General features: G+C 41.4%; 4 protein-coding genes across 4 annotated transcripts; all 4 read left to right on the top strand.

The window, feature by feature from the left end:
* The first annotated feature begins 9,965 nt into the window (after positions 1-9,965).
* On the top strand, positions 9,966-16,039 carry LOC134497226 (vomeronasal type-2 receptor 26-like). The gene is made up of 5 exons (XM_063302898.1): positions 9,966-10,256; positions 10,533-11,399; positions 12,061-12,288; positions 13,108-13,234; positions 15,138-16,039. Exons 1-5 carry the CDS (start codon positions 9,966-9,968, stop codon positions 16,037-16,039), a joined length of 2,415 nt encoding a protein of 804 aa, XP_063158968.1.
* An 11,819-nt stretch (positions 16,040-27,858) lies between these two features.
* Positions 27,859-33,282, top strand: LOC134497225 (vomeronasal type-2 receptor 26-like). Its single transcript, XM_063302897.1, has 5 exons — positions 27,859-28,149; positions 28,434-28,856; positions 29,949-30,176; positions 30,990-31,116; positions 32,381-33,282. The coding sequence occupies exons 1-5, from the start codon at positions 27,859-27,861 to the stop codon at positions 33,280-33,282; spliced, it is 1,971 nt and encodes a 656-aa protein (XP_063158967.1).
* Positions 33,283-42,136: 8,854 nt separating this feature from the next.
* LOC134497224 (vomeronasal type-2 receptor 26-like) lies at positions 42,137-51,992 on the top strand (the record flags this gene model as incomplete). The annotated part of the gene is made up of 7 exons (XM_063302896.1): positions 42,137-42,333; positions 42,733-43,024; positions 43,894-44,679; positions 46,513-46,740; positions 47,714-47,840; positions 49,970-50,831; positions 51,977-51,992. Coding segments are annotated over exons 1-7 (2,508 nt in total), but the record flags the coding sequence as incomplete, so codon positions are not given.
* Positions 51,993-62,182: 10,190 nt separating this feature from the next.
* Positions 62,183-68,618, top strand: LOC134497223 (vomeronasal type-2 receptor 26-like). Its single transcript, XM_063302895.1, has 5 exons — positions 62,183-62,473; positions 63,084-63,950; positions 64,611-64,838; positions 65,661-65,787; positions 67,717-68,618. The coding sequence occupies exons 1-5, from the start codon at positions 62,183-62,185 to the stop codon at positions 68,616-68,618; spliced, it is 2,415 nt and encodes an 804-aa protein (XP_063158965.1).
* The last annotated feature ends 2,830 nt before the right edge of the window (positions 68,619-71,448 follow it).

The following is a 71,448-nucleotide window of genomic DNA, read 5'->3' as shown; positions in this document are numbered from 1 at the left end:
GTGACACCAGGCTTCCAAAGCGGCTTTTACAGCAAACACCTCCTTTTCTCAAACATGCAACTGGCATTCGGTTCGGGAAATAGGCTTCATGAAGATTGAGCTTGGAGAAAATCTTGCCCTTAGACAAATGAGCTAACATGTCCTTCATGAGCGGAAGAGGTACTTGTTAAAAATTGAGACAGAATTTAACCCTCGATAGTCTGTACAGAATTGAAGCGTGCCATCTTTCTTTTCCCGGAATAGCACAGGGGCCCCAACTGGGGATTTTGCAGGTTCAATAAACCCCCTTGATAGATTTTTGTCAATAAAGTCCCATAATGCCTCAAGCTCCTTCTGAGTCATCGGATACATTTTTGGCTTGGGCAATTGAGCACTGGGAACCAACTGTATCGCACAGTCAGTTTTCCTATGGGGGGGGGGGTAGCTGATCTGTTTCCATTTCCCCAAAAATGTCTGCAAAGTCTTGGTATCAATCGGGCAAGCCTTCTAAATGTGCAAAGGTAGGATGCGGCATGGCGGCCGCAGCCCTTCCAACCCCTGAACGTGCAGCTCTCTCTGCTGTAGGAGCTTGGTAAAACCCATCTTTAAAAGTCACAGTTCTGTGTTCCCAGGTTATATATCGGCTTCAATAGGTCAACCCAGGGATCCCCAGAATTACCAAGGGATTGCAAACAGATGCTACTATGAATTTTAAAGTCTCACGGTGGCTGCCCATTTCAATTGTGACAGTTCCAGTGAAACGGGTCCTCCCTCCCCCGCCATTGAACCATCCAACTGTGTGAAGATCAAAGGCTGCTGGAGGGGGAAGCTAGGCAGGTCCAAAGCAGCAACCAGTTAAGGGTGAATTAAACACCTGGAACACCCAGAGTCAACTAAAGCCCAGACCTCTGTCATTTTTGTGCGGGAGCCCAATTTTACTTTTACTGCTAAAGTGAGACAGTCAGCACTCACCATAGCATCCTTGCACCCATCCTCCTCCACCTGCCCGCAGGCTCTCTTCATGGCAGTGGCTGGCATTTCCCGTCGGCTCCTTAGAGTTGTCTTCAGCCTCTCCCGGGAAGTAGAAGACTTCCTCAGTGTCGGCTGCACCCTTGGCTGCTGTCATCCACCGGGGGGGGGGGGGCAATTTGGCCCGTGGCTTGCCCAACTGATCTCCAGCCTTGGCTTTTGGGCAATCAGCTGCTCAATGCCCTTCCTTTCTGCATCGGAGACTCTGACCCCTCGCGTAGCGCCGATCTCTCTCCTCGTCCCAGGCTCTATAGCCTGGCTGGGCAGAAGTCGCAGCACTTCGGGGTCCCCTCATGGTGCAGGTGATTTTTCAGGTCTTCTGGTTTGCATGAAGGTATGCTGAGCATGCTCAGCCTTGCCTGCCAGACAGATCCATTCGTACAATGACTCTGGGTCGTCCCTACTCAACGCCCATCGTAGGACGTCCCGGTTGAGACGTCCCGGTCTTTAAACTGTTCTATTAAGGTTGACTGAGATGAGTCGGGGATTTTCCCAGCTAGAGCCTTAAACTCCAGGGCGTAATCAGCTACAGACAGTTGGCCCTGGGTAAGATCCTTCAGTGCCTTCTTAGCTCTTGCCTTGGCCAGAGGATCCTCAAAATGCAGCTTTAATGCCCCCATGAAGTCCTCAAAATACTCAAGTGCAGGGGAGTCAGCCTCACTTAATTGAACATACCAGTCAGCCGCTCGACCCTTCAACTTGGTGGCAATGGAAGTTATCTTAGCCTCTTCGGAAGGGAAGTATGCTCCAAACTGCCTCATGTAACTTTTAGCATTAGTTAGAAAGAAAGATACCTTGGTTGGATCCCCATCAAACTTCACAGAAAAGTCTCTCACCACCACTCCTGTTGGAGCAGAATGGGCGGCTGCTTGAGTGGTTGGGCCCCAGGTTACAGTAGCTCTCCCTCTCCGGGGTGGGGATACTGGTGGTCGAGCCCTGCGGGGTGGAGATTCATCTCAGAGCCGTCTCCGGCCCCGCTCCGCCGGCCGTCTGGATGGGATGGGGGATGCTTGCGTGAAGCTGTGATCTCCTCTGCATCTCCCCTGCCCCCCCAATGACAGAGACAGGTTTCTTAGCATATACTCCATCAATTCTATGTTGGCCTCCATCACTCTTAGCCTTTCAGCGTTTGAGATTACTCCCTCCCTCGCGTGTTAGGCTGTCTCTCTGTTGATACTGTGGTAGATACTATGTCTGGGGTCAGCGGAAACCAATACTTCCAGGACGCCTGGGACGTCCCTGGCTGGGATTCTCCCGCTTCATCCCAGGTGATCAACTCTGCAGGCTATTCGCTGGGTGCCAGTTGCTCTGGTTCTCCCCCATTGTCAGATTCCTCTACCTCAGGACTGGAACTCGATTCCTCCCGGAAATCTGAAGGTTCTGGGGTGAGGCTCAGTTCTCCGCTCTTGACCTTCGACTCGGGCATCAAACTAGCCATCTCCTCAAGTCCCCTGGTCATGAGCTTGGACTCAGCCATCGTTAACTATTTTCCCTCACAAAAACTAATCTTGGTAGGAGCTAACGGTACAACTTTGGTGATTCTCAGCTTTATGTAACGGTTGCCTATTCTAAAACACTATCAGCCTCATGAGCAGGAATTCAAAGATACCTGATTTATTAAAGAATAGTATACAGGATCACAGAGAAAGCTGAGAATGATAACAGTGTGCCAAATGCAAACTAAAAACACTCAGTGCAAATGAGATCCATCCCCCCATAGATTCTTCCCAAGTTCACAATCCCAGGTGCTCCTAATGGTTACTGATGGTCTGTGGGAAAAGGCCTTGAACAGAGAACATAACCCAAACACATCCCATTGTAATGAACAAAGACACAGAGCTTGGTACAAGGTTTCACAGCAGCTCCCTCCCAAACAGAAACGTGCGTCAGCGCCATGGCATGTGAAACGTTACGATGTATACTATACATTGAAACAGTGAACATGACACATAATAAATAAACTAAGAAGGAAACAAAAATTTCAGAGCTGCCTACACCCAGATAAGAAAGGATTACCACCAGAAAAAGCAATCAAGCATGGAGCAATATCCTAATCTAGGAACTACCTATAGGTAGATAGGTAGATAGACAGATGATACCTAGAGGTGTGTATGTGTGTGAGTGTGTGTTTTAACTGATACGTCCTGGGATATTATTTCCTGGGCAATTTATTTTCTCCCCTTTTTTAATTATAAAAACACATACAAGGTAAGCATAAAATATGCGTTCTTTTCCTTTTACAAATATCCCTGCCTCCTCTTCTGCGCTTAACAAGTGTTTCTTCTTTTTTCCCTTTGGGGGTCAATGATTTTCCACTGCAACTTTCTCTTATAGCTAGTCTCTAAATGATTCTCAAGCCGAGACGTATTAATCTCTACCAGACAGTAGAGTTCTTGGGAGTTTTGATCTATATCTGGAGTTGATGTGTATTTCCCCTTCCAAATTCCCTGGGTCCAGCTGTACTAAGTACAATGCAATAGTAACAAATATATTGTGAAATTAGAGATATACTATTTCAAACCATGATGGATCAACCAGTGAAAAGATGAAGTCTTCAGCACTGTCTTTCTTTCCATTCCCATCACATCCTCTTTCCTCTTGTCTAGAAACTCATAGACACCTTTGGTGAAACACTTACAAACATATTTTAATAACTCTGTGAAAACGAGTGAGTCTAAAATATTACTTATACATAAGAATCATGGTTCAGTCATTCAATTCATAGACCATTGGTTTAAGAATGCACACATTAACAGCAATAACTCTCAAATATACAAAATACTGCCATGTTTTATCTGAGTTTGCTCCCTTCCAAGTTCATATAATTTCCACAACACAATCTATAGTATGTGGTCACTAAGAACTGACATCAACTTGAAGGCACATAATCAATCAATCAATCAATCAATCAATCAAATGTCTGTATTTTGTGAGCACCATTTTGAAGTGATGACATGTTTGTGTTGTCCAACCCTAGGACAGCAATTTAGAAATGGATCTCTTTTCTCTGGCATTGTGATGAAGTTCAGCCTTTTGAGTCTTACTTTACAAAATATTTAGTTTTACTCATATTATGTGCACAGACTAATTTCAGGGGGTGATGGTTTATCAGAGGGTGACTGATGCCCATTCTCTTGATGGAAAAAAAAAATCTTTTTGTGCTGCTTACTCAGAGTTATTGTACTTTGCTCCCCTGGAGAATATCTTACCCTTCTGCCCCATGGAGCAGAAGACCTATGTGGTCAGTTATTACTTGTTTTTTTATCAAAATTGCCATTTGGAATTCAAACATGGTAGAGGCAGCTTTCTCCCTGGTATTGACCATATCACTATAATTTCATCCAGACAACTCTTCACAAGTGTCCCAGTAGGAAATCAGCAATGCGTCTGAACATGTCTGTTATGCCTTTGCTGTGAAGATGTGGGAGCAGGATCAAGCAGCAGGCAGGTTCACAGGATTTGATCTATAACATTCCGTCAACCCTTTTCATCTTTAAACCCCCATCTGAAATGGGAATGCCGGCACTCTCAGCTGGGATTCACACACCTGCATTCTGTTCTCCCTTGTTGGCCAAAATCAGATCCAACTGGAGGTTGGAGGATGAAATCAAAGAGACTGCACAGATGCAGAAAGCCAAATTTTGCTATCAGGTGGCAAAACCATCAGTGCTTTTCAACCTTGTCCTTGTCCTTATCAGGATGGGAGAAGTAGCTGGTCTGGAACATCACATGATTGATCCCCTCCCTGTTCCTCATGAGTGGTATCAGCCAGGTGACCTCCTGGTTGGTGGGGTGATTTCTCAGATCATTTATGGATTCAGCGAATGTTTATTTGATAAAGAGCCTTCTCAGGACCAATTTGAATTTCCAGAGTAAGGAATTATTTTTTCCCTTCTGCATCTGCTGACATTAGCCAGGCTGCCAAGAAGGTTGCAACTCAGCTTTTTTTTGAGTCAGAGAGAGCAGGATATGGAACGCTTAAAGGAATTAGAGATAGGCTTAGCTTAACCAGTGCATGAGACCATCCTTAAGAAGCACTCTATGCATTTCGCAATACTGACAAGGTTTTCTGAACAAGGGCCAACAACTTCCCCCAAAGAGCAGAGAATTTGAGACAGTCTCCTCTGCTCTTGAATGATGTGCAGACAGGCTACAGCATCAATGCTCAAAAGAGAGCAAGAAACAGACTTTCTATTTGTTTTATCTGAGCTCTGATGTGAGTGGAGATGAAGTTCCTCCCATTTATTTAGTTTATAACGCTTTTTACAAAACTTCAGTTACATTTTCCTATCCAAAGAGGACTTGGTAACCAGCATCTATTTCTCTTCTCCCCAGAATTACAATTGCTTTCTCTTCTTGCATTTTCTCTGATCCCTTCTTTACATTCCCTGTCCTCATTCATTTCTTTATAATAACCATATAAGCTAAGCCTTTAAATACATCCTTCCGAATGTCTCTGTGTGTGACTGGTTTGAGCTTCACTTCTTGCATCTTTCTCTTTCGGTATCTCCACCTTCACGTTGCAGACCATGTTTTAGTAAGCTCAAACAATACTCCTCTCTATTCACGATATCAGTCATTCAATTTAATCCATGTTGATGCCCTACATGGGTCAATTGCTGTACAACCGTAGGAAGACCCTATAATTAGAAATTAGAAATTTCAAAGAATATATGCCAATATCTTTAAAGCTCTAAGTGCCTCCCTCAATTCTCATTTCCATTCTCAGAGGAAAGCGGAACAAGGACAGAATTCGCAGAGATGGCAGAATGGGCTGGTCTCTTCAGAGAAATAGAGTATCTACATTTATTAGTGACGGGAAACCTCTTGTGAATTTTCTGCTGAAAAAAGAAGAAAATGAACTTGAAATGTATGGGTTTGATTATTAGGAAGGGTAGACTATAAAAGGAAAGAAATTATGATGTAATTTTACCCAGAGAGGGTAATATATAAAGGCATTTATAACCACTGTTAAGAAGAGGGGAAACAGCTTTCTTACTATCTTCACAATCTAGTCCTTCCTTTTTTTCTATTTCCTTTTTTCACCCTATGTTCTTGGTTACCTATTCACAGTTTTTACCTATTTATTTCCTTTCTAAAATTTGTATTGTTTTTATATTGTTAAAAAGCTCTTTAATAATTACTATACATTTTTTTAAAAAAAAATGAAATTGTAACAAGAGCATTAAACATGAAAATATGACTTTTGTGCTTTCTCTTTCTGATACTCTCTCTATAATTCTCTATGTTTGTTCATATATAGCAGTGAACAAAAAGAGGAGAAAGCTTTTTTCAAACATAAGGAGAATATTTATTATTTTTCATAAACAATTTGGCTAAAACTTCATATTGCTGATCTGTAAAAATGATAAGGAATTGAACGTTTCTCCATCAGCTTTTCTAATTAACAATCTACATAAGAAATTACTGGGGAACAGATTTAGGAAATGCAGAGCTCTCTTTGAAATATATACATAAATATATAAAAAGAGTATTGACAAAAATTCTACCCAGTTCATGTAGCTGTCTTTCTTATCCAGAGATTGTAGCTCATCATCAATAGTTTGGGAATGAATTGAGAAGTGAAATATCATTTTTTTGTTGTTTATTCATTTAGTCGCTTCCGACTCTTTGTGACTTCATGGACCAGCCCATGCCAGAGCTTCCTGTCGGTCGTCAACACCCCCAGCTCCCCCAGGGACGAGTCCGTCACCTCTAGAATATCATCCATCCATCTTGCCCTTGGTCGGCCCCTCTTCCTTTTGCCTTCCACTCTCCCTAGCATCAGCATCTTCTCCGGGGTGTCCTGTCTTCTCATGATGTGGCCAAAGTATTTCAGTTTTGCCTTTAATATCATTCCCTCAAGTGAGCAGTCTGGCTTTATTTCCTGGAGGATGGACTGGTTTGATCTTCTGGCAGTCCAAGGCACTCTCAGAATTTTCCTCCAACACCACAGTTCAAAAGCATTGATCTTCCTTCTCTCAGCCTTCCTTATGGTCCAGCTCTCGCAGCCATATGTTACTACGGGGAACACCATTGCCTTAACTATCCAGGCCTTTGTTGTCAGTGTGATGTCTCTGCTCTTAACTATTTTATCAAGATATGTCATTGCTCTTCTCCCAAGGATTAAGCGTCTTCTGATTTCCTGACTGCAGTCAGCATCTGCAGTAATATTTGCACATAGGAATACAAAGTCTTTCACTGCTTCTACATTTTCTCCCTCTATTTGCCAGTTATCAATCAAGCTGGTTGCCATAATCTTGGTTTCTTTTGAGGTTTAGCTGCAAGCCATCTTTTGCACTTTCTTCTTTCACCTTCATCATAAGGCTCCTCAGTTCCTCTTCACTTTCAGCCATAAAAGTGGTATCATCTGCACATCTGAGATTGTTATTGTTTCTTCCAGGGATTTTAACTCCAGCCTTGGATTCCTCAAGCCCAGCTTGTCGCATGATGTGTTTTGCGTACAGGTTGAATAGGTAGGGTGAGAGTATACAGCCCTGCCGTACTCCTTTCCCAATCTTAAACCAGTTCGTTGTTCCATGGTCTGTTCTTACTGTTGCTACTTGGTCGTTATACAGATTCTTCAGGAGGCAGACAAGATGACTTGGTATCCCCATACCACTAAGAACTTGCCACAATTTGTTATGGTCCACACAGTCAAAGGCTTTAGAATAGTCAATAAAACAGAAATAGATGTTTTTCTGAAACTCCCTGGCTTTTTCCATTATCCAGCGGATATTGGCAATTTGGTCTCTAGTTCCTCTGCCTTTTCTAAACCCAGCTTGTACATCTGGCAATTCTCGCTCCATGAATTGCTGAAGTCTACCTTGCAGGATCTTGAGCATTACCTTACTGGCATGTGAAATGAGTGCCACTGTTCGATAGTTTGAACATTCTTTAGTGTTTCCCTTTTTTGGTATGGGGATATAAGTTGATTTTTTCCAGTCTGATGGCCATTCTTGTGTTTTCCAAATTTGCTGGCATATAGCATGCATTACGTTGACAGCATCATCTTGCAAGATTTTGAACAGTTCAGCTGGGATGCCCTCATTTCCTGCTGCCTTGTTATTAGCAATGCTTCTTAAGGCCCACTCAACCTCACTCTTCAGGATGTCTGGCTCTAGCTCACTGACCACACCGTCAAAGCTATCCCCGATATTGTTATCCTTCCTATACAGGTCTTCTGTATCTTCTTGCCACCTTTTCTTGATCTCTTCTTCTTCTGTTAGGTCCTTGCCATCTTTGTTTTTGATCATACCCATTTTGGCCTGGAATTTACCTCCAATGTTTCTAATTTTCTGGGAGAGGTCCCTTGTCTTTCCTATTCTATTGTCTTCTTCCACTTCTGTGCATTGCTTGTTTAAAAATAATTCCTTATCTCTTCTGCCTAACCTCTGGAAATTTGCATTTAATTGGGCATATCTCCCCCTATCACTGTTGCCTTTTGCTTTCCTTCTTTCTTGGGCTACTTCTAGTGTCTCAGCAGACAGCCATTTTGCCTTCTTGGTTTTCTCTTTCTTTGGGATGTATTTTGTTGCCACCTCCTGAACAATGCTGCGAACGTCTGTCCAGACCCTATCTACTAAGTCCAGTCCCTTAAATCGATTCTTCACCTCCACTGCATATTCCTTAGGAATATTAGTGAGCTCATATCTAGCTGATCTGTGGGTCTTCCCTAATCTCTTTAGTCTGATCCTAAATTGTGCAAGAAGAAGTTCGTGATCTGAACTACAGTCAGCTCCAGGTCTTGTTTTTACTGACTGTACAGATGTCCGCCACCTTTGGCTGCAAAGGATGTAGTCAATCTGATTTCGGTGTTGTCCATCTGGTGAAGTCCATGTATAAAGCCGTCTCTTAGGTTGTTGGAAGAGAGTGTTTGTTATGCAGAGTGAATTGTCTTGGCAAAATTCTATCAGCCTATGTCCTGCTTCGTTTTGTTCTCCCAGGCCATGCTTACCTGTAATTCCAGGTCTCATTTGACTGCCCACCTTAGCATTCCAGTCTCCTGTGATGAAAGTAACATCTCTTTTAGGCTTGTTGTCCAGTAGGTGCTGCAGATCCTCATAGAACTGCTCTACTTCAGCTTCTTCAGCATCTGTGGTTGGGGCGTATATTTGGATCACTGTGATGTTAGATGGCTTGCCCTGAATTCGAATTGAGATCATTCTGTCGTTTTTTGGATTGTATCCAAGCACTGCTTTAGCCACTTTAGTATTAATTATGAAGGCTACTCCATTTCTTCTGTGGTCCTCTTGTCCGCAGTAGTAGATCTGGTGGTCATTTGATGTGAAGTGGCCCATTCCAGTCCATTTCAGTTCACTGACGCCCAGAATGTCTATCTTTAATCTTGACATCTCACCAATAACCACATCCAATTTGCCCTGGCTCATAGATCTTACATTCCAGGTTCCGATGGTGTGTTGATCCTTAGAACATCGGATTCGCCGTTCACCACCAGCACCGTCGGCCGCTAGCCGTCCTTTCGGCTTTGAGCTAGCTGTGTCATCACGTCTGGGGCTAGTTGAGCTCATCCTCTGTTCCTCCCCAGTAGCATTTTGACCATCTTCCGACCTGGGGGTCTCATCTTCCGATGGTATACCGACATATCTCTGGTTGTACTGATCCATTTAGTTTTCATGGCAAGAATACTGGGGTGGGTTGCCATTACCTTCCCCAGGGATCGCATTTAGTCTGACCTCTCTGTCATGACCTTCCTGTCTTGGGTGGCCCTTCACGGTTTAGCTCATGGCATCATTGAGGTGCTCAAGCTCCAGCACCACGACAAGGTAACGATCTTTTGCTGAAGACATATCATACATTTTAGAAAAATAGAAACCAGAGAGGAGCCTTGCAATCTAAAATGGAATGGTGGTTTTGACTTTGACAAAAACTTTGTGAATTATGAATGCATTTTTTTTCTCTGACTGGATGAAAGAGATTGAACCATTATTTGCAGCATGATAACAAAATTCCACCAGCACGCCCTTGCCCTGGCCTTTGCTGTGAAGGAGATCAATGAGGACCCCCAGATCTTGCCTAATGTGACTCTGGGTTTCCATATTTATGATAGCTACTATGATGCAAGGATGACCTATCGGACCACCCTAGACCTGCTCTTCAAATCACCTAGCCTTCATCCCAACTACAGATGTGCCAGACAGAGGAACCTGATAGCCATCATTGGAGGACTTGGTTCTGATACCTCCTTCCACATGGCAGACATCTTGGGTCTCTACAAGACTCCACAGGTAGGAATTTGTCTGCAATATGTGGAAATTATAGATTGTTATATAATTTTATATAATTTTATATAAATATAATTGATATAATTGATATACATTAAACCATTGGTGATTCAAACAGGTTAAAGGATATGAGCTGACTAAAGATACTTTTAAAACCTTCCCAAAGAAATCTTTGACTTTAGCTCTCTGTACAAATTGCTTTAAAATGAATTAATAAAATAATTAGACATATGGAGATAAAGATCCTACTACTTAATACATTTGTACATTCTGCTTCAGCTCACATATGGATCGTTGGTCCCTCAGAAGACTCATTACAGCCCAGCCCCTTTGTTTCATTCCATGGTCCCCAATGAAGCCTACCAATACTCTGGGATCATCCAGTTGCTTGAACATTTTGGGTGGACTTGGATAGGGCTTGTGGCTTTAGATAATGATGATGGAGAGAACTTCCTGCAGATCTTGGAACCGTTGCTTGCCCAGAACGGAATCTGCACAGCTTACACAGAAAAAATCCCTTATGCATTTCATTTGGATGACTTGGAAAAGATTATTGATACAGCATCAAATATCCATATGCCTTTAACTGATCATAAAGCCAATACATTTATCATTTATGGAGAATCTTTGACCATTGCACTGCTGAGAGGCATTTTATTTGTGCAAGACCCTACAAATAAAGAATTAGACTCATTCAGAAAGGTGTGGGTAATGACAAGTGGGATTGATTTCATACTCCCAGGACTTCAGAGAGGTTGGGATCTTGATTTATTCCAGGGAGCCATTGCCTTTATGGTCCACTCAAGAGAACTTCAGGGATTCAAAGCATTTCTTCAGATGGTAGAACCTTCCTGGGCTCAAGAAGATGGTTTCCTTAAGGAGTTTTGGGAGCAAGCATTTGACTGTGTTTTCCCAACTCCAGACATATCAATAAAGCAGGACGAAAAACTGTGTACTGGGGAAGAAAGTTTGGAAGATCTGCCTGGGCCCATATTTGAAATGCGTACCATTGGACACAGCTACAGTGTCTATAATGGTGTTTATGCAGCAATACATGCTTTGCAGGCCATGTTCTCATCTCAGTCCTTCCGGAAATCCATCTTGAGGGGCGAATCTGCTGAACTTGTCAAACGTCAACCTTGGCTGGTAATGGCATCAAAAGAAGATAGTTTTTGTTTCAAAGAGCTGATTGATTTTTTCCTTTACTTAATCAGTAGCTGCAGATTTATCAATAGTCGTAATTGTTTTTTTCCCATAGGTACTTGATCAATGTATATAATGTCAAAGCTTTGGAGTCTTAAATACATTCTGCAAGGCTAAACACTGTGGTTATTTCCTACATCAGGCTATCTCTGAGATCTGAAAGAGAAGACAGAGAGAGAAATGAAGATCCTACTGGCTTAACAATGTAACAATATAGCAAAGTGCACATTTGTTCTTAGCCAGAAGTATATGAAGTAGGGAATAAATAATATTATGTTTTTTAACAAACATTTGATATTTGTTTCCACTTTTCAAAAATCTAAAACTCCTCTTCAGAAGCCTTTTTGTCAGTCCTGAGTGCTTTGAACCATTATGGGCTCAAGATGCAGGGTTGAACAGAGGAGAAGCTAGCCTGAGGCTCGTTGGAATTCTCTGAGGTTCAAGGTCATGATATTTCTTGATATAAAATAATCATTGGAATCAGTGATGTAGCATCATGTCACCATAACTGCACAGAGAAATGAAATCTTGAACTTGTTGTTAACTTCTTTCATTTTCGTTTTTCTAAATGATATATTCTTTCTTTCTCTTGGCTGTCCACTAGCTCCACCCATATCTTCAAAGGGTTTCCTTCAACAATTCGGCTGGTGACACAGTGTCCTTCAATGAGCAAAAGGAAAGGAGAGGTGGATTTGACATTGTGAACATGGTCAGTTTTCCAAACAGGTCCTTTGAGAGAGTGAAAATTGGATGGATAGACCCATATGCGCCCCATGGAGAAGAATTCACAATTCATGAGAATCTGATTATGTGGCACAGAGTCTTCAATCAGGTGTGGATCTCTGCATCCTTAAAGGATCCTCCTTTCTCTGGAGGGTTCATTATATTTATCCCACTTCAGATCAAATCTGAGATACTGAACACACAGGGCATTGCCAAACTTTTTGAACCTTGAGGAAGAAGTCTTCCAGAACACTTGCCTCACTGATCCTACCCCCCCCTCTCTCCCCAATTCCAGATTTTGTCAGCCCTTCTTTCATTCATCCCCTTGTAGAAGAACAAATGAATGCATCTGTTTCCTTTCTGTTATTATAATTTTAAGAACCAGCCAGGTACTTCAGTTAGTAAAAGTTCTCAAAAGCTGTGGAAAAAGGAGCAAGAGTCATATTTTGTCCACTTCCTTCCTGAGCTTTTCTCCCTAGCTTACTAGACAAATGTAGGAACAAGTAGTGCCTCCAGAAGCTGCTTGCCCTAATGATAGTACCATATGATGTTTACTACCAAAGCTTAACAGAGCTGTGTCAAAAGGCTGTCACTGAGTCAGTCTCACCATGTTCCTGCTGCTGGTGACATCCTGATCCCCCAGTACCCACCAGCCCTGCATAGGATCTTCTCCAAAGAACATTTTGACCTTGATTAGATGAAAATGAAAAATAATGCACCATGATTACCTTCTAGGTTCAGAGCCTAGACTGTAGAAGCACTGTATCAAAGAATGATGAGCAATTTAGATTTCAAACTGCTGAAGCCTATTTCTGAAAATACTATGATTTTTGTATATAGCCTTTTTGTGACTTGCTCAAATATTTGGAGGCTGTTTAGAGACATATAGCATTTTTCTCCCCCCAGTTCCTTTCCTATTCATTGTCAGGTCTCTCCCCAGTCAGCATGCAATGACTGGTGCCATCCTGGAAGTCAAAAGGAAAAGAAGGAAGGAGAGAAATTTTGCTGCTATGACTGTGTCCCCTGCCCGGATGGGGAGATTTCAAACAAGACAGGTACAGGATCCACCACTGTAATAGGCCCTTGTTTCCCAGTCTTACAACAATAACTTAAGCTGTTACATGAGGCAGCCAATCAGAAGTGCTAAATTGGCGTCTCTGCCTTGCTACTATTTTTATAGCGAATTCTTAAGATTGTGTACCCATTCCTAAAACAGGAAACGAAGGGATAAATAACATTATTGCAGGAATTATCCTTCTGGACTAGTAGCACATGACATCTCAATTTAGAGGACCCAAGCAGAAAACTCAAAATGCTTAATATAACCTGCTTATATTAAGATTTCTACCTAAAATCAGGATAGGTTTAATATAATATAATTCATCATGGAGTTGCTTCAAAAGAAATTAGTAATAGAATAAAGACAAAGCCATCATTGATTACTATGTAGCATCAAAGAAGAGCAACCTTTAAACAAGCACTATCCACTTTACATCAATCATGTGCCATGAGTTTAATTCAGTGTTGATATTTTCGCCTTCATTGTAACGAAAATAATAATAATAATAATAATGATAATAATAATAATAATAATAATATCATTTATGTGAGGTTCTTGGGAAGGACTTGATAGTAGACAAAAATGCCAAATCCAGCTTAAACCTATGGCTGACTATGCAACCAACTATAATAACACTAAGTAAAGAACTGGCAGCTGTGATTTCACATTGTGAAATCACAATAACATACACCTCAAGCATCTTTTTTCATTGTTAGGATATAATATAAAAGGAAGAAAGGAAAAAAGGAAGAACAACAGAAAAATCAACAGAGAGAACAATAGAAAGAACAGAGAAGAGAAACTTTAAAATGATATGATGTATTGGTACCAATCTGAACTCATAGCAGAATGATGACTCGACACCAGCGACATGATCATGCACAAGCCATAATTACATACTTGGCATCCAAGGGTGTAGGTTGCAGGTTTTCTCTTTTCACACCATGACCCTTATGCCATCAGCTGAACCCTTTCTCCACTGCAGATATACTGTTCATGAAATTATATTGTCCAAAAGAAATCATTCAGCCTAGTTTAGGAATGAATTATAAATAGTTTTTCTATTAATGACCAAGTAACTGAAGCTTGTTGCCCAAACTGAGATTCATTTCCTCAGTCAAGAAACAGCTCATGAACAAGCAAAGAAAGACTGATCTCTGAGCTCTAACTCTTCCCTGGGTTCACACTGTTTTCTCCAGAGTGATCTGTTTCTTACCACCCTGCCCTGCCCCTCCAAAATTCTTCATATAAGAATTCATTCAAATGTTAGGGTATTTGATTCAAATGTGTACTTACTTCTTGAAACCATTCTGATCTTGCAACACCATATTCACACTTTCATGGTTATCAGACCAAAAAGGGGCAATGATGGTTCAAGCTCAAAGCAAAACTCATTGTATGGTTGTTTGACTAGGTCAAGTCTCTTTGAACTGTTCATTTGTGATGATTGCATGGACACAATTATTTTGTTATTTTTGGCAACAGAATGGAAGTGGTTTGCAAAGTTAACCATCAACAGACTCCTGGTGACTGCCTGGACAAGTCTATGCACTTTTCATGGCAAGATTTCAGAAGGGGTTTGCCATTGCTTCCTTCCTACAGCTGAGAGAGAGTGACTGGCCCAAGGTCACCCAGCTGACTTTGAGCCTAAGGTGGGAATAGAACTCAGGGTCTCCTGATTTCTAGTCTGGTGCCTTAACCACTAAGCCAAACTGATTCTCACATGCACATGCACATATACATACATGATGGTTGATGTTACAAGATCTATGCTTGGGAGGCAGAGTGCTACATACAAATTGACACAGAAATTTCTTTCTTTCTTTCTTTCTTTCTTTCTTTCTTTCTTTCTTTCTTTCTTTCTTTCTTTCTTTCTTTCTTTCTTTCTTCTCTTTAAGATATGGAAAATTGCTTCAAATGTCCAGAAGATCAATATTCTACCAAAGAAAAAGATGACTGCATTCACAAAATTGTAATGTATCTTTCTTATGAGGAACCACTAGGGTTGACTTTAGCCTCCATTTCTGTTTCATTGTCTTTGATCACTGCTCTCGTATTAGGAGTATTTCTTAAGCACAGAGATACCCCTCTGGTCAAAGCCAACAACCGGGACCTCACCTACACTCTCCTTTTCTCCCTCCTCTTCTGCTTCCTGTGTCCTCTCCTGTTCCTTGGCCAACCAAACAAAGTGACCTGCCTTCTCCGACAACCAATGTTTGTCATCATCTTCTCCATGGCTGTTTCTTGCATCTTGGCCAAAACCCTCACTGTGGTGGTAGCTTTCATGGCTACCAGGCCAGGCTCCAACGTGAAGAAGTGGGTGGGGAAAAGGATGGCAACCTCTATGGTTCTTTTCTGCTCTCTCATTCAAGAAGGTCTTTGTACCATCTGGCTAGCATCTTTCCCCCCATTCCCACAGTTGGACATGCATTCCATGACCAAAACCATCATCAAGGAATGCAATGAAGGCTCTCTAGTCATGTTCTCCTGTGTCCTGGGCTACATGGGCCTGCTGGCCCTTGCCAGTTTCTTTGTGGCCTTCTGTGCTCGCAGATTACCAGACAGCTTCAATGAAGCCAAATTCATTACCTTTAGCATGCTGGTGTTCTGCAGTGTCTGGGTGCTGTTTGTTCCAACTTACCTGAGCTCAAGAGGAAAAGCCTTGGTGGCTGTGGAGATCTTCTCCATCTTAGCTTCCAGTACTGGATTACTGGGATGTATCTTTTTCCCTAAATGCTACATCATTATGTTGAGACCTGAGCTGAATATCAAGGAGCACCTAATAAGAAGAAAGAATTAAAGCAGTGTTTCTCAGCATGAGCGAGTTCCAAGTTTGGGAACTGCCAGAATCCACAACCATATCCATGGTGGTTGGGGAATTCTGACAGATCAAGTCCACACTTCTTGGAGTTGAGGAAAACTGCATCAAAGGATTTTCTTGTTTTACTATTTTTTACTATATTCAAATAGTATGAGTAAGATTGAGCTCAAAAGGAAAAGCCTTTGTGGCTGTGGAGATCTTCTCCATAGTAGCTTCCAGTGCTGGGATCTATCTTTTTCCCTAAATGCTACATTGTTATGTTGAAACCGGAACTGAATATCAAGGAGCAGCTAATAAGAAGGAATTGAAGAATTAGATTTCTTTACTTTCTGATACAGTGTTTATTAATATGAAGAAGAATCTGCAATCAAAATGTTCATTATTCATCAAACATGTCATCAAGGGCAGCCTGCTTGAAGCACCCTTGGCAGGAATTCTCCCCCCCCCCCCCCAGGCTGCTCATAATTCCTTGGGCTGCAGGCTGCCTATCCTGTGACATCTGCTGTCCTGCTGACCAAATCTTTGGCAAGTTCTGTGGAGAAATTTTCACCCCACTCCTCAGTACTGCTCATCAAACCCTTTATGACTGATTGGTCTTCCCTGCCAGATGACTGACACACTGTCGGACATCTCAGAGCTTCCAAAATGTGATGTCCCTTTAGGTAGCACTAAAGGAGAAAGCCAAATGTATCCTTGTCTTACAGGTTGGGCCCAATGAAGTGATCATTTGCCTCAATTTTTTCAATTAGCATTTGTTGTAAGACCCAAAGAATCACCATACTGAGAGAAGCAGAAGGGTGAAAGTGGTATAGAAAAGTTCCCAAGAAAGTGGTTATGTCCATAAAAGCAAGCAAGCCGAATTCATCTGAAACTAGAAATGATGAAGTGACAGGCAAGAGAGATGTGTCTCACTTGACAGGTAACCAGTTAACCAGCTTGAGGAAAGATAATGTGTGATCACTTGCATGAGAGCAAAAGAATGGCTGTCCAAAAGACTTGTTGGAAACCCCATCCATGTTGTGACCATCTCCTCCAACATCCCTTTCAATGACCAGTATAGTGGGGCTAGGTTCATTTGAATATCTGAGTGTTGGCAGCTAAAGCACTTGAAGTAAATAAAGCTAAAAGGTTAACAGAGACTCTTTATCTTCTGTGTCTTCTATGGATGACTGCATAGGATCCTGAAGTTCAAATCTGTAGTTAAATATTTCATCAGTAGAAACTGAATTGGACTTCTGGTAATGGTTTTGCAACTTGAGACATGTCTCTGTGATCTCTGCTGTGGACTGGGCAACATAGACGTTTTTGGACTGAGGCAGGTCTTCCTAGTCCAGGCCAAAATCGTTATTATCAAAAAACAAAGATGGCGAGGACTAAAAGAAGAAGAAGAGATCAAGAAAAGGTGGAGAGAATATACAGAAGACCTGTATAGGAAGGATAACAGAAGAATGGCCATCGGATGGGGAAAAAATCAACTTATATCCCCATACCAAAAAAGGGAAACACTAAAGAATGTTCAAACTATCAAACAGTGGCACTCATTTCACATGCCAGTAAGGTAATGCTCAAGATCCTGCAAGGTAGACTTCAGCAATTCATGGAGCGAGAATTGCCAGATGTACAAGCTGGGTTTAGAAAAGGCAGAGGAACTAGGGACCAAATTGCCAATAACCTCTGGATAATGGAAAAAGCCAGGGAGTTTCAGAAAAACATCTATTTCTGTTTTTTTGACTATCCTAAAGCCTTTGACTTTGTGGACCATTACAAATTGTGGCAAGTTCTGAGTGGTATGGGGATACCAAGTCATCTTGTCTGCCTCCTGAGGAATCTGTATAATGACCAAGTAGAAACAGTAAGAACAGACCATGGAACAACGGACTGGTTTATGATTGGGAAAGGAGTATGGCAGGGCTGCATACTCTCACCCGGCCTATTCAACTTGTATGCAGAACACATCATGCAACATGCTGGGCTTGAGGAATCCAAGGCTGGAGTTAAAATTGCAGGAAGAAACATTAACAATCTATGATATGCAGATGATACCACTCTGATGGCTGAAAGGAAAGAGGAACTGAGGAACCTCGTGATGAAGTTGAAAGAAGAAAGTGCAAAAGCTGGATTGCAGGTAAACCTTAAAAAAAAAAAAAAAGATTATGGCAACCAGCTTGATTGATAACTGGCAAATAGAGGGAGAAAACGTAGAGGTAGTGAAAGACTTTGTATTTCTTGGTGCGAAGATTACTGCAGATGCTGACTGCAGTCAGGAAATCAGAAGACGTTTAATCCTTGGGAGAAGCGCAGTGACAACTCTCGATAAAATAGTTAAGAGCAGAGACATCACACTGACAACAAAGGTCTGCATAGTTAAAGCAATGGTATTCCCAGTAGTAACATATGGCTGCGAGAGCTGGACCATAAGGAAGGCTGAGAGAAGGAAGATCAATGCTTTGGAACTGTGGTGTTGGAGGAAAATTTTGAGATTGCCTTGGACTGCCAGAAGATCAAACCAGTCCATCCTCCAGGAAATAAAGCCAGACTGCTCACTTGAGTTTGTTGTTGTTTATTCGTTTAGTCGCTTCCGACTCTTCGTGACTTCATGGACCAGCCCACGCCAGAGCTTCCTGTCGGTCGTCAACATCCCCAGCTCCCCCAGGGACGAGTCCGTCACCTCTAGAATATCATCCATCCATCTTGCCCTTGGTCGGCCCCTCTTCCTTTTGCCTTCCACTCTCCCTAGCATCAGCATCTTCTCCAGGGTGTCCTGTCTTCTCATTATGTGGCCAAAGTATTTCAGTTTTGCCTTTAATATCATTCCCTCAAGTGAGCAGTCTGGCTTTATTTCCTGGAGGATGGACTGGTTGGATCTTCTTGCAGTCCAAGGCACTCTCAGAATTTTCCTCCAACACCACAGTTCAAAAGCATCGATCTTCCTTCGCTCAGCCTTCCTTATGGTCCAGCTCTCGCAGCCATATGTTACTACAGGGAACACCATTGCTTTAACTATGCGGGCCTTTGTTGTCAGTGTGATGTCTCTGCTCTTAACTATTTTATCGAGATTTGTCATTGCTCTTCTCCCAAGGATTAAGCGTCTTCTGATTTCCTGACTGCAGTCAGCATCTGCAGTAATCTTTGCACCTAGGAATACAAAGTCTTTCACTGCTTCTACATTTTCTCCCTCTATTTGCCAGTTATCAATCAAGCTGGTTGCCATAATCTTGGTTTTTTTTGAGGTTTAGCTGCAAGCCAGCTTTTGCACTTTCTTCTTTCACCTTCATCATAAGGCTCCTCAATTCCTCTTCACTTTCAGCCATCAAAGTGGTATCATCTGCATATCTGAGATTGTTAATGTTTCTTCCAGAGATTTTAACTCCAGCCTTGGATTCCTCAAGACCAGCTTGTCGCATGATGTGTTCTGCATACAAGTTGAATAGGTAGGGTGAGAGTATACAGCCCTGCCGTACTCCTTTCCCAATCTTAAACCAGTCCGTTGTTCCGTGGTCTGTTCTTACTGTTGCTACTTGGTCGTTATACAGATTCTTCAGGAGGCATACAAGATGACTTGGTATCCCCATACCACTAAGAACTTGCCACAATTTGTTATGGTCCACACAGTCAAAGGCTTTAGAATAGTCAATAAAACAGAAATAGATGTTTTTCTGAAACTCCCTGGCTTTTTCCATTATCCAGCGGATATTGTCAATTTGGTCTCTAGTTCCTCTGCCTTTTCTAAACCCAGCCTGTACATCTGGCAATTCTCGCTCCATGAACTGCTGAAGTCTACCTTGCATGATCTTGAGCATTACCTTACTGGCATGTGAAATGAGTGCCACTGTTCGATAGTTTGAACATTCTTTAGTGTTTCCCTTTTTTGGTATGGGGATATAAGTTGATTTTTTCCAATCTGATGGCCATTCTTGTGTTTTCCAAATTTGCTGGCATATAGCATGCATTACCTTGACAGCATCATCTTGCAAGATTTTGAACAGTTCAGCTGGGATGCCGTCTTCTCCTGCTGCCTTGTTATTAGCAATGCTTCTTAAGGCCCACTGAACCTCACTCTTCAGGATGTCTGGCTCTAGCTCACTGACCACACCGTCAAAGCTATCCCCGATATTGTTATCCTTCCTATACAGGTCTTCTGTATATTCTTGCCACCTTTTCTTGATCTCTTCTTCTTCTGTTAGGTCCTTGCCATCTTTGTTTTTGATCATACCCATTTTGGCCTGGAATTTACCTCCAATGTTTCTAATTTTCTGGAAGAGGTCTCTTGTCCTTCCTATTCTATTGTCTTCTTCCACTTCCGCGCATTGCTTGTTTAAAAATAATTCCTTATCTCTTCTGGCTAACCTCTGGAATTTTGCATTTAATTGGGCATATCTCCCCCTATCGCTGTTGCCTTTTGCTTTCCTTCTTTCTTGGGCTACTTCTAGTGTCTCAGCAGACAGCCATTTTGCCTTCTTGGTTTTCTCTTTCTTTGGGATGTATTTTGTTGCCGCCTCCTGAACAATGCTGCCAACTTCTGTCCAGAGTTCTTCTGGGACCCTATCTACTAAGTCCAGTCCCTTAAATCTATTCTTCACCTCCACTGCATATTCCTGAGGAATATTCGTGAGCTCATATCTAGCTGATCTGTGGGTCTTCCCTAATCTCTTTAGTCTGATCCTAAATTGTGCAAGAAGTAGTTCATGGTCTGAACTACAGTCAGCTCCAGGCCTAGTTTTTACCGACTGTACAGATGTCCGCCACCTTTGGCTGCAAAGGATGTAATCAATCTGATTTCGGTGTTGTCCATCTGGTGAAGTCCATGTGTAAAGCCGTCTCTTAGGTTGTTGGAAGAGAGTGTTTGTTATGCAGAGTGAATTGTCTTGGCAAAATTCTATCAGCCTATGTCCTGCTTCGTTTTGTTCTCCCAGGCCATACTTACCTGTAATTTGAGGTGTCATTTGACTGCCCACCTTAGCATTCCAGTCTCCTGTGATGAAAATAACATCTCTTTTAGGCGTGTTGTCCAGTAGGTGCTGCAGATCCTCATAGAACTGCTCTACTTCAGCTTCTTCAGCATTTGTGGTTGGGGCATATATTTGGATCAGTGTGATGTTAGATGGCTTGCCCTGAATTCGAATTGAGATCATTCTGTCGTTTTTTGGGTTGTATCCAAGCACTGCTTTAGCCACTTTACTATTAATTATGAAGGCTACTCCATTTCTTCTGTGGTCCTCTTGTCCACAGTAGTAGATCTGGTGGTCATTTGATGTGAAGTGGCCCATTCCAGTCCATTTCAGTTCACTGACGCCCAGAATGTCTATCTTTAATCTTGACATCCCACCAATAACTACATCCAATTTGCCCTGGCTCATAGATCTTACATTCCAGGTTCCAATGGTGTGTTGATCCTTAGAACATCGGATTCGCCGTTCACCACCAGCACCGTCGGCCGCTAACCGTCCTTTCGGCTTTGAGCTAGCTGCGTCATCACGACTGGGGCTAGTTGAGCTCATCCTCTGTTCCTCCCCAGTAGCATTTTGACCATCTTCCGACCTGGGGGTCTCATCTTCCGATGGTATACCGACATATCTCTGGTTGTACTGATCCATTTAGTTTTCACGGCAAGAATACTGGGGTGGGTTGCCATTACCTTCCCCAGGGATCGCATTTAGTCTGACCTCTCTGTCATGACCTTCCCGTCTTGGGTGGCCCTTCACGGTTTAGCTCATGGCAAGGGCAAGGTGGATGGATGATATTCTAGAGGTGACGGACTCGTCCCTGGGGGAGCTGGGGGTGTTGATGACCGACAGGAAGCCCTGGTGTCGGCTGGTCCATGAAGTCATGAAGAGTCGGAACCGATTGAACAAATATAAAACAAAGGTCTTCCTAGAGCCCAGATGTGTTCTCCAGATTGAAGAGAAACCCAGGAATCACCCCATCTTTTTTCCACATGGCTAGACGTAGGTAGGTGTCATGTGCTGCCTACTACTGAGTAAAACACAGACACTAATTCAGGGAAGATCAGGTTCTGGTTTATTTCAGCATAGTGCATAGCCAGAAAAAGCTGAGAGTGAAGGGAGCGTGCCGGTGTGGGGTTTAAATAGCCCGCGCCGGTCAGCGCCCCTCCCACCTTGGGTTGTGTCATCCCCCCAAGTCCTGTATGCTCCGTTGCTGGTAGGTGAGGGGTCGCGGAGCCCCTGCTGGTGCCCCGGGCTTCGCTCATAATCGTTTTCTTCCTCCGGCCGGTGATTGCTGTCAGCTGGGCAATATCCGTTGCGTTCCTGCTGACAGCTTCAGGTGTGCCTCGTGATCCGCCCTGTCTTTGTCGCTCTTTCTTCCCCCTTTGTGTTCTAATGACTGGTGCTTCTGGCCGGGGTCGTTCCCTTCTCCTCGGGGTCTGTGTCTGTTGTTGTGCGTGCTTTGCTTATCTTTTAATCCCTTACTCTTGTTTCCATGGTATTGTCATGTGTGCCGTTGTGCTGATGCATTCAGCTCAACGGTGCTCATGACAGTAGGAGACTGCAAAACAGAATTTCGTGATCAACTGGTAAGCTAGCAGCCGGGAGGTAGGGGGTTCTGTGCTGAAGCCTTAAATGGACTCAAAAGCCGCCCACCCCATTTTGAAAACATCGTTTTTTAACTTTTTAAATTATTATTAAGGAGTGGTTGTCTGCAAAAAAGAAATGCAGAATCTCTTAATGGATGTCATTACATTTGGAAGTTATCAATTGGTTAATTTGGATATATATATATATATATATATATATATATATATATATATTCATTCATTCATTCATTCATTCTCTTATTTCTCTTTAAATTGGATTGTTGGATTTAAAGACTTTCACTTCTTTACTATTGTTTTTTTCGAAGTTTGAAGGATTACAAAAGAATTACCCATGTCGTTGAATTTGTGGAGCTGAGCTTTGACCTATCTCCTTTTGTTCCCATAAGAACAGCTTTTTTTACTTTCACTTTTCCACCCTCCCTGATTATCACTCTTTCTGAAAGACAGCCTTTTGTCTAATATCCTGAGGCACTAGAAGGCACCATAATGTTCTGTGGAGGCATATGGAAGATTTTAAATATATATTTTAAGAAGCTGTACCTCAGAGATAGAGAGATAGAAGATCACACTTTGTTAACACTTGGAGGAGAGAGAGAGAAAGAGAAAGTGTCAGAGTTACTTAATATTTGGATTAGGGACCACCAGGAATTTACAGGGATGTAGGTTAGACTAGGAAGTCAAACCAACATCCCAGAAGCAGAAATGAGTAAGTATTTCCATATGTTGTCATGAAAACTATGCAGATTGTCAAAGCTTGATATAATGTAATGGTGGCAACCAGCATGTGGCTTTTGGGTCCTCTGGTCTAGATGCAAAGGGCACTTTTTTTTTTTTTTAAGATTTCAGGAAAGAGCTGTGTATTTATAGGGATAATCTATTTTTTGCAGCTGCTTACTGATATCATTTTATTGATTTTATGTATATATGGGACGTGCTTTTGACCCAAAGGGTCAAAAGTTCAGTAGGGGGTTCACAATCCAAAAATATATAGAGGAAACAAGCAACCATTTCAAATCATACCATAGGAATAATCATGTTCGTAGGAATAAAACAAGTTATCATAAAACAAGCTACAAAATGATATCATCAACAAACATCCATTTAGGGTCTTGTGCTTTCTAAAGTATGGCTCCTGAAGGCCTTCTGGAAGAGCCAGGATGTATTAGTCTCCAGAATGCTGGAAGGGAATGTCTGCTTCTAAGCTTCCTCTTATGAATATCCCTATACCTTGGCTCTAGAAACTCTCACACCTGCTTCTCTATTTGCACTCATTGGCTGGTAGGTTCTACCTAAGCAGATGGACTTGAGAGGACTCACCTTCATATCAGGCTTTTGTGAGTTCAATTTTATGGGAACTAGGGAGGGGCTTGTCTGAGCTGTTTCTTCATGTTCTTTCTTGGCCTGGGTTCAATCCCTCTTCTTTGAACATTGCCTTGTAGCAGTTCTTCCTCCTCTCCTGCAAGGCCATTCCTGATGCCCTCTACAAATATTGTTATGAGGGACCTTTTTCATTGAACACAGAGATTATGGTGATGCTTTTATTCCACTGCATGAGATGTGATTGGTTAATTCATTCCCATAATTTATGTCCCATCTAATTCTATAGATCTTGGGTAGCTGCATTTTCTGTATTTTCTGTTGGTTGTATATAATTTAGGACAGTTTCAAGATAGTAAAAAGAACACAATAAATAATTCACAAAAATATTAAGAACAGAAAAAGAGTGTGGTTTGACCACAGTATCAGAACTTGGTAAGGATTAGGACTGTGCAATGCTTGGAACCCTATTCCTAAAAGCTTCTTTGTAGCTGATGGGAAAACATATGAAGCTTGGTCTGCAACTCTTTAAAACAGCTGCATCTTTTCTTGGGATCAGATGGTAGCTGCAAAGGGGCGCAGAACCATTCTAGGAAAGTACATGAGTGCTTTATAGAGTTGTAGGTGGGTGCTGCATTTCCATTTCTGTATCTCCCATGCACCTGTCCTTTCATGAATAGTTTCTTAAGTATTGCACAGCTGAAATATTAAGAGTATTATTCCCATTATTTTGAAGCAGGAACCTGTAATCTTGACCAGGTGTTCTCTTCACTTCTATTGTCATCAGGACTAGAAGGATGATGAAAGGTAACCTAGAAGGGGGTCCCATTTAGAATGAATGAATGAATGAATGAATGAATATTAGGCAGAGTAGTTGAACTCAAACTTTTGAGTGTTACTCTATGAAAACTTTAGTTTTAACTGATGGGGGAGAGCACAAATTCACTTTTCATGTTAGAAACCCTATTTTAATGTTTTTAATGTTTCAGAAGGATATATTGAAAAGAAAGAACATAAAAAATGGGCATCCATCCCAATGCCACTAATTAGGAATATTTAAGAATGATGTATTTTATTTATTTTATTTATGTATCAAATTTGTCACTGCCCATCTCCTCCAACTGGAGGGACTCTGGGCGGTTTACAATATAAAACGATAAATATATAATATAATTCCAATATAAAATACACTATAAAACAATTTCACAAAGCTACCAAATATAATAAAATCCAGATGGCTGGATTAAAGGAAAGCAAATGTGAAGAAGCAATTTCATGGATCTCATCTAGTAGAAATCCAGACAATAAATATTGCATTGGGTCAGTTATATATCCTAGGTCCTTTTGTAGAACTTAGGAAACATAAATATATTTTTCTGTCTTAACATTTCACCATTTTGCAGTGGTGAAAGAGATGGCCATTCTCTTGGTAGAACCAGATTTCCATTTGTGTTGTTTTCTGCCAATGTAGAATCAAACTGATTCTAAGTTACTCGTATTTCTCTCCCCATGGAAATAAATTATCCCTCTGCCCCAAGGAGCAGAAGACTCTTGTCATGAGTTCTGGGGAGAAAACATGAACATTTTGAAAACATTAACTGTTAGGGGAGGGCACAGATTCAGTTATCATGCTGGGAACCCATTTTAATGCACTTTCAGAAAGAAGCATTGGAAGGAAAGACAAGAAAAACGGCATCCTTCCCAACCCCATTAATTAACAATATATAGGAAGGATGTAATTTAAAGGAAAGCAAATGTGAAGAAGTCATTACATGGATCTCCTTTAGTAGAAATGCAACACATAAATATATTCATTGGGTGAGTTATGTATCCTGCATCCTTTTCTAGAACCTAGGAAAAGTCAATATATTGTTCTGTCTTAAAGGTAAAGGTTTCCCTCAACGTAAAGTCCAGTCGTGTCCGACTCTATGGGGCGGTGCTCATCTCCGTTTCTAAGCCTTGGAGCTGGCATTGTCCATAGGACACTTCCGGGTCATGTGGCCAGCATGACGACACGGAACGCCGTTACCTTCCCGCCGAAGCGGTACCTATTGATCTACTCACATTTGCATGTTTTCGAACTGCTAGGTGAGCAGGAGCTGGGATTAACAGCGGGAGCTCACCCCGCCACGCGGTTTCGAACTGCCGACCTTCTGATCGACAGCTCAGCGGTTTAACCCGCAGCGCCACCGCGTCTGTTCTGTCTTAACATTGCAATATTTGATGATGCCCATTCTCTTGATAGAACTGGATTTCTGTTTTGTTGCTTTCTGCCAACATACAATATAACTGACTCTAAGTTATGTGGGTTTCTCTCCTCATGGGAATAAATTATCCATCTGCTGCAAAGGAGCAGAAGACACTTCTGGTGAGCTCTGGGCAAAAAGCATAAACACGATCAAAAGAGCTGTTTAGGATTCAAAACGTTGCATTCAAAGATGCAATTATATGTCTCAGGAGTTAGTGAAATCAACATTATTTCAGCCAACCTATTGTTCAAAATTTTCCCATTAGAAAATAAGTCTAAACTTGTCTACTGTGCCTCTGATATTCAAAGGTGGAGGAGGGACCTGAAGTAAGTGGGGCTTAGAGGACTTCATCTTTCAAATCCCGCTTTTTAAATCTTGTAATACCCATCTGAATTTATAACGCTGGCAGGCTCAGCTGATCATCATGGACTTGCATTTATCTCCTTCTTTAGGGTGAAATTGTGACCAATCTATTTCTTTCAAGAATTATATCAGCCAAAATCAGGTGCCACTGAAGTTGGCAGTTGAAATCAACTAGACTGTGCAGATGCAGAAAGCTAATTGTTGCCATCAGCCGGTGAAACAATCTCTGCTTTTGAGTCTGATCCTTAACATAGTGGGAGAAATAGTTAGTCTGAAGTGTCACATGAGTGATCTTCTTCCTGTTTCTCATGAATGGTACCAGCCAGGTGATGTCCTCATTGGTGGGATGATTTCTCAGTTTATTTATGCATTCAGAGAAGATTTATTTGAGAAAGTGCCTTCGCAGAACCAAGTCGAGTTTGCCACGTAAGTGTTTTTGTTTTGGCCACTCTGCATCTGCAAATATGAAACAGGTTACTAAGAAAGGTGCAGCCAAGTATCTCTGTGTTAGAGAGACAACTTTACTTAGGCTTGGATCAATTTAATAGTTTTCTCAGTGTTTGGCATACTGTTCAGTAACCAATATGTTGGTCCATTCTTAAGGAGAATTCTATTTTAATTTGGAAGATTGGTCTAAGTATCTAGAGAACAGCAAAGTGCTAGGATATATATATATAGATATATATATCAGACAATCTCTTCTATTTTTCATGGTCTGTAAGGCTTTGGTATCTAGCTTGCAAAAGAAAACAATACTCTATTATAAATACTATTTTCCTTTTGCTGGCCTGTTGATTTAAGCTGCGATTTTCCAATTCATTTTAAAATTCTGCTATAACCTTGACTTCATTTATACTTTTCTATGCATATGGAACTTTCTATTCCACATTTCCTTGTCTTCTCCTAAGAATTACAGTTGTGTTTTCTTATTTGCTGCCCCTGTGCTCCAACCTTTGTTCATTTTTTTTTCTTTAAAATCTTCATATGTTAAGCTGTTAAATATATTTATTTATTCAAATTGTATGGCAGTCACCAAATGACTTTAGGTGGTGAACAATAATAATAAAGAAAAACAATTACAATGAAAAGTGAAATTGAGTTCAAAATTAAAATTTTATCTGTTTATCTGGTGTTAATCTCTCCCCTTCATATTACAAACCACATTTTAAAAACTAGGGGACTGTTATAATTTAGTTTAGGAAAAAAAAAAACATAAAATAAAAAAACATTTTTTGCAAACAAGAATGGGACTGTTGTTAATGATAGATGCCTTATTTCTGCTCATGGGTGGAAAAGAATGAACTTCTACTTGCAGTATGGTAACAAAGTTCTACCAACACACCCTTGCCCTGGCCTTTGCTGTGAAGGAGATCAATGAGGACCCCCAGATCTTGCCTAATGTTACCCTTGGGTTCCATATCTATGACAGCTACTATGATGCTAGGATGACCTATCGGACCACCCTGGACTTACTTTTCAAGTCAACTTGCTTTCTCCCCAACTACAAATGTGCCAAGCAGAAAAAACTGATAGCCATCATTGGAGGACTTGGTTCTGATATCTCCTTCCACATGGCAGATATCTTGGGTCTGTACAAGATTCCACAGGTAGGATTTTGTGTTATAATACATGGAAATTACATTTTTTTTCTTACATTTAAACTGCTGTTGATCCAAAGGAGGGAAGGCTGTTAACTAAAAAATATAGTAGAAAACGCATTATGCAGAAATAACTTGGAAAGAAAAATCTTCCCAAAGAATCAGTGACTTTAGTTCTCCATGCAATGACAAATTGCTTTATCAAATATAGCAAAATCAGACATAGGGAGATAAAGATGCTCCTGTTTAAAAAAAAAAAAAAGAGAGGATTATAATTGTACATTCCATTTTAGCTCACATACGGCACATTAGTCCTTGGGAACACTGATCACACTCTGGTCCCTTCATTATATTCCATGGTCCCAAATGAAGCTCAACAGTATTTTGGGATTCTTCAGTTGCTTCAGTATTTTGGATGGACATGGATAGGGCTCTTTGCTCATGACAACAACAATGGAGAAAAATTTTTGGAGGCCCTGGAAGCTTTGCTTTTCCAGAATGGAATCTGTGCAGCTTACAGATTAAGAATTCCACAGCGAATCCGTCTGGATAACTTTGAAGAAATGATTGATATAGCATCATACATTCATGTACCTTTAACTGATCACAGAGCCAATATATTTATCATCTATGGAGAATCAGTGACAATGGCACAGCTGAAAACCATCCTATTTGTACAAGACCCCAGAAATAAAGAAACAGATTCAATCAGAAAGGTGTGGGTCATGACAAGTGGAATTGATTTCACACTACCATGTGTTCAAAGGAGTTGGGATCTTGAGTTATTCCAGGGGGCCATTTCCTTTACATTTCACTCAAGAGAACTTCCGGGGTTCAGTAAATTTCTTGAGGTCATAAAACCTTCCTGGACTCAAAGTCAGAGTTTCCTTCAGGAGTTTTGGGAGAGAGCATTTGACTGTATTTTCCCAACTACTGATATGGAAGTAGAGAAAAACGAAATGTGTAGTGGAGAAGAGAGATTGGAGGATCTCCCTGGGCCACTCTTTGAAATGGGAACCACTGTATATAGCTATATTATCTATAATGGTGTTTATGCAGCAGCACATGCTTTGAATGCCATGTTCTCATCTAAGTCCCACCAGAGTTCCATCTTGAGGATTAAAACTGCTGCACCTTTTGGACTGCAACCTTGGCAGGTAATGGTAAGATAACAGAACAATGTTATTTCAATGAACAGACTGAGTTTTTTCTTTAGCTATTTCCAAGATTAGCTAAAAATTTAGCCTGTCTTTTCATAGACACTGGTGACTGCATAGTTTCCTTTATTTGGGACCTGAAAATAATGATATATTCTGCAAGGTGGAATAATATGCTCATTTTCTATTGCAAGCTAACTCTGTGTGGTCGTGTTTATTGGGACATGGAGATCAAGATAAGGGGGGAAATCAGGATCCTGCTGGCTGAACTATGGGACAATGAAAAGAATTGCACATTGTTTTTAGCCTTTGCACATGAAGTAGGGAACAAGATTTTACCAAGACCCATTCCATACTGGGCTCCACCCCTTGAAAAAGCTAAAATTACTTTTTAAACAACTTTTTGTAAGTTCTAAATATTCTGGCTTCATTAGAGGCAAGAGATGGAGAAGAAATTGGACTGAGGTTTATTTGAGTTCTATGAGGCTCAAGGTCATGATATTTCTTCGCAAAATTTAATGACTAGAATGAGTGAAGTAGATTTATCTCACCAAAACTGCAAGAAGAAATGAAATCTAATTCATTGTTAACCCCTTTTGTTTTCTTCTTCTCAGTGATATATGCTTTTTTTTTCTCTTGGCTGTCCACTAGCTCCACCCATATCTTCAAAGGGTTTCCTTCAACAATTCAGCTGGTGACACAGTGTCCTTCAATGAGCAAAAGGAAATGAGAGGTGGATTTGACATTGTGAACATGGTCAGTTTTCCAAACAGGTCCTTTGAGAGAGTGAAAATTGGATGGATAGACCCATATGCACCCCATGGAGAAGAATTCACAATTCATGAGAATCTGATTATGTGGCACAGAGTCTTCAATCAGGTATGGAACTCTGCATCCTTAAAGGATCCTCCTTTCTCTGGAGGGTTCATTATATTTATTCCACTTCAGATCAAATCTGGGCTACTGAATATACATGGCACTGCCAGCCTTTAGCATCTTGGGCAAGAAGTCTTCCAGAACACTTGCCTCACTGCTCCTACCCTCTCTCTCTCTCTCCAATTCCAGATGTTGATCAGCCCTTCTTTCATCCATAGCCTGTAGAAGAACAAATTATTCAATCTTTTTTCCTTTCTGTTATCATCATTTTAAGAACCAGCCAGCTACTCTAGTTAGTAAAAGTTCCCAAAAGCTGTGGAAAAAGGAAGAAGAGGCAACTTTTGTTCACTTCTTTCCTCAGCTTTTCTCCCTAGCTTACAAGACATAAGTAGGAGCCAGTAGTGCCTCCAGAAGCTGCTTGCCCTAATGATAGTACCATATGATGTTTACTACCAAAGCTTAACAGAGACGTGTCAAAAGGCTGTCACCGAGTCAGTCTCACCATGTTCCTGCTGCTGGTGACATCCTGATCCCTCTCTACCCACCAGCCCTGTGTAGGATCTTCTCCAAAGAACATTTGGATCTTGATTAAGATGAAAATGCTACATATTATCCCATGATTACCTTCTAGGTTCAGAGCCCAGACTATAGAAGCACTGTTTCAAAGACTGGTGCAGAATTCAGATTTCAAAATGCTGCAGCCTATTTCAGAAAATGTTACGATTCCTGTATATGGCCTTATCAAGTCTTGCTCAAATATTGGGGATGTATGGGACATATTTTTCTCACCCCAGTTCCCTTCTTTTTTATGGTCAGGTCCATCCCCTTTCAGCATGCAATGAAAGGTGCCATCCTGGAAATCGAAAGGAAAAGAAGGAAGGAGAGAAATTTTGCTGCTATGAGTGTGTTCCCTGTCCCGAATGGGAGATTTCAAACAAGACAGGTACAGGATCTGCTGCAGTAACAGGCCCTTGTTTCTCAGTCTTACAGCAATGACTTAAGCTATTACATGAAGCAGCCAATCAGAAGTGCTAATTGACATCTCTGCCTTATGACCATTTTTCTAGCCAGTTCTAAAGATTCTTCATCCATTCTTAAAATAGATAATGAAAGAATAAATAACATTAATGCATGAATTATCCTTTGGACTAGAAGCACAGGAGACCTCAATTTAAGGAAAACACCAGCAGAAAACACAAAATGCTTAATATAAGATCCTTTTATTAAGATCTACCTAAAACCATGATAGGTTTAATATAATATAATTCATATTACGGTTGTTTCAAGAGAAATGACTGATAGAATACAAACAAAGCCAAGATTGATTAATATGTAGCAGTTTTTTAAATTTGAAAAGATGCCACTGCCTTAGGAGTTGCATTAACTTTAACAACTAAGTCCCTTAAAGCAGTGACATCTTTCTTCTTTTATTATATTTTTTTCAGGCTGATGTAGGTGTTTATCAGATATCATGAGAAGTGCTATTCCTGTGGTTTTGTGACAGTGGAAATATTTCATAAAGATCATTTTTGAAGTAGATGCAACTCGGGACAAAGATAGATAGATAGATAGATAGATAGATAGATAGATAGATAGATAGATTCACTCACTCACTCACTCACTCACTCACTCACTCACTCATTCATTCATTCATTCATTCATTCATTCATTCATTTTCATTCATTCATTCATCCCTAAACCTTGCAGAAGCAAAAGACTTTATACTTAGGTAAAGGTAAAGGTTTCCCTTGACATTAAGTCCAGTCGTGTCCAACTCTAGAGGGTGGTGCCCATCTCCGTTTCAAAGCCGAAGAGCCGGCGTTTGTCCATAGACACTTCCATGGTCATGTGGCCGGCATGATTAAATGGAACACCGTTACCTGCCCGCTGAAGCGGTACCTATTAATCTACTCACATTTGCATGTTTTCAAACTGCTAGGTTGGCAGGAGCTGGGACTAACAACGGGAGCTAAATCCGTCATGCGGATTTGAACCGCTGACCTTCTGGTTGGCAAGCTCAGTAGCTCAGCAGTTTAACCCACAGTGCCACCATGTCCCTCTTTATCCCTACTTTATGCTTTATACTTAGCAGGTATATAATTGGTGGAATATTTTAAAATTATTTTTGGATGAATGGGTGGTATACAAACTCTACAGGGGAGGCACAGAAATTGGCACTGACATGAAATCTTCTACTTTTCTTTAAGATATGGAAAATTGTTTCAACTGTCCAGAAGATCAATACCCAACCAAAGAAAAAGATGACTGCATCCACAAACTTGTAATGTATCTTTCTTACAAGGAACCTCTAGGGTTTATTTTGACCTCCATTTCTGTTTCATTGTCTTTGATCACTGCTCTCATATTAGGAGTATTTCTTAAGCACAGAGATACCCCTCTGGTCAAAGCCAACAACCGGGACCTCACCTACACTCTCCTTATCTGCCTCCTCTTCTGCTTCCTGTGTCCTCTCCTGTTCCTTGGTCAACCCAACAAAGTGACCTGCCTACTCCGACAACCAATGTTTGGCATCATCTTCTCCATGGCTGTTTCTTGCATCTTGGCCAAAACCCTCACTGTGGTGGTAGCTTTCATGGCTACCAGGCCAGGCTCCAATGTGAAGAAGTGGGTGGGGAAAAGGATGGCAACCTCCATTGTTATTTTCTGCTCTCTCATTCAAGTAGGCCTTTGTACCATCTGGCTTGCATCTTTGCCCCCATTCCCACAGTTGGACATGCATTCCACAAATGAAGCCATCATCAAGGAATGTAATGAAGGTTCTCCAGCCCTGTTAACTTGTGTCATGGGCTACATGGGCCTGCTGGCCCTTGCCAGCTTCTCTGTGGCCTTCTGTGCTCGCAGATTACCAGACAGCTTTAATGAAGCCAAATTCATTACCTTTAGCATGCTGGTATTCTGCAGTGTTTGGGTGCTGTTTGTTCCAACTTACCTGAGCTCAAGAGGAAAAGCCCTGGTGGCTGTGGAGATCTTCTCCATTATAGCTTCCAGTGCTGGATTACTGGGATGTATCTTTTTCCCTAAATGCTACATCATTATCTTGAGACCTGAGCTGAATATCAAGAAGCACCTAATAAGAAGAAAGAATTAAAGCAGTGTTTCTCAGCATGAGCGAGTTCCAAATATGTGGACTGCCAGAATCCACGGGAATAGCTATGGTGGTTGGGAATTCTGACAGATGAAGTCTGCACTTCTTGGAGTTGAGGAAAACTGCATCAAAGGATTTTCTTGTTTTACCATTTCTTACTATATTCAAATAGTATGAGTAAGATGTTGGGATCAAAGTGTTCATTTTATGATCCATTTTATTTGTGTATATTTACCAACAGAGCCATACAAATCACTCAGACCTCTCCTCTGAACATTGAGGTAGCCTTCTTCTCCAAATGGTTCATCATTAAGATTTCAAGGATTTTCTCAAAACATGTGTACATCTATGTGCTTTTGATTTGCCACATTGCCAGAGGACCTGTTCAAATTTTCACTAGGCACCAAGAATCAGGATAAATGAAGCAGACTTTTGACATACTGGAGAGGGCAACAAGGGAATCAAAGGAAATTCATATTGAGGTTTACAGCTTTGGTAACAGGAAAAGTACCTGTAGATCAAAATATGTTCGACAAGAAATCTAAGTTACAGATTTTTAGAGAGGAATATGGCAGCCCTATTCCCACCTAGGTTAATCTTAAAATGGTAGTTAGTAGTTGGATTGGGAACTACCAGGAATTTCCATGGAAATAGGCTAGATTGGGAACTGGGAAAAAAAAAAGGAAAGAAAGATTAAAAGCATCCTGAAAGAAGACAATGAGGAGAAATCATCTGTTACTAGAGAACTAGGATTGGCAAAGCTTAAGGTACTCATTAATAATACTTTGAAGGTACACATGATTATTTAAAAAAATAAAATTAAAATTTAATTTATTAAAATAAATTCAATTAAAAAGTTAGTTTTATGGGCAGACTGAAATCAGGAGATACCTGAGAAGAAGACAGGTGAAATAAGGACACAAATTAACAACATTGCAGCAAGATTTCCAGTATTTCCAGTATGCATGGAGTTTGGTTATTAAGTCAGATAATAAAATTCAGTTCTATGTATTTAAAGAGGACTGTATGTTTATTTACTTAGTTTTATTTATTCATCAAATTCATATGGCTGCCCATCTCTCTAAAAATGACTCTGGGCAGTGTACGACCAGGCTATAAAACAGGAAAAAAAAATCCTTTCTCACCCCTATGGGTGGTATGTGTCTTCCTCAACCTCGGGTCCTCTACCAGAGGCCTGGGAGTTTGAGGGTTCTGAGCAGTATCTTAGCTGTTCCTAGCACTGCCCTCTTCTGGACAGAGAACTCTGATGTTGCTCCTGGGATCTGTTGGAGCCCCTCTCCCAGCTTAGGAGTCACCGCCCCAAGTGCCCCTACAACCACTGGGACTACTTTGGCATTCATTTTCCACATCCTTTCCAAGTCCTCCTTCAGGACCTGGTACTTCTCCAGCTTCTCATCCTCCTTCTTCCTGATGTTTCTGTCACTTGGCACCACTACATCGATTACAACTGCTGTCTTCTCGTCCTTGTCTACTACCATGATGTCTGTTTGATTTATCTCTTTTTAATCATGGAGAATAAAACATTATGTGCCTCTGTGTGTCTGTTTCTGTATGTATGTGTGTGTACAGACACACATACATACATACATACATACACAGACATATACAGACATACACACTTACAGACATACACACTTACAGACATACACACACCTTGCCAGTAAACAGATACCCTGCTGGTACAGTGAGCTGGTCAAAGGAGGACATGGAGGCTGCAGATGTGAAGATGTGCTATTTGGAGTACAATATATGGAGATTTCCACCACAAATCCAAAACCTAGAGGCTGTACACCAGCCAAAAATTGGGCCGGTAGGGTTTGGTAAGTGTCAAAGGCTGGATGAAACCTAGAACATCCAACCACATATCATTAAGATGGCGCCCAAAGATGAGCTGCTGAGAGAATGCCTGAGGCATCAGCAGACATGGGAGGAAGATCAGGCAGAAGAAGTACCATGGCAAGACAAGAAAAAAATTCCCTTCTCACCCCTATGGGTGGTATGTGTCTTCCTCAACCTCGGGTCCCCTAAAGGAGGCCTGGGAGTTTGAGGGTTCTGCACAGGATCTTAACTGTTACTAGCACTGCCCTCTTCTTGACAGAGAGCTCTGATGTGGTTCCTGGGATCTGTTGGACCCCCTCTCCTAGCTTGGGAGTCACAGCCCCGAATGACCCTACCACCACTGGGACTGCTTTGGCCTTCCCTTTCCACACCCTCTCTAGTTCCTCCTTCAGGCCCTGGTACTTCTCCAGCTTCTCATGCTCCTTCTTCCTGATGTTGCTGTCACTTGGCACTGCTATGTCTATCACCGCTGCTGTCTTCTGGTCCTTGTCTACTACCACAATGTCCGGTTGATTGGCCAGTACCTGCCTGTCCATCTGGATCTGGAAGTCCCACAGGATCTTAGCCCTGTCATTCTCCACAACCTTCTGTGGGATCTTCCATCTGGACTTGGGAGGGTCTAGCCCATACGCTGTGCAGATGTTCCCGTACACAATACCAGCTACTTGGTTGTGCCGTTCAGTGTATGCTGTTCCTGCCTGCCTCTTACACCCTGCCACTGTGTGTTGGACTGTCTCTGAGGCCTCTCTGCACAGTCTGCACCTTGGGTCCTGTCTAGTGTGGGAGACCCCTGCTGCTATGGATCGGGTGCTTAGGGCCTGTTCTTGTGCTGTCTTTTAGTCCAGCCCTTTCCAGCCACTGGTAGGATTTCCCAAGGTCAGCCACCTCAGCTACCTGTCGATGGTCCATCCCATGCAGGGCCTTGTCTTGCCCTGGCACTTCCTCTGCTTGATCTTCCTTCCATGTCTGGTATAGAGATATACCAGCCCAGCCAGCCCAGCAGCCAACCAATGCAATTGGTTGGAGGGGTAGATCACTAGGATCAAGAACATGGCTAACATATAATTCTAAATATCAGTATCAATCTTGGCATGGATTCGTAATTGTATTCTCTGCTGAAAATATGGATGACCTCCTCCAAAGGGCTTATTGGCTTTTTTGTCAGTTCTTAATATATAAAAACATTCCCTCTTCTCTATTAAACCCCTCTTTTATTTTGACATTGAAAAAGGAGCCCTGCTCCATTGTAAGAAGTGAACATGAATTTAAACCATTAAGGCTATTTCGTATTGCCAATCTCCCTTATACTACTTTTATTGACATTTGCTCATTCAGAAAAGAATTGAACCATCAGACAATTATTATCTCACTAAAAACTCTTGCTTGCTTTTTAAATTGCCCTTTCCAATGTTATTCCTAGCATTCCTCCCTAGTTTCTCTTTCATTGGCTTTTGCCATTGCAATCAGCCCATTAGTGTTCAGCTAATTTTCAGGAAGATATTTCAGGTCAAGAAAACATCACATAAACTTTCCACATGATGCCCAGGAGTCAAGCCATCCTGTTGCCTTGCCCTGCTCTGCTTCAGAGCTCCCAGACTTCTGGGTCTCAAGTTATGGAAGAAGCCAAACATTTCATCATATCCCCTTCTACAGATCCAACAAGGTTGGACATTTCAACAGACACGGTGGGATTCCTTATTACATGCCATAAATGAGGCCAGCTTGAAGCATCCTCAGCATGAAATATGGCTTTTTAAGACTGTGCAGCTTTCCTGCGGCTGCAGTCTGCCTGTCCCGAAACATCCGCTGCGCTGCTGAACAAATCTTTGGCAAGTGCTGTGGAGAAGGTTACAGTCCTGTCCTCAATACTGCTTATTGAAGCCTTCATGAGCGAATGGTCTTTCCTGCTGGATGACTGACACAGACAATCAGGCATCTCAAAGCTACCAAGCTGTGATGTCCCTTTAGGTAGCACTAAAGGAGAAAGCCAAATGTATCCTTGTCTTACAGGTTGGGCCCAATGAAGTGATCATTTGCCTCATTTTTTTCAGTTAGCATTTGTTGTAAGACCCAAAGAGACACCATACTGAGAGAAGCAGAAGGGTGAAAGTGGTGTAGAAAAGTTCCCAAGAAAGTGGTTATGTCCATAAAAGCGAGCAAGCTGAATTCATCTGAAACTAGAAATGATGAGCTGACAGGCAAGAGTGATGAGTCCCACTTAACAAATGACCAGCTAACCAGCTTAAGGGAAATGACCCCTGAGGTGATGTGTGATGGAGGGTCACTGGCATGAGAGCAGTTGAACGGCTATCCAAAGGACTTGCTGGATTCCCCTGTCCATGTATGTAACCATCTCTTTTAACTTCCCTTGCTTTACCCAACCAGTATTGTAGTGCAGCTTGGCAAATATGAATATCTGAGTGTACACATAAAGCAGTTAAAACCAATAAAGCTAAAAGGTTAACAGAGACTCTGTGTCTGTTGTGTTCTCTGTGAATGATTGCATAGGATCAGAAGTTCAAGTCTGTATCAAATTATTCCACCAATGGAAAATGAATCACTTTTATACTTTGCTGAAATGGGTCACACCATCTTGATTTGAATTGATTTCTTGGAGTGGGTCAAAGTCACTTGAAAGGGGGTTCAAAGGCTTACCAATTGGAAAAATGCCAATCTATGGTATAAGAATTAATTTAACTGAAATAGAATTCTGGAGCTTAAACAGAGGACTGCTTTAACAAATGAAATTAATGAAATTATTTCGTTGAAAGTAGCAAATGTCCACTGTATTATCTGTTAGCTTCATCCACAAATAGTTTCCAAAAGATAGGGATAATGGGGCAAAATTTTGCTCTTCCGTTGAAAGATGATTCACCTCTCAGCTGTGCTACTGTATATACCAATCTAATCATGTATGCTCCAAACATTCACGGTAATGCTTATGCCATTGGTAGAAGAATCCACACATGAGCAGCCATCATTCCCAAATATACAGTAGTCTATACTGCCATGTTTTACTTGAGTTTGCTTCCTCCCATATAAGTCCATGTAATTTCCCAAACACCATCTATGTGGTCACTCAGAATGTGATGGGACATAATCACTCAACCACTCACTCACTCACTCACTCAATCACTCAATCACTCAATCAGATGTTGGTGTTTTGTAACCACTCTTTTGAGGTGAGGACATGTTTGTGTTGTCCAACCATAGGACAGCAATTTAGAAAGAGATCCCTTTTCTCCAGCATTGTAAATAAGTTCAGCCTTCTGAGTATGACTTTATAAAATACTGAATTTTACTCATACTTATGTGCACAGACTAATTATAATTTCAGGAGGCAATGGGTTATCAATGGGTGCCTGATGCCCATTCTCCTGATGGAACAGAATTTCTCCTTCTGCTGCTTACTCAAAGTTATTGTACTTTGCTCCCTTGGAGAATATATTACTCTTCTGCAACATGGAGCAGGAGACCAGTGTGGTAAACTATTGCAAGTTTGTTATCAAAATTGCTATTTGGGATTCAAACATTGAAGAGGCAGTAATCTGGAATTGACCAAATCACTGTAATTTCATGCAGCCAACTTTCACATGTCTCCCAGTAGGAAATGAGAAATAAGTCTGAACTGTATAGCCAAAATTAATAGATGTAATCTAGAAGGTGAGTACACACACACACACACACACACATACACACACACATATACATTTTGAAGTAAAATAAAAAGTACACTGGAGTTGGGCAGCTAATGCCTTTTAATTAATTATGCCCACACACACATTGTAAACCATAACATTACCTCTTTGTGTTTGTGTGTGTGTGTGTGTGTGTGTGTGTTATCCTTTAAAATGTGCATTTATTCACACTGAAAATGTGAATCAATGCACATTTTATTCAGTTTCATGCATTTGCTTACACCTTTGAACACCTCAGGAAATTATTATGTGTGGGTAATCTACAGCTAGTTTCACAGTCTAAGACAGGTGGAAACTTAATAATGCAAGTCCTAGTCAAGGACATAAGAAATATTAAGGTATTATTATTATTATTATTATTATTATTATTATTATTATTATTATTATTTTATCCCACTTTTTATCATGAAATGCTGAGAGTGCCAACCCTGGCTACAGATGAACATTTTCAGCAGCAGGAAAAAGTAATTTGCAATTCCATAGATATCAAATTACAGAGTCATTCTCCTGGGAAATAGACAACAACATCATAAGATGTCTGTAGAATTGTGCATTAGTTATACCACTGTGGCACCCTTCTGGCCAGCAGACCTGACAATTCCTATTTCTGGCCTATCAACTGAACAATTGGCACATGTCCTAGCAAAATTGGTGCCTGCCAGCTGGGCTTCCTGTGTTGAAATTACACAATGTAACATAACTTAATGATAGAGTTATTAGTATTCCCAGAGAAATGGCTGAAGAAGAAAGGCGGGAAGGCCCCCTTGGTAGTTCTCCTAATCTTACCCTTCTTCACATCTAACATTTCTGTTGAGGCAATGACTTTTTAAACGGTCCTGTTTCTGCTTTTTTTTTTTTAAGTCATCTCAGTGACTACATTGTAAGGGTTTCAATTTCAGCCCTACATTTTGTGAGGTGCGAGTCCCAAGCTGAAAAATAGACATTTCAAAATGCAAGCCATAGACCAGATTCAAACCAACACACACAAACTAGATGAATTCAAACCAAGACATTTGGGATTTTATTCTTCTCACGGATTCCTGGATCATTTAATGATAGTATGTGAACCATAGATTGTCAAATTCATACTGCTCCCCTCTACTTTACATTAGGCACATATATGTCAGCATATTTTTATTAAAATAAAATAAAATAAAATAACGTCTGAAATGGAATGGAGTGGAATGAAAAATAAAAAGATAAGGTGATATGGCATGGCATGATACAATATGAAAAAATAAGATAAGATGCTAAGCCCTAGCATTTGGTGTTATCTTTATTTCTGAAAATGTCATGTAAAATTTCTATGAGCTCTCAGGCCAATGTGTGATAAGGCCATGAATAAAAATAGTCCGGTTGGCCCACTCAGAAATGATTAAATCAAAAATGAGGGAGGCCTTCTTACAGAATGACCTGCCATTAGGAAGCAGCAGCTGAAAGCCAGGGTCTCTGAAGGTCTGCTGATAGGGTACAGGGGTTGTGAGTAAGAAGCTGGAACACAAAACTGGTAGAAGATATCAGCCCCACATTCCCCAAGAACAGCCCACTCCATATCTTCCACCATTCCACCTCCTTGCCCATAACCACCAAAATACTTTGTCAGTCCCTACCCCCCAGTCCAGGGCGCTGAATTCCCAAGGTCAGGGACCTCCCACTGTCCTGAATGCCATACATCCAGGGGAAGGGAGGCCAGGCACCCTGAGGCACTTGAGCTTCACTAGCTCTCAGCACCATCATGGTACCCAGCAACCACCTTCCCTACTCTGCCCATGAATAAACACAAGTACACACATGCATAGGAATCCGTCCCCTGCTGCTCTCACAAACCAGTCAAGGGCTCCTATTCCATTCACCCCCAACCACATCAATCCCCTCTTCTGGCTGTCACTCAGAGGGGATAATCCGTCTTCAGTGGGAAACCCACAGTCTACAGTTACAGGCAACCTAGCTGATAGATGGAATCCACGCCAAATGGCCAATAGTCATTGCACCATCTTCTTCCTCTCTGGGACTAAGACAAGGGAAGGCAAAATGGCCCATGAAGGAATGGAGGGATCACAATACCCTGCCACTCCACAGTTATCCCCCACCCTGCCTAGCCATCACCACCACCTCCACAGTACCAGCAACTTGGTTGGCCTCTCAGATGGAGAGCTGCCAGAGGGTCACACAACATTCTAGTGGGCAGGGGACCTCCACCATCAACATTTGACTGGAATCCCTCCGTGTCACAGCTGCAAGAAAGGCAGAGTCCTCTACCACTGCCAGCCATAAAAACACCAGCCCAGCAGCCAACCAAGGACCCATAAATGTCCCTCCAACCAGACACTGACAAACCCCACCAAAGAAAAAGTCCATGGGGGGAGAGATGACTGCAGCATACACAGAGCCACCTCCACAACCACAGCCAGACCCAGAGGTGCAGCAATTGTTCCCATTCACCTAGATGTTCAGTCAGAGTATAGCATCTTAAAATAGCTGAAATCTCATGAAATCAACCTCATGAGATTCCTATATACACAAATATCAGAGTGAAAGATTTGGAGGGGTAGATCAGCCAGATCAAGGACATTCTAAATATCAGTATCAGTCTTGGCATGGATTCACATTTGGACTCTCTGCTGAAAATATGGATGACCTCCTCCAAAGGGATTATTGGCTTTTTTGTCATTTCTTAATATATAGAAACATTTCAGTCTTCTCTATTAAACCCCTCTTTTATTTTGACATTGAAAAAGGGAGCCCTGCTCCATTGTAAGAAGTGAACATGAATTTAAACAATTAAGGCTATTTTGTATTGCCTTATAGTACTTTTATTGACATTTGCTCATTCAGAAAAGAATTGAACCATCAGACAATTATTATCTCACCAAAAACAAAATAATTGTCTCCTATAGGAATTCCCATATTTTCTTAGATAGGCCAAAACACCAAAGGCTGTGCAGAAGGCTTTTGACACTGCACAACAATCCAGATTCAAGTATCAGCTTGGTTATAAAGGAACTCTTGAACCACACAGAGATTGGCAGGAGGGGCAAGAATGGCTCTCTGAGGTTCATTGCTACAAGTTCCCTCCCTCCTGTCTCTTCTGCCAGAATATCTCTTCAAATCCTGGTGATATTCAGCATAGGAATGTGCACTCCCTTGGAACTTACAATAGGAAAGGTGGGTTTTCTCATTAGATTCTTTCTCAGATGTAAACCTTGGATTAATCACTGGATAAACCGTTGAATTAATACAGACTTCCCTATGGATAGGAGAGAAGACACAGACATTCCCACTGTAACAACAGAGTCAAGATGATGTTCCTTCTGATGTTCTTGGTGCCTAAAGTAGTCACAGTGAAGTGCCCAGAAGGTGAACCCTTCCTTGTCCCACATGAGTGGTACCAGCCTGGTGACCTTCTTGTTGGTGGGATGGTGTCTCACATTCTTTACCACGGTTATGAAATTCAATTTAAGGAATATCCTTCCCTAAAATCTTATGACTTACCAGTGTAAGGATTTTTTCTTCTTCCCATGACTTTTTTTAATTTAGCCAGATCCCAAAAAATTCTTCTATGAATAAAAGCTGTTTGAGCATAAACACATTTTTTTGTATCTAATCTAAGCATTCTTGTATCTTGTTGTGGGAGAAGACATCAATTCTTTTACATCATGTTAAAGTCTTTTTCATGAAACATTGGTGAATAAGCTTTTTAAATAATATTTAGTGAGCTGAAGGTATTTTTTAAAAAGTTCTGTATTAACACTCTTCACAAAACATACATATAGTAAAGGATTGATACTTGCTGAATCTGTTTATATTCTATTTTGTGCTAAATTAAAATAGGAAACAAATGTTCTCGCTTGAAAAAAAAAGTGACTCCTTATTTTTGTATTTAACCTATTTGCAGTGTAATAACCAAATTCTACCAGCACGTCCTTGCCTTGGCCTTTGCTGTGAAGGAGATCAATGAGGACTCCCAGATCTTACCCAACATCACTCTTGGGTTCCACATCTATGACAGTTACTACAACCCAAGGATGACCTATCGCACCACTCTGGACCTGCTTTTCAAGTCCAAGGAATTTGTCCCAAACTACAAATGTGACAGCCAGAAAAATCTCATGGCCATCATTGGGGCACCTGGTTCTGATACTTCCTCATATATGGCAGAAAGTATAAGTGTCTACAAGATTCCACAGGTAATCTGGGCAGGGTTAGAGACAGAATTTGACTTCTTTTTAGCAGAGAATAGCTTTTTGCCATGTCTTTTTTGCAGGGCTTCAATGAAATAGACTTTGCTCTCCCTTCTGCAACTTTTCCCCCCCACAGCTCAATAAGGTGGCTGAAGATAATCCAATGAAAATAAATAAATCATTTTATTTATTACAATCATAGATCAGAAAATTAAACTGTAAAAACAGTTACAGAACAATATTAAACTTTTTTGAAGTTGGGGTCAGCTGACATTGTGTTTAATGGCTACCCGGCAACAGGTGGTAACTCTCCTTGCTATATCTTGGTTGGTGTCTGAGAATAATATTTTAGTACAAAATGCAACTGTTTTCCCTGGGAATGGCTGGAGAATTGGTGCTGTATGGTCCCTTTGGATATCTCTACATAACTGCAGTGAAGGAGGACACGCCTGACTCTTTCTGTTTCTCTGGAATCTCATGGAGATAGTCTTTCGTGGATAGGTATTTCATGATATCTGCCATAAATAAGGGCAGCAGGTAATCTGGTATGTCTATCTCTAAATAACTCCTTTCTTATGCAGGGAAGATGTAACATGCTCAGATAGTTAGCAGGTTTCCAGCTGTTCAAGGGGATGAGGAAGCTATTTGTGGTTTGTAATCCAGTTATGTTCCACAGGAGAAATATGATTTTACTTGGGGTTTTAGTTGCTTATATTGTTCATTATATTGTACCCTCATGTACGTAGAATTTCAGAAATTTTCAGTGTAGGTACACCTTCATTTAATTTCCATCCAGCAGTCATTTTCCATCTTTACTTCCCTTGATCCACATGAATAATGACTCCCCTTTTTTGTATATTTGTTTGTTTGTTTAGTTGACCTATGGCTCTTTTGCCCAGGAAGACTTTCAGACACCGAAGTTATCTTTACTTTACTACATGGTCCCAAATGAGGACCTTCAGTACATTGGAGTTATACGACTTCTTCTCCATTTTGGATGGACGTGGGTTGGAGTCTTTGTTTCTGATACAAATAATGGTGAACATTTCTTGCAGAAACTGCAGCCATTGCTTTCCCAGAATGGCATCTGTTTAGCTTTCACCCAGAAAATTCCACAAGTAGCCCACTTTGAAGACATGTCAGAAGTGCTTGATGCAATCTCAATTATTTCTGATAAATTAATAGATCAGAAATCAAATGCTTTTCTCGTCTATGGAGAATCTTTCACAATTGTGTGGCTCAGAACGGTCGTCTTTCTACGTGATCCTGAAAGTAAAGAGAGTGCATCCTTCAGAAAGGTTTGGGTCCTGATGAGCCCAACTGATTTTATAATGACAGGGTTTCAAAGAGGATGGGAGCTCCAGTTGTTCCATGGGGCTCTTTCCTTTACAGTTCATTCAAGAGAAGTTCCAGGGTTCAAAGAATTTCTTCAAGCCATCAAACCTTCAACCCACAAAGATGGGTTTCTTCAAGACGTTTGGGAACAATTGTTTGACTGTTCTTTTTCAAGTGCAGAATTACCCTCAAAGATCAGTGAAGCTTGTAGTGGGCAAGAGAATTTGGAGAATCTGCCCGGGCCTCTCTTTGAGTTTCAGATGACTGGTGAAAGCTACAGTATTTACAATGCTGTTTATGCAGTGGCCCATGCTTTGCAGGAGATGGTGAGACCAAGATCCAAACTGGGAGAAATTCCAAAGTTAAAATGTCTACATCTGCAGCCTTGGCAGGTAATCTCTCCATGCGATAGCTATTTTATCCTTTTAATTTATAGTCATTCTCATCCATACCTTAATATGTTTGTTCTCCTTGGCCTATGGCTACATATCAATAAGGATACTGAGGCAACACATTTATTAGTGTAAGAGGTCATGCTCTGTTATAGAATGAAAGAGGATGAAGATACACAGTATCTATCTATATTCTGCATCATATTTACAATTTTTTTGTCCTTTATTCATTTAGTTGCTTCCGACTCTTTGTGACTTCATGGACCATCCCACGCCAGATCTTCCTGTATTTTATATGATTCTATACAATATATATAATCCTATACAATATATACAATCTTGTTGTTTATTCGTTTAGTCGCTTCCGCCTCTTCATGACTTCATGGACCAGCCCACACCAGAGCTTCCTGTCCATCGTCATCACCCCCAGCTCCCCCAGGGACAAATCCGTCACCTCTAGAATATCATCCATCCATCTTGCCCTTGGTCGGCCCCTCTTCCTTTTGCCCTCCACTCTCCCTAGCATCAGCATCTTCTCCAGGGTGTCCTGTCTTCTCATTATGTGGCCAAAGTATTTCAGTTTTGCCTTGAATATCATTCCCTCAAGTGAGCAGTCTGGCTTTATTTCCTGGAGGAAGGACTGGTTCGATCTTCTTGCAGTCCAAGGCACTCTCAGAATTTTCCTCCAACACCACAGTTCCAAAGCATCGATCTTCCTTCTCTCAGCCTTCCTTATGGTCCAGCTCTCTCAGCCATAGTGTCCTAAGAGTCAGGGACCACGCTGAGACAAGGAATAGGTCTCTAGTCTTTTATTACTGCCACTTTAGACAGAAAATCCTAACAAACTGAAGAAGCATGGGAAAAACCCAGACAGATAAACCCCAGAAGTTAAGGCAGGTCTGATCTCTGTCTCTTTGAATGGCTGCTTAACTGCTCAGTAATACGCATGTGTTTTCCCCCCTGGATAGGGGCCCCTCCTGCTCACCATTCGTACTCATGACACATAGTGTGCCATAGTCCATATTGGATTTATCTTCTTAGTTTGAAAGAACCATCTGACACCTATGAGAGGAGACTTTGTATGGATAAGTTCAATGACATATGGCACTCATCATGGTTATATAATTCTATTAGGAATCCATCCATCCATCCATCCATCCATCCAATCCTGCATCATATTTGCCTGTCTGTCTGTCTATCTGTCTCTCTAATCCTGTTTGTGTGTGTGTATAATTGTGTTTGTTTATTGTTGTAATGACATTTTATGTCATTTTTTTTATTTTATTTCTATATCTTATGTTTTTCTTACCTTTTTAAAGCACTTGTTATGTATGTATCTTTAGGGGTTTTTTGGTTTATTTAAGTCATTTAAAAAAAACAATACAAATAAATGAATAAATAAATAAAAGGGCAGGGTTGCTAGACTGGGGATTTACAGTTTATGTCAGTTTTTCTTTGGTAGTAAAATTATATATTTTATTCATGAAGTGATGTTGGTTTTAAGACTTATGCCAAACTCCCAGGACTTGCTGAGTGTAGTGCTTTAAAGTACGTGTCATTAATTAATTAATACACTAATTGTGAGTTGCATGTCTCAAATCTTGACAGTTCTTTCTGGGTTGACATTTTCTTCTGCCATATTTCAAGCCAGGGAATGTTCTTTGGCCTCCTGGGAATTAGGAATAAAAGAAAGGGAAACTTTAATCTTTTGATCCCTGATGCTTTGTTTTCTTTTTGACTCCCTCTTTCTGACCCTCCTTCAAGTAGCTCCACAAGTTCCTTCAAGGCATTTCTTTTAACAACTCAGCTGGAGAAAGAGTCTTCTTTAAAGACAAAAGGGAAGGTCAAGGTGGTTTTGACATCCTCAACATCATCACTTTTCCTAACAGATCCTTCCAGAGAGTTAGAGTTGGCAAATTACACCCCAATGCTCCGAAAGGAAAAGAAATCTCCCTTGGGGAGAACAGCATCCTTTGGCACCCAGGTTTTAACCAGGTATGACATGATGCTTGCTTACAAAGGACCACATTCCATCTCTAAATGACCTCATGAAGTTTAATTACTTTCAGAAACAAAATGGGAAAAATGGGAAAACACAATTCAACCCTGAATATCTGTTGCGGTGGAGGGAAAATCCATATTCTAAAAAATTTCTGCCCATAATAGTATTATCAGGTCCTTATTTAAATATTGGATAAATGGTTACCTGATTAGATAGATAGATAGATAGATAGATAGATAGATAGATAGATAGATGGATGGATGGATGGATGGATGGATGGATGGATGGATGGATGGATGGATGGATGGATGGATGGATGGATGGATAGATAGATAGATAGATAGGAGAGAGGGGGCAGGGTTTTTCCTGTTTGTAATGACCACTACTTCCCTGGATACTGGAAGAGAAGGCCTGAAGGGAAACAACTCTGCTGCTATGATGATGTTCCTTGCCTACAAACAAAGGTTTCAAATAAAATCAGTAGTTTCACCACGTTATTTTTATTATATAGACTTAAAGAAATGCAGTTCCTGGATTAATATATGTATGGTTCTTGGTTTCACCAATTTCTGAACAAGATTACTCATAGTTTATTCACATCCCTCAAAATCTCTTCTTTGTAAATCAAAGTTATTTATGAGGATTCTGCTGCTATTGTACCCTGTACAGGATGTAGAGACAGACAGACAGACAGACAGATGAGGGATCACTACATTTTATTGCATCTTGTGACCCCTAATTTATGTTAGTGGTAATTGTTATTGTTCACACTTGCAATCTCTTTTGCTTGGTGTTCTGGTCTTCATGATTTCACCTGTTTCTACAACCTGAACAAACAACCTGTAGAAAAATTAATATGAATGATGTTGATGCTCATTCATCTAATCCAGATTAGACAATTTCCACCATCTACTCTGAATTCTCTCGTGTCTATATCTATGTCTCTGCCTACATCTATGTCTCTAGGTCCTTCCTGTTTCCCTGTGCAATGACCACTGTTCCCCTGGATTTTGGAAGAGAAGGGCTGAAGGGAGACCCTTCTGCTGCTATGACTGTGTTCCATGTCCAGAAGAAAAGATTTCCAATCAAATTAGTAGGTTATCAATTTTCCTTTCACCATTAGTTTTCCATTCATTATCCATTCATTATATAGGCTTCAAAGAAATGTCATAACCTGAATGTGTATATGTGTACTTACTGGTTTTATCAATACTTAAAGGGGAATATTTATAGTTGATTTCCAAACTGGTTGGAATCCTGCAGATATTGTTCCCCTGTGAAGGTGAGATGGATGGATGGATGATAGGCAGATAGACCTAACTCTTATTTCAGCACAGAAACCTGAATTTTTGGTGGTGGTGGTGGTGGTAGTAGTAGTAGTAGTAGAAGTTGCTGCTGTTCACACATGCAATCTCTTTTGCATTGGTGTTCCTATCCCTATGATTTTCAGTGTTCATGCAACAAGAACAAATATTCAGAATGACAATGGTCACTGATTGCTTTGAAAAACTTTGGGTGCTAGGTGGATCTAGGAAATTTCATTTGCTATGATTAATACCAGGCACCATATTGGTGATTCCTGGAATATGTGTTGGACCTCTAGAAGGGAATTAAACAAACCAGCAAACAATCAATACATGATTGCGTCATTTGTGCTTAACAATAAATAAATGTTGACTTTTTTGCTCTTCTTTTGAAAATTTCAGGGCCTCATGTTTCATGAAACCGGAAAGTTAGAGAAAGCTGAATGATAGCAAAGGAGGTATAGCTGACAATGAAAAATGAAGGAATGGGTGGGATGTTCTGGAGACAAAGGGACACAGGATGTCTTTCTGCAAAACCTGATCGTATTCTCCATGTAAACGGCCAGAAGCACTTTGGTTATGAAATTATCAAACTAACCCTTCTCTCTTATACTGACAGTGAAATTATACCACATTTTTCTGGTTTCAATTCACCTTTTGCTCAAAGAAAATATTAGTTTACAGCAGCTGACCTTCTCTTGGAGAAGAATAAAATCTCAGAGAATTTTAATGACATACATTGATTTGGCATCTCAGAATCTGTAGTCTTTGTCCACCTTATGCAACTAAATTCCCCATCCCAGTCTTGTATGAAAGAAAGACTTCTATGAAAGGAAATGGGAAACAACAGCATTTTTCTCAGTTTTATTTAGAGAAGACTGGATTTCAGAGAATAATTGCCCATCAAATCATGTATTCATCTACCAACCAATCATACATGATAGGATTGAAAAATAATATTTATGTTTTATTTAGATATTAAATTTATTCACCACCCAACTCACTGAAGGAGTGACTCTGGTTTACAGTATAAACAAGAATAAATAATTACTGAAATGTCATAAAACAATATTCTTACATAAAAGTATAAAAGTTCCATATAAGATAGAGATGTTAAAAAGATCTTAATATATGGGGATATCTTCATGGTGCTAACCACCCACAGGGTCGGTTGTTCCTCCTCACAACCCACGCGAGCTGGAGATGCCAGGTTGTCAATTCTTCCTGGAAGGCTGTGCGAGTGGGGGCTGGCTTCATGTCTGGCGGAAGGATGTTCCACAGGAAAGTGAAATGGCAAAAAAAGGCTCTCTTGCTGGGGCTTTCCAGATGACATTCTTTCAGGGATGGAGTCAATAATATGACTTCCCTGCCTGACTGGGTGGGACAGGTCGAAGTAATGGAGATGACATGTTCTGTCAGGTAACCTGGACCCATTTATTTATTTATTTATTATTCACATTTTATTACCGCCCTTCTCCCCCAAAAGAGGGACTCTGGGTGGCTTACAATAAAATCAAACTACAAAGTATATAGGGCTTTAAAGGTCATAACCAACACCTTGAATTGGACCCAGAACCAGACTGGCAATCAATGGAGCTCCCGCAGCAAAGCTGTTACAAATGCCATGCTTGGGGCACCCAAGTTTGCAACTGTGGCTGCATTTTGAATAAGCTGTAGCTTCTGAATACTCTTCGAGGGTAGCCATATACAGAGCACATTGCAACAGTCTATACAGCCCAGATGACTGGGGCATGAGTCAGTTACTGAAGGGCCTCCTGATCCAGGAATACAGAATTGTGTATTTTCACATACAAGCTATTCACAAACTTGTAGCCTACTACAAGAACTCAGTATGAAAAATAGAAGTTAATTTTAAAAACTATGAAAGAAATGACCATTCTCTTGCCTTTTCTTTTAGATACCGATGACTGTTTCAGATGTCCAGATGATCACTATGCAAACCAAGAAAAAAATGAGTGTCTGCCCAAATCTTTGGTCTTTCTGTTTTATGAGGAACCTCTAGCAATTGGTTTAGTCACAAGTGCTATTTCTCTCTTCCTCATGACAACCTGGGTCCTTGGGACTTTCGTTAAGCACAGGGATACTCCCATTGTTAAAGCCAACAACCGGGCCCTCACCTACACCCTCCTTGTCTCTCTCCTCCTCTGTTTTCTCTCCTCTTTCTTCTTCCTCAGCCCACCTGGCAAGGTGACCTGCCTTCTCCGACAATCCACTTTTGGCATCAGCTTCTCAGTGGCCATTTCGAGTGTCTTGGCTAAAACGATCACGGTGGCTCTTGCTTTCATGGCCACCAAACCAGGATCTCAGATCAGGAAATGGGTTGGGAAAGGATTGGCCTTTTCTATTGTCCTGTCCTGTTCTCTCTTCCAGGTATGTATTTGTGTTCTTTGGTTGTCAACATCTCCCCCATTCCCTGAGTTGGACATGCACTCAGAATCCAAAGAAATCATTTTACATTGCAATGAGGGCTCAGCCTCCTTCTTCTACTGCATCTTGGGCTACATGGGTCTCTTGGCCATGGCCAGCTTCACTGTGGCTTTTCTTGCCCGTAAATTACCTGACAGCTTCAATGAAGCCAAATTCATCACCTTCAGCATGCTGGCCTTCTGCAGTGTGTGGGTCTCCTTTTTTCCAGCCTATCTGAGCACAAAAGGAAAAGCCATGGTAGCTGTTGAGGTCTTCTCCATCTTGTCTTCTGGTGCTGGGTTACTGTGCTGTATTTTTCCCCCCAAATGCTACATCATTGTTTTCAGGCCTGAGCTAAACCACAGGGAGCAACTAATAAAGAGGAATTAGTATGTCATGTGATCTTTCTCACTGTGAGACATTGCTGACAAATAAGAATAGAAAGACTGTTTCCTGTCTACAGGAACATATAGAATTTTTTATTTTTTTCAAAGAAGGATTGATGGATGATGATGATGATGATGATGATGATGATGATGATGATGATGATGATGAAAATTTATTGTGGTCACCCATTCCAAAAGAAGTGCTCATTCACATGAAAAGGGGTTTGCCCGGCACTTTGTTGGACAGCATTGTTGTAAGCCACTTCAGCAAAAGGTTGTAACTCCACCCAATCATCCTGATGGTAGTTAATGTATGCTCTAAGACACTGTTCAAGAGTGGAGTTCAAAATCTCAGTAGAACTGTCAGTCTCAGGATGGCAAGACGTGGATAGTGCTTGTTTAATGCCAATCAATTTTAAAAATGATTTCCAAAACTGGGAAGTAAACTGTGTCCCGTGGACACTGACAAAATGGGAGGGGCTACCGTGGAGGTGGTAGATGTGGATGAGAAATAGGCATGCCAATTTTGGAGCTGAGGGGATGGATGCACCTGGAATGAAACGTGCTTGTTTGGAAAAAAAAAAGATCTTTTACTACCCAAATGACAGTTTTCTTCTGACTGGGAGGAAGATCCAGAATGAAATCCATAGAAATCTCATCCCAGGGATGGGACAGGCTGGCCACGGGCTGTAGAAGCCCCTGTGGTTCCCCCCCCCCCTTACGTATTGACAGTGCACAAACAGGACAGGAAGCCACATAATCTTTTAAATCGCTTGTCAAGGTAGGCCACCACAATTGACGATGAACCAAATGTAATGTTTTGACAAAACCAAAGTTCCCAGCAAGTTTATCATCATGGGAGCACTGTAAAATCTCAGCTCTTAAACTTTCGGGTACATAAAGGCAGTGTTCTACCCATGCCAGACCGTTTTTGAAGGAAACCGTGTCTTTATTAGCTAGCAACTAAGTGTCAGATTTCAGTGCCTGGAGAAAATCTTTCTGTAACTGACAAGGAACTTGCACCTTCTGCTTCCCAGACTGGGCTGGGGGCTGGGTAGCTTGCTTACGGGTCTGGCTCCGTGTGACAGCAATCAAACCCAGTTGTGGTTCAGTGAGAACAGTCCCAACCACATCTGCCCCCTGGTCAAAATCCTGAGGTAAACACAACAAAGCATCAGCCGGAAAGTTTTTCTTTCCTGGGATAAATTTTAACTGGAAGTTGAAATGACTGAAAAACAGCCCAGCAAATTTGTTTAGGACTGAGATGCTGGGTTGTGCGGAGGGCTTCCAAATTCCTGTGATTGGTACAAACCTTGAAAGGGCATTTAGTGCCTTCAAAGAGGTGACACCAGGCTTCCAAAGCGGCTTTTACAGCAAACACCTCCTTTTCTCAAACATGCAACTGGCATTCGGTTCGGGAAATAGGCTTCATGAAGATTGAGCTTGGAGAAAATCTTGCCCTTAGACAAATGAGCTAACATGTCCTTCATGAGCGGAAGAGGTACTTGTTAAAAATTGAGACAGAATTTAACCCTCGATAGTCTGTACAGAATTGAAGCGTGCCATCTTTCTTTTCCCGGAATAGCACAGGGGCCCCAACTGGGGATTTTGCAGGTTCAATAAACCCCCTTGATAGATTTTTGTCAATAAAGTCCCATAATGCCTCAAGCTCCTTCTGAGTCATCGGATACATTTTTGGCTTGGGCAATTGAGCACTGGGAACCAACTGTATCGCACAGTCAGTTTTCCTATGGGGGGGGGGGTAGCTGATCTGTTTCCATTTCCCCAAAAATGTCTGCAAAGTCTTGGTATCAATCGGGCAAGCCTTCTAAATGTGCAAAGGTAGGATGCGGCATGGCGGCCGCAGCCCTTCCAACCCCTGAACGTGCAGCTCTCTCTGCTGTAGGAGCTTGGTAAAACCCATCTTTAAAAGTCACAGTTCTGTGTTCCCAGGTTATATATCGGCTTCAATAGGTCAACCCAGGGATCCCCAGAATTACCAAGGGATTGCAAACAGATGCTACTATGAATTTTAAAGTCTCACGGTGGCTGCCCATTTCAATTGTGACAGTTCCAGTGAAACGGGTCCCCCCTCCCCCGCCATTGAACCATCCAACTGTGTGAAGATCAAAGGCTGCTGGAGGGGGAAGCTAGGCAGGTCCAAAGCAGCAACCAGTTAAGGGTGAATTAAACACCTGGAACACCCAGAGTCAACTAAAGCCCAGACCTCTGTCATTTTTGTGCGGGAGCCCAATTTTACTTTTACTGCTAAAGTGAGACAGTCAGCACTCACCATAGCATCCTTGCACCCATCCTCCTCCACCTGCCCGCAGGCTCTCTTCATGGCAGTGGCTGGCATTTCCCGTCGGCTCCTTAGAGTTGTCTTCAGCCTCTCCCGGGAAGTAGAAGACTTCCTCAGTGTCGGCTGCACCCTTGGCTGCTGTCATCCACCGGGGGGGGGGGGGCAATTTGGCCCGTGGCTTGCCCAACTGATCTCCAGCCTTGGCTTTTGGGCAATCAGCTGCTCAATGCCCTTCCTTTCTGCATCGGAGACTCTGACCCCTCGCGTAGCGCCGATCTCTCTCCTCGTCCCAGGCTCTATAGCCTGGCTGGGCAGAAGTCGCAGCACTTCGGGGTCCCCTCATGGTGCAGGTGATTTTTCAGGTCTTCTGGTTTGCATGAAGGTATGCTGAGCATGCTCAGCCTTGCCTGCCAGACAGATCCATTCGTACAATGACTCTGGGTCGTCCCTACTCAACGCCCATCGTAGGACGTCCCGGTTGAGACGTCCCGGTCTTTAAACTGTTCTATTAAGGTTGACTGAGATGAGTCGGGGATTTTCCCAGCTAGAGCCTTAAACTCCAGGGCGTAATCAGCTACAGACAGTTGGCCCTGGGTAAGATCCTTCAGTGCCTTCTTAGCTCTTGCCTTGGCCAGAGGATCCTCAAAATGCAGCTTTAATGCCCCCATGAAGTCCTCAAAATACTCAAGTGCAGGGGAGTCAGCCTCACTTAATTGAACATACCAGTCAGCCGCTCGACCCTTCAACTTGGTGGCAATGGAAGTTATCTTAGCCTCTTCGGAAGGGAAGTATGCTCCAAACTGCCTCATGTAACTTTTAGCATTAGTTAGAAAGAAAGATACCTTGGTTGGATCCCCATCAAACTTCACAGAAAAGTCTCTCACCACCACTCCTGTTGGAGCAGAATGGGCGGCTGCTTGAGTGGTTGGGCCCCAGGTTACAGTAGCTCTCCCTCTCCGGGGTGGGGATACTGGTGGTCGAGCCCTGCGGGGTGGTGATTCATCTCAGAGCCGTCTCCGGCCCCGCTCCGCCAGCCGTCTGGATGGGATGGGGGATGCTTGCGTGAAGCTGTGATCTCCTCTGCATCTCCCCTGCCCCCCCAATGACAGAGACAGGTTTCTTAGCATATACTCCATCAATTCTATGTTGGCCTCCATCACTCTTAGCCTTTCAGCGTTTGAGATTACTCCCTCCCTCGCGTGTTAGGCTGTCTCTCTGTTGATACTGTGGTAGATACTATGTCTGGGGTCAGCGGAAACCAATACTTCCAGGACGCCTGGGACGTCCCTGGCTGGGATTCTCCCGCTTCATCCCAGGTGATCAACTCTGCAGGCTATTCGCTGGGTGCCAGTTGCTCTGGTTCTCCCCCATTGTCAGATTCCTCTACCTCAGGACTGGAACTCGATTCCTCCCGGAAATCTGAAGGTTCTGGGGTGAGGCTCAGTTCTCCGCTCTTGACCTTCGACTCGGGCATCAAACTAGCCATCTCCTCAAGTCCCCTGGTCATGAGCTTGGACTCAGCCATCGTTAACTATTTTCCCTCACAAAAACTAATCTTGGTAGGAGCTAACGGTACAACTTTGGTGATTCTCAGCTTTATGTAACGGTTGCCTATTCTAAAACACTATCAGCCTCATGAGCAGGAATTCAAAGATACCTGATTTATTAAAGAATAGTATACAGGATCACAGAGAAAGCTGAGAATGATAACAGTGTGCCAAATGCAAACTAAAAACACTCAGTGCAAATGAGATCCATCCCCCCATAGATTCTTCCCAAGTTCACAATCCCAGGTGCTCCTAATGGTTACTGATGGTCTGTGGGAAAAGGCCTTGAACAGAGAACATAACCCAAACACATCCCATTGTAATGAACAAAGACACAGAGCTTGGTACAAGGTTTCACAGCAGCTCCCTCCCAAACAGAAACGTGCGTCAGCGCCATGGCATGTGAAACGTTACGATGTATACTATACATTGAAACAGTGAACATGACACATAATAAATAAACTAAGAAGGAAACAAAAATTTCAGAGCTGCCTACACCCAGATAAGAAAGGATTACCACCAGAAAAAGCAATCAAGCATGGAGCAATATCCTAATCTAGGAACTACCTATAGGTAGATAGGTAGATAGACAGATGATACCTAGAGGTGTGTATGTGTGTGAGTGTGTGTTTTAACTGATACGTCCTGGGATATTATTTCCTGGGCAATTTATTTTCTCCCCTTTTTTAATTATAAAAACACATACAAGGTAAGCATAAAATATGCTTTCTTTTCCTTTTACAAATATCCCTGCCTCCTCTTCTGCGCTTAACAAGTGTTTCTTCTTTTTTCCCTTTGGGGGTCAATGATTTTCCACTGCAACTTTCTCTTATAGCTAGTCTCTAAATGATTCTCAAGCCGAGACGTATTAATCTCTACCAGACAGTAGAGTTCTTGGGAGTTTTGATCTATATCTGGAGTTGATGTGTATTTCCCCTTCCAAATTCCCTGGGTCCAGCTGTACTAAGTACAATGCAATAGTAACAAATATATTGTGAAATTAGAGATATACTATTTCAAACCATGATGGATCAACCAGTGAAAAGATGAAGTCTTCAGCACTGTCTTTCTTTCCATTCCCATCACATCCTCTTTCCTCTTGTCTAGAAACTCATAGACACCTTTGGTGAAACACTTACAAACATATTTTAATAACTCTGTGAAAACGAGTGAGTCTAAAATATTACTTATACATAAGAATCATGGTTCAGTCATTCAATTCATAGACCATTGGTTTAAGAATGCACACATTAACAGCAATAACTCTCAAATATACAAAATACTGCCATGTTTTATCTGAGTTTGCTCCTTTCCAAGTTCATATAATTTCCACAACACAATCTATAGTATGTGGTCACTAAGAACTGACATCAACTTGAAGGCACATAATCAATCAATCAATCAATCAATCAATCAAATGTCTGTATTTTGTGAGCACCATTTTGAAGTGATGACATGTTTGTGTTGTCCAACCCTAGGACAGCAATTTAGAAATGGATCTCTTTTCTCTGGCATTGTGATGAAGTTCAGCCTTTTGAGTCTTACTTTACAAAATATTTAGTTTTACTCATATTATGTGCACAGACTAATTTCAGGGGGTGATGGTTTATCAGAGGGTGACTGATGCCCATTCTCTTGATGGAAAAAAAAAAATCTTTTTGTGCTGCTTACTCAGAGTTATTGTACTTTGCTCCCCTGGAGAATATCTTACCCTTCTGCCCCATGGAGCAGAAGACCTATGTGGTCCGTTATTACTTGTTTTTTTATCAAAATTGCCATTTGGAATTCAAACATGGTAGAGGCAGCTTTCTCCCTGGTATTGACCATATCACTATAATTTCATCCAGACAACTCTTCACAAGTGTCCCAGTAGGAAATCAGCAATGCGTCTGAACATGTCTGTTATGCCTTTGCTGTGAAGATGTGGGAGCAGGATCAAGCAGCAGGCAGGTTCACAGGATTTGATCTATAACATTCCGTCAACCCTTTTCATCTTTAAACCCCCATCTGAAATGGGAATGCCGGCACTCTCAGCTGGGATTCACACACCTGCATTCTGTTCTCCCTTGTTGGCCAAAATCAGATCCAACTGGAGGTTGGAGGATGAAATCAAAGAGACTGCACAGATGCAGAAAGCCAAATTTTGCTATCAGGTGGCAAAACCATCAGTGCTTTTCAACCTTGTCCTTGTCCTTATCAGGATGGGAGAAGTAGCTGGTCTGGAACATCACATGATTGATCCCCTCCCTGTTCCTCATGAGTGGTATCAGCCAGGTGACCTCCTGGTTGGTGGGGTGATTTCTCAGATCATTTATGGATTCAGCGAATGTTTATTTGATAAAGAGCCTTCTCAGGACCAATTTGAATTTCCAGAGTAAGGAATTATTTTTTCCCTTCTGCATCTGCTGACATTAGCCAGGCTGCCAAGAAGGTTGCAACTCGGCTTTTTTTTGAGTCAGAGAGAGCAGGATATGGAACGCTTAAAGGAATTAGAGATAGGCTTAGCTTAACCAGTGCATGAGACCATCCTTAAGAAGCACTCTATGCATTTCGCAATACTGACAAGGTTTTCTGAACAAGGGCCAACAACTTCCCCCAAAGAGCAGAGAATTTGAGACAGTCTCCTCTGCTCTTGAATGATGTGCAGACAGGCTACAGCATCAATGCTCAAAAGAGAGCAAGGGTACATTAGAAACAGACTTTCTATTTGTTTTATCTGAGCTCTGATGTGAGTGGAGATGAAGTTCCTCCCATTTATTTAGTTTATAACGCTTTTTACAAAACTTCAGTTACATTTTCCTATCCAAAGAGGACTTGGTAACCAGCATCTATTTCTCTTCTCCCCAGAATTACAATTGCTTTCTCTTCTTGCATTTTCTCTGATCCCTTCTTTACATTCCCTGTCCTCATTCATTTCTTTATAATAACCATATAAGCTAAGCCTTTAAATACATCCTTCTGAATGTCTCTGTGTGTGACTGGTTTGAGCTTCACTTCTTGCATCTTTCTCTTTCAGTATCTCCACCTTCACGTTGCAGACCATGTTTTAGTAAGCTCAAACAATACTCCTCTCTATTCACGATATCAGTCATTCAATTTAATCCATGTTGATGCCCTACATGGGTCAATTGCTGTACAACCGTAGGAAGACCCTATAATTAGAAATTAGAAATTTCAAAGAATATATGCCAATATCTTTAAAGCTCTAAGTGCCTCCCTCAATTCTCATTTCCATTCTCAGAGGAAAGCGGAACAAGGACAGAATTCGGAGAGATGGCAGAATGGGCTGGTCTCTTTAGAGAAATAGAGTATCTACATTTATTAGTGACGGGAAACCTCTTGTGAATTTTCTGCTGAAAAAAGAAGAAAATGAACTTGAAATGTATGGGTTTGATTATTAGGAAGGGTAGACTATAAAAGGAAAGAAATTATGATGTAATTTTACCCAGAGAGGGTAATATATAAAGGCATTTATAACCACTGTTAAGAAGAGGGGAAACAGCTTTCTTACTATCTTCACAATCTAGTCCTTTCTTTTTTTCTATTTCCTTTTTTCACCCTATGTTCTTGGTTACCTATTCACAGTTTTTACCTATTTATTTCCTTTCTAAAATTTGTATTGTTTTTATATTGTTAAAAAGCTCTTTAATAATTACTATACATTTTTTTTAAAAAAAATGAAATTGTAACAAGAGCATTAAACATGAAAATATGACTTTTGTGCTTTCTCTTTCTGATACTCTCTCTATAATTCTCTATGTTTGTTCATATATAGCAGTGAACAAAAAGAGGAGAAAGCTTTTTTCAAACATAAGGAGAATATTTATTATTTTTCATAAACAATTTGGCTAAAACTTCATATTGCTGATCTGTAAAAATGATAAGGAATTGAACGTTTCTCCATCAGCTGTTCTAAGTAACAATCTACATAAGAAATTACTGGGGAACAGATTTAGGAAATGCAGAGCTCTCTTTGAAATATATACATAAATATATAAAAAGAGTATTGACAAAAATTCTACCCAGTTCATGTAGCTGTCTTTCTTATCCAGAGATTGTAGCTCATCATCAATAGTTTGGGAATGAATTGAGAAGTGAAATATCATTTTTTTGTTGTTTATTCATTTAGTCGCTTCCGACTCTTCGTGACTTCATGGACCAGCCCACGCCAGAGCTTCCTGTCGGTCGTCAACACCCCCAGCTCCCCCAGGGACGAGTCCGTCACCTCTAGAATATCATCCATCCACCTTGCCCTTGGCCGGCCCCTCTTCCTTTTGCCTTCCACTCTCCCTAGCATCAGCATCTTCTCCAGGGTGTCCTGTCTTCTCATGATGTGGCCAAAGTATTTCAGTTTTGCCTTTAATATCATTCCCTCAAGTGAGCAGTCTGGCTTTATTTCCTGGAGGACGGACTGGTTTGATCTTCTGGCAGTCCAAAGCACTCTCAGAATTTTCCTCCAACACCACAGTTCCAAAGCATCGATCTTCCTTCTCTCAGCCTTCCTTTTGGTCCAGCTCTCGCAGCCATATGTTACTACGGGGAACACCATTGCCTTAACTATCCAGGCCTTTGTTGTCAGTGTGATGTCTCTGCTCTTAACTATTTTATCAAGATATGTCATTGCTCTTCTCCCAAGGATTAAGCGTCTTCTGATTTCCTGACTGCAGTCAGCATCTGCAGTAATATTTGCACCTAGGAATACAAAGTCTTTCACTGCTTCTACATTTTCTCCCTCTATTTGCCAGTTATCAATCAAGCTGGTTGCCATAATGTTGGTTTCTTTTGAGGTTTAGCTGCAAGCCATCTTTTGCACTTTCTTCTTTCACCTTCATCATAAGGCTCCTCAGTTCCTCTTCACTTTCAGCCATCAAAGTGGTATCATCTGCATATCTGAGATTGTTAATGTTTCTTCCAGGGATTTTAACTCCAGCCTTGGATTCCTCAAGCCCAGCTTGTCGCATGATGTGTTTTGCGTACAGGTTGAATAGGTAGGGTGAGAGTATACAGCCCTGCCGTACTCCTTTCCCAATCTTAAACCAGTTCGTTGTTCCGTGGTCTGTTCTTACTGTTGCTACTTGGTCGTTATACAGATTCTTCAGGAGGCAGACAAGATGACTTGGTATCCCCATACCACTAAGAACTTGCCACAATTTGTTATGGTCCACACAGTCAAAGGCTTTAGAATAGTCAATAAAACAGAAAGAGATGTTTTTCTGAAACTCCCTGGCTTTTTCCATTATCCAGCGGATATTGGCAATTTGGTCTCTAGTTCCTCTGCCTTTTCTAAACCCAGCTTGTACATCTGGCAATTCTCACTCCATGAATTGCTGAAGTCTACCTTGCAGGATCTTGAGCATTACCTTACTGGCATGTGAAATGAGTGCCACTGTTCTATAGTTTGAACATTCTTTAGTGTTTCTGTTTTTTGGTATGGGGATATAAGTTGATTTTTTCCAGTCTGATGGCCATTCTTGTGTTTTCCAAATTTGCTGGCATATAGCATGCATTACCTTGACAGCATCATCTTGCAAGATTTTGAACAGTTCAGCTGGGATGCCCTCATTTCCTGCTGCCTTGTTATTAGCAATGCTTCTTAAGGCCCACTCAACCTCACTCTTCAGGATGTCTGGCTCTAGCTCACTGACCATACCGTCAAAGCTATCCCCGATATTGTTATCCTTCCTATACAGGTCTTCTGTATCTTCTTGCCACCTTTTCTTGATCTCTTCTTCTTCTGTTAGGTCCTTGCCATTTTTGTTTTTGATCATACCCATTTTGGCCTGGAATTTACCTCCAATGTTTCTAATTTTCTGGGAGAGGTCTCTTGTCTTTCCTATTCTATTGTCTTCTTCCACTTCTGCACATTGCTTGTTTAAAAATAATTCCTTATCTCTTCTGCCTAACCTCTGGAAATTTGCATTTAATTGGGCATATCTCCCCCTATCACTCTTGCCTTTTGCTTTCCTTCTTTCTTGGGCTACGTCTAGTGTCTCAGCAGACAGCCATTTTGCCTTCTGGGTTTTCTCTTTCTTTGGGATGTATTTTGTTGCCACCTCCTGAACAATGCTGCGAACATCTGTCCAGACCCTATCTACTAAGTCCAGTCCCTTAAATCTATTCTTCACCTCCACTGCATATTCCTTAGGAATATTAGTGAGCTCATAGCTAGCTGATCTGTGGGTCTTCCCTAATCTCTTTAGTCTGATCCTAAATTGTGCAAGAAGAAGTTCGTGATCTGAACTACAGTCAGCTCCAGGTCTTGTTTTTACTGACTGTACAGATGTCCGCCACCTTTGGCTGCAAAGGATGTAGTCAATCTGATTTCGGTGTTGTCCATCTGGTGAAGTCCATGTATAAAGCCGTCTCTTAGGTTGTTGGAAGAGAGTGTTTGTTATGCAGAGTGAATTGTCTTGGCAAAATTCTATCAGCCTATGTCCTGCTTCGTTTTGTTCTCCCAGGCCATGCTTACCTGTAATTCCAGGTCTCATTTGACTGCCCACCTTAGCATTCCAGTCTCCTGTGATGAAAATAACATCTCTTTTAGGCGTGTTGTCCAGTAGGTGCTGCAGATCCTCATAGAACTGCTCTACTTCAGCTTCTTCAGCATCTGTGGTTGGGGCGTATATTTGGATCACTGTGATGTTAGATGGCTTGCCCTGAATTCGAATTGAGATCATTCTGTCGTTTTTTGGATTGTATCCAAGCACTGCTTTAGCCACTTTACTATTAATTATGAAGGCTACTCCATTTCTTCTGTGGTCCTCTTGTCCACAGTAGTAGATCTGGTGGTCATTTGATGTGAAGTGGCCCATTCCAGTCCATTTCAGTTCACTGACACCCAAAATGTCTATCTTTAATCTTGACATCTCACCAATAACCACATCCAATTTGCCCTGGCTCATAGATCTTACATTCCAGGTTCCAATGGTGTGTTGATCCTTAGAACATCAGATTCGCCGTTCACCACCAGCACCGTCGGCTGCTATCCGTCCTTTCAGCTTTGAGCTAGCTGCGTCATCATGTCTGGGGCTAGTTGAACTCATCCTCTGTTCCTCCCCAGTAGCATTTTGACCATCTTCCGACCTGGGGGTCTCATCTTCCGATGGCATACCGACATATCTCTGGTTGTACTGATCCATTTAGTTTTCATGGCAAGAATACTGTGGTGGGTTGCCATTACCTTCCCCAGGGATTGCATTTAGTCTGACCTCTCTGTCATGACCTTCCTGTCTTGGGTGGCCCTTCACGGTTTAGCTCATGGCATCATTGAGGTGCTCAAGCTCCAGCACCACGACAAGGTAACGATCTTTTGCTGAAGACATATCATACATTTTAGAAAAATAGAAACCAGAGAGGAGCCTTGGAATCTGAAATGGAATGGTGGTTTTGACTTTGACAAAAACTTTGTGAATTATGAATGCATTTTTTTTCTCTGACTGGATGAAAGAGATTGAACCATTATTTGCAGCATGATAACAAAATTCCACCAGCACGCCCTTGCCCTGGCCTTTGCTGTGAAGGAGATCAATGAGGACCCCCAGATCTTGCCTAATGTGACTCTGGGTTTCCATATTTATGATAGCTACTATGATGCAAGGATGACCTATCGGACCACCCTAGACCTGCTCTTCAAATCAGCTAGCCTTCATCCCAACTACAGATGTGCCAGACAGAGGAACCTGATAGCCATCATTGGAGGACTTGGTTCTGATACCTCCTTCCACATGGCAGACATCTTGGGTCTCTACAAGACTCCACAGGTAGGAATTTGTCTTCCATATGTGGAAATTATAGATTGTTATATAATTTTATATAAAATTATATAAATATAATTGATATAATTGATATACAGGGGGACGCGGTGGCGCTGCGGGTTAAACCGCTGAGCTGCCGATCGGAAGGTCGGCGGTTCGAAACCGTGCGGCGGGGTGAGCTCCCGTTGCTAGTCCCAGCTCCTGCACACCAAGCAGTTCGAAAACATGCAAATGTGAGTAGATTAATTGGTACCGCTTCGGCGGGAAGGTAACGGCGTTCCGTGTCGTCATGCTGGCCACATGACCCGGAAGTGTCTATGACAACGCCGGCTCCAAGGCTTAGAAACGGAGATGAGCACCGCCCCCTAGAGTCGGACACGACTGGACTTTACGTCAAGGGAAACCTTTACCTTTACCTTAATTGATATACATTAAACCATTGGTGCTTCAAAAAGGTTAAAGGATATGAGATGACTAAAGATACTTTTAAAACCTTCCCAAAGAAATCTTTGACTTTAGCTCTCTGTACAAATTGCTTTAAAATGAATTAATAAAATAATTAGACATATGGAGACAAAGATCCTACTACTTAATACATTTGTACATTCTGCTTCAGCTCACATATGGATCGTTGGTCCCTCAGAAGACTCATTACAGCCCAGCCCCTTCGTTTCATTCCATGGTCCCCAATGAAGCCTACCAATACTCTGGGATCATCCAGTTGCTTGAACATTTTGGGTGGACTTGGATAGGGCTTGTGGCTTTAGATAATGACAATGGAGAGAACTTCCTGCAGATCTTGGAACCGTTGCTTGCCCAGAACGGAATCTGCACAGCTTACACAGAACAAATCCCTTATGCATTTCATTTGGATGACTTGGAAAAGATTATTGATACAGCATCAAATATCCATATGCCTTTAACTGATCATAAAGCCAATACATTTATCATTTATGGAGAATCTTTGACCATTGCACTGCTGAGAGGCATTTTATTTGTGCAAGACCCTACAAATAAAGAATTAGACTCATTCAGAAAGGTGTGGGTAATGACAAGTGGGATTGATTTCATACTCCCAGGACTTCAGAGAGGTTGGGATCTTGATTTATTCCAGGGAGCCATTGCCTTTATGGTCCACTCAAGAGAACTTCAGGGATTCAAAGCATTTCTTCAGATGGTAGAACCTTCCTGGGCTCAAGAAGATGGTTTCCTTAAGGAGTTTTGGGAGCAAGCATTTGACTGTGTTTTCCCAACTCCAGACATATCAATAAAGCAGGACGAAAAACTGTGTACTGGGGAAGAAAGTTTGGAAGATCTGCCTGGGCCCATATTTGAAATGCGTACCATTGGACACAGCTACAGTGTCTATAATGGTGTTTATGCAGCAATACATGCTTTGCAGGCCATGTTCTCATCTCAGTCCTTCCGGAAATCCATCTTGAGGGGCGAATCTGCTGAACTTGTCAAACGTCAACCTTGGCTGGTAATGGCATCAAAAGAAGATAGTTTTTGTTTCAAAGAGCTGATTGATTTTTTCCTTTACTTAATCAGTAGCTGCAGATTTATCAATAGTCGTAATTGTTTTTTTCCCATAGGTACTTGATGAATGTATATAATGTCAAAGCTTTGGAGTCTTAAATACATTCTGCAAGGCTAAACACTGTGGTTATTTCCTACATCAGGCTATCTCTGAGATCTGAAAGAGAAGACACAGAGAGAAATGAAGATCCTACTGGCTTAACAATGTAACAATATAGCAAAGTGCACATTTGTTCTTAGCCAGAAGTATATGAAGTAGGGAATAAATAATATTATGTTTTTAACAAACATTTGATATTTGTTTCCACTTTCGAAAAATCTAAAACTCCTCTTCAGAAGCCTTTTTGTCAGTCCTGAGTGCTTTGAACCATTATGGGCTAGAGATGCAGGGCTGAACAGAGGAGAAGCTAGCCTGAGGCTCGTTGGAGTTCTCTGAGGCTCAAGGTCATGATATTTCTTGATATAAAATAATCATTGGAATCAGTGATGTAGCATCATGTCACCATAACTGCACAGAGAAATGAAATCTTGAACTTGTTGTTAACTTCTTTCATTTTCGTTTTTCTAAATGATATATTCTTTCTTTCTCTTGGCTGTCCACTAGCTCCACCCATATCTTCAAAGGGTTTCCTTCAACAATTCGGCTGGTGACACAGTGTCCTTCAATGAGCAAAAGGAAAGGAGAGGTGGATTTGACATTGTGAACATGGTCAGTTTTCCAAACAGGTCCTTTGAGAGAGTGAAAATTGGATGGATAGACCCATATGCACCCCATGGAGAAGAATTCACAATTCATGAGAATCTGATTATGTGGCACAGAGTCTTCAATCAGGTATGGAACTCTGCATCCTTAAAGGATCCCCCTTTCTCTGGAGGGTTCATTATATTTATCCCACTTCAGATCAAATCTGAGATACTGAACACACAGGGCATTGCCAAACTTTTTCAACCTTGGGGAAGAAGTCTTCCAGAACACTTGCCTCACTGATCCTACCCCCCCCCCCTCTCTCCCCAATTCCAGATTTTGTCAGCCCTTCTTTCATTCATCCCCTTGTAGAAGAACAAATGAATGCATCTGTTTCCTTTCTGTTATCATAATTTTAAGAACCAGCCAGGTACTTCAGTTAGTAAAAGTTCTCAAAAGCTGTGGAAAAAGGAGGAAGAGTCATATTTTGTCCACTTCCTTCCTGAGCTTTTCTCCCTAGCTTACTAGACAAATGTAGGAACAAGTAGTGCCTCCAGAAGCTGCTTGCCCTAATGATAGTACCATATGATGTTTACTACCAAAGCTTAACAGAGCTGTGTCAAAAGGCTGTCACCGAGTCAGTCTCACCATGTTCCTGCTGCTGGTGACATCCTGATCCCCCAGTACCCACCAGCCCTGCATAGGATCTTCTCCAAAGAACATTTTGACCTTGATTAGATGAAAATGCAAAATATTACACCATGGTTGCCCTCGAGGTTCAGAGCCTAGACTGTAGAAGCACTCTATCAAAGAATGATGAGCAATTTAGATTTCAAACTGCTGAAGCCTATTTCTGAAAATACTATGATTTTTGTATATAGTCTTTTTGTGACTTGCTCAAATATTTGGAGGCTGTTGAGAGACATATAGCATTTTTCTCCCCCCAGTTCCTTTCCTATTCATTGTCAGGTCTCTCCCCAGTCAGCATGCAATGACTGGTGCCATCCTGGAAGTCAAAAGGAAAAGAAGGAAGGAGAGAAATTTTGCTGCTATGACTGTGTCCCCTGCCCGGATGGGGAGATTTCAAACAAGACAGGTACAGGATCCACCACTGTAATAGGCCCTTGTTTCCCAGTCTTACAACAATAACTTAAGCTGTTACTTGAGGCAGCCAATCAGAAGTGCTAAATTGGCGTCTCTGCCTTGCTACTATTTTTATAGCGAATTCTTAAGATTGTGTACCCATTCCTAAAACAGGAAACGAAGGGATAAATAACATTATTGCAGGAATTATCCTTCTGGACTAGTAGCACATGACATCTCAATTTAGAGGACCCAAGCAGAAAACTCAAAATGCTTAATATAACCTGCTTATATTAAGATTTCTACCTAAAATCAGGATAGGTTTAATATAATATAATTCATCATGGAGTTGCTTCAAAAGAAATTAGTAATAGAATAAAGACAAAGCCATCATTGATTACTATGTAGCATCAAAGAAGAGCAACCTTTAAACAAGCACTATCCACTTTACATCAATCATGTCCCATGAGTTTAATTCAGTGTTGATATTTTCGCCTTCATTGTAACGAAAATAATAATAATAATAATAATAATAATAATGATAATAATAATAATAATAATAATAATAATAATATCATTTATGTGAGGTTCTTGGGAAGGACTTGATAGTAGACAAAAATGCCAAATCCAGCTTAAACCTATGGCTGACTATGCAACCAACTATAATAACACTAAGTAAAGAACTGGCAGCTGTGATTTCACATTGTGAAATCACAATAACATACACCTCAAGCATCTTTTTTCATTGTTAGGATATAATATAAAAGGAAGAAAGGAAAAAAGGAAGAACAACAGAAAAATCAACAGAGAGAACAATAGAAAGAACAGAGAAGAGAAACTTTAAAATGATATGATGTATTGGTACCAATCTGAACTCATAGCAGAATGATGACTCGACACCAGCGACATGATCATGCACAAGCCATAATTACATACTTGGCATCCAAGGGTGTAGGTTGCAGGTTTTCTCTTTTCACACCATGACCCTTATGCCATCAGCTGAACCCTTTCTCCACTGCAGATATACTGTTCATGAAATTATATTGTCCAAAAGAAATCATTCAGCCTAGTTTAGGAATGAATTATAAATAGTTTTTCTATTAATGACCAAGTAACTGAAGCTTGTTGCCCAAACTGAGATTCATTTCCTCAGTCAAGAAACAGCTCATGAACAAGCAAAGAAAGACTGATCTCTGAGCTCTAACTCTTCCCTGGGTTCACACTGTTTTCTCCAGAGTGATCTGTTTCTTACCACCCTGCCCTGCCCCTCCAAAATTCTTCATATAAGAATTCATTCAAATGTTAGGGTATTTGATTCAAACGTGTACTTACTTCTTGAAACCATTCTGATCTTGCAACACCATATTCACACTTTCATGGTTATCAGACCAAAAAGGGGCAATGATGGTTCAAGCTCAAAGCAAAACTCATTGTATGGTTGTTTGACTAGGTCAAGTCTCTTTGAACTGTTCATTTGTGATGATTGCATGGACACAATTATTTTGTTATTTTTGGCAACAGAATGGAAGTGGTTTGCAAAGTTAACCATCAACAGACTCCTGGTGACTGCCTGGACAAGTCTATGCACTTTTCATGGCAAGATTTCAGAAGGGGTTTGCCATTGCTTCCTTCCTACAGCTGAGAGAGAGTGACTGGCCCAAGGTCACCCAGCTGACTTTGAGCCTAAGGTGGGAATAGAACTCAGGGTCTCCTGATTTCTAGTCTGGTGCCTTAACCACTAAGCCAAACTGATTCTCACATGCACATGCACATATACATACATGATGGTTGATGTTACAAGATCTATGCTTGGGAGGCAGAGTGCTACATACAAATTGACACAGAAATTTCTTTCTTTCTTTCTTTCTTTCTTTCTTTCTTTCTTTCTTTCTTTCTTTCTTTCTTTCTTTCTTTCTTTCTTTCTTTCTTTCTTCTCTTTAAGATATGGAAAATTGCTTCAAATGTCCAGAAGATCAATATTCTACCAAAGAAAAAGATGACTGCATTCACAAAATTGTAATGTATCTTTCTTATGAGGAACCACTAGGGTTGACTTTAGCCTCCATTTCTGTTTCATTGTCTTTGATCACTGCTCTCGTATTAGGAGTATTTCTTAAGCACAGAGATACCCCTCTGGTCAAAGCCAACAACCGGGACCTCACCTACACTCTCCTTTTCTCCCTCCTCTTCTGCTTCCTGTGTCCTCTCCTGTTCCTTGGCCAACCAAACAAAGTGACCTGCCTTCTCCGACAACCAATGTTTGTCATCATCTTCTCCATGGCTGTTTCTTGCATCTTGGCCAAAACCCTCACTGTGGTGGTAGCTTTCATGGCTACCAGGCCAGGCTCCAACGTGAAGAAGTGGGTGGGGAAAAGGATGGCAACCTCTATGGTTCTTTTCTGCTCTCTCATTCAAGAAGGTCTTTGTACCATCTGGCTAGCATCTTTCCCCCCATTCCCACAGTTGGACATGCATTCCATGACCAAAACCATCATCAAGGAATGCAATGAAGGCTCTCTAGTCATGTTCTCCTGTGTCCTGGGCTACATGGGCCTGCTGGCCCTTGCCAGTTTCTTTGTGGCCTTCTGTGCTCGCAGATTACCAGACAGCTTCAATGAAGCCAAATTCATTACCTTTAGCATGCTGGTGTTCTGCAGTGTCTGGGTGCTGTTTGTTCCAACTTACCTGAGCTCAAGAGGAAAAGCCTTGGTGGCTGTGGAGATCTTCTCCATCTTAGCTTCCAGTACTGGATTACTGGGATGTATCTTTTTCCCTAAATGCTACATCATTATGTTGAGACCTGAGCTGAATATCAAGGAGCACCTAATAAGAAGAAAGAATTAAAGCAGTGTTTCTCAGCATGAGCGAGTTCCAAGTTTGGGAACTGCCAGAATCCACAACCATATCCATGGTGGTTGGGGAATTCTGACAGATCAAGTCCACACTTCTTGGAGTTGAGGAAAACTGCATCAAAGGATTTTCTTGTTTTACTATTTTTTACTATATTCAAATAGTATGAGTAAGATTGAGCTCAAAAGGAAAAGCCTTTGTGGCTGTGGAGATCTTCTCCATAGTAGCTTCCAGTGCTGGATTACTGGGATCTATCTTTTTCCCTAAATGCTACATTGTTATGTTGAAACCGGAACTGAATATCAAGGAGCAGCTAATAAGAAGGAATTGAAGAATTAGATTTCTTTACTTTCTGATACAGTGTTTATTAATATGAAGAAGAATCTGCAATCAAAATGTTCATTATTCATCAAACATGTCATCAAGGGCAGCCTGCTTGAAGCACCCTTGGCAGGAATTCTTCCCCCCCCCCCCCAGGCTGCTCATAATTCCTTGGGCTGCAGGCTGCCTATCCTGTGACATCTGCTGTCCTGCTGACCAAATCTTTGGCAAGTTCTGTGGAGAAATTTTCACCCCACTCCTCAGTACTGCTCATCAAAGCCTTTATAACTGATTGGTCTTCCCTGCCAGATGACTGACACACTGTCGGACATCTCAGAGCTTCCAAAATGTGATGTCCCTTTAGGTAGCACTAAAGGAGAAAGCCAAATGTATCCTTGTCTTACAGGTTGGGCCCAATGAAGTGATCATTTGCCTCAATTTTTTCAATTAGCATTTGTTGTAAGACCCAAAGAATCACCATACTGAGAGAAGCAGAAGGGTGAAAGTGGTATAGAAAAGTTCCCAAGAAAGTGGTTATGTCCATAAAAGCAAGCAAGCCGAATTCATCTGAAACTAGAAATGATGAAGTGACAGGCAAGAGAGATGTGTCTCACTTGACAGGTAACCAGTTAACCAGCTTGAGGAAAGATAATGTGTGATGGAGCATCACTTGCATGAGAGCAAAAGAATGGCTGTCCAAAAGACTTGTTGGAAACCCCATCCATGTTGTGACCATCTCCTCCAACATCCCTTTCAATGACCAGTATAGTGGGGCTAGGTTCATTTGAATATCTGAGTGTTGGCAGCTAAAGCACTTGAAGTAAATAAAGCTAAAAGGTTAACAGAGACTCTTTATCTTCTGTGTCTTCTATGGATGACTGCATAGGATCCTGAAGTTCAAATCTGTAGTTAAATATTTCATCAGTAGAAACTGAATTGGACTTCTGGTAATGGTTTTGCAACTTGAGACATGTCTCTGTGATCTCTGCTGTGGACTGGGCAACATAGACGTTTTTGGACTGAGGCAGGTCTTCCTAGTCCAGGCCAAAATCGTTATTATCAAAAAACAAAGATGGCGAGGACTAAAAGAAGAAGAAGAGATCAAGAAAAGGTGGAGAGAATATACAGAAGACCTGTATAGGAAGGATAACAGAAGAATGGCCATCGGATGGGGAAAAAATCAACTTATATCCCCATACCAAAAAAGGGAAACACTAAAGAATGTTCAAACTATCAAACAGTGGCACTCATTTCACATGCCAGTAAGGTAATGCTCAAGATCCTGCAAGGTAGACTTCAGCAATTCATGGAGCGAGAATTGCCAGATGTACAAGCTGGGTTTAGAAAAGGCAGAGGAACTAGGGACCAAATTGCCAATAACCTCTGGATAATGGAAAAAGCCAGGGAGTTTCAGAAAAACATCTATTTCTGTTTTTTTGACTATCCTAAAGCCTTTGACTTTGTGGACCATTACAAATTGTGGCAAGTTCTGAGTGGTATGGGGATACCAAGTCATCTTGTCTGCCTCCTGAGGAATCTGTATAATGACCAAGTAGAAACAGTAAGAACAGACCATGGAACAACGGACTGGTTTATGATTGGGAAAGGAGTATGGCAGGGCTGCATACTCTCACCCGACCTATTCAACTTGTATGCAGAACACATCATGCAACATGCTGGGCTTGAGGAATCCAAGGCTGGAGTTAAAATTGCAGGAAGAAACATTAACAATCTATGATATGCAGATGATACCACTCTGATGGCTGAAAGGAAAGAGGAACTGAGGAACCTCGTGATGAAGTTGAAAGAAGAAAGTGCAAAAGCTGGATTGCAGGTAAACCTTAAAAAAAAAAAAAAAGATTATGGCAACCAGCTTGATTGATAACTGGCAAATAGAGGGAGAAAACGTAGAGGTAGTGAAAGACTTTGTATTTCTTGGTGCGAAGATTACTGCAGATGCTGACTGCAGTCAGGAAATCAGAAGACGTTTAATTCTTGGGAGAAGCGCAGTGACAACTCTCGATAAAATAGTTAAGAGCAGAGACATCACACTGACAACAAAGGTCTGCATAGTTAAAGCAATGGTATTCCCAGTAGTAACATATGGCTGCGAGAGCTGGACCATAAGGAAGGCTGAGAGAAGGAAGATCAATGCTTTGGAACTGTGGTGTTGGAGGAAAATTTTGAGATTGCCTTGGACTGCATAAAGATCAAACCAGCCCATACTCCAGGAAATAAAGCCAGACTGCTCACTTGAGGGAATGACATTAAAGGCAAAACTGAAACACTTTGGCCACATAATGAGAAGACAGGACACCCTGGAGAAGATGCTGATGGTAGGGAGAGTGAAAGGCCAAAGGAAGAGGGGCCGACCAAGGGCAAGGTGGATGGATGATATTCTAGAGGTGACGGACTTGTCCCTGGGGGAGCTGGGGGTGTTGATGACCGACAGGAAGCCCTGGTGTCGGCTGGTCCATGAAGTCATGAAGAGTCGGAACCGATT

Source organism: Candoia aspera, chromosome 4, assembly GCF_035149785.1.
Source record: "Candoia aspera isolate rCanAsp1 chromosome 4, rCanAsp1.hap2, whole genome shotgun sequence".
NCBI lineage: Eukaryota > Metazoa > Chordata > Lepidosauria > Squamata > Boidae > Candoia > Candoia aspera.
The sequence above is the reverse complement of the archived record's forward strand: the minus strand, read 5'-3'. Positions and strand labels throughout refer to the sequence as shown.

What these genes read in the sequence shown, in the direction of transcription:
- LOC134497226 (XM_063302898.1), top strand. Translation starts at nt 9,966, where the DNA reads ATGATAACAAAATTCCACCAGCACGCCCTTGCCCTGGCCTTTGCTGTG. An exon ending in TCAAACGTCAACCTTGGCTG is followed by an intron (nt 11,400 to 12,060) that starts GTAATGGCATCA and finishes GCTGTCCACTAG; the next exon opens with CTCCACCCATATCTTCAAAG. An exon ending in GGCACAGAGTCTTCAATCAG is followed by an intron (nt 12,289 to 13,107) that starts GTGTGGATCTCT and finishes ATTCATTGTCAG; the next exon opens with GTCTCTCCCCAGTCAGCATG.
- LOC134497225 (XM_063302897.1), top strand. Translation starts at nt 27,859, where the DNA reads ATGGTAACAAAGTTCTACCAACACACCCTTGCCCTGGCCTTTGCTGTG. An exon ending in GTCTGTACAAGATTCCACAG is followed by an intron (nt 28,150 to 28,433) that starts GTAGGATTTTGT and finishes ATTCCATTTTAG; the next exon opens with CTCACATACGGCACATTAGT. An exon ending in GGAGATTTCAAACAAGACAG is followed by an intron (nt 31,117 to 32,380) that starts GTACAGGATCTG and finishes CTTTTCTTTAAG; the next exon opens with ATATGGAAAATTGTTTCAAC.
- LOC134497223 (XM_063302895.1), top strand. Translation starts at nt 62,183, where the DNA reads ATGATAACAAAATTCCACCAGCACGCCCTTGCCCTGGCCTTTGCTGTG. An exon ending in GTCTCTACAAGACTCCACAG is followed by an intron (nt 62,474 to 63,083) that starts GTAGGAATTTGT and finishes ATTCTGCTTCAG; the next exon opens with CTCACATATGGATCGTTGGT. An exon ending in TCAAACGTCAACCTTGGCTG is followed by an intron (nt 63,951 to 64,610) that starts GTAATGGCATCA and finishes GCTGTCCACTAG; the next exon opens with CTCCACCCATATCTTCAAAG.